Raw genomic sequence first — 71,796 nt, 5'->3', positions numbered from 1 at the left:
ATCAGTGTAAGAATCACTATCGTTTTTTATAATTTTTAGATTACATTTTGTACGAAACACTATACACTATCCAGTAACTTTAATAATTGTACCATAAATACCACATAAAAAAGAAAAATCGATTCAAAGATAATTTGAAGAAAAAGAAGCCTCAGTAAAAACAGTTTCGAATTCGCAATCCTGCTCTGATCGGCAAATTAGCAATTATTTGTTTAAGAAGGACATTAAACATGTTCGCTTAGATTGTGATCATTAGATGATTGGGGTGATTGTAATCATTACAAGATTTATGATTGGTTAGATTGTAATAAAGCAGACAGATGATTGTTAGATTGTAATAAATCAGATAGATGATTGGTTAGCTTGTAAAAAAAACAGACAGATGATTGGTTAGATTGTAATCATTTTAAAGATTTATGATTGGTTAGATAGTAAAAAGAAATCAGATAGATGATTGGTTAAAATTGTAATCATTAGATACACGATTTACAAACTATTTCAATTTACCATAAACTGTTTTTGCTTTAAAAAGCTATAACGAATTTTATTACATTTTATCTACATATATAATATTTCTTTGTTACCTTTAAAACTTGAACCGCGCTTGCTTAGTAGATAACGTACTGAAATCAAAATTATTGTGTTTTGGGTTAGGCTCCTGTCTTGACCAGGTCATATCGACAGACATGAGAGGTTTCTGGTCAAGGGACTTAACTTCATTTGCTTCAGCGCTAAGCAGTCATTTCTATGTTGTCACCACTAAAATCGAAACAGATTTTTTCTTTCTATTTTTCCATTGTACAATAAGATATAACAAGGGTATTTCACGAATATATCACAATGGTATTCACATTTCACACACACACACACACACACACACACACACACACATATATATATATATATATATATATATATATATATATATATATATATATATATATATATATATATATATATATATATATATATATATATATATATATATATATATATATATATATATGATTGGAGGTGAATGCGAACTCAAATGTGGAAAAGGTTTAAGAAATCCGCTTTAGTTTCAGGTGATATCACATTGACGCTGATCGAGATGTTCACGTAATCCTATGAGTCTACGTTTATTAACATGGATTGTAAAGAAAACAAATATTTATGCGATATGGGTCCCTTTCTATAAGTGGCTAACTGCTTCATCTTCACGCATAATGTATACAATAACGAAAGAGAAGGATCTGCAATCCACTTTTCTAAGATTGATTGTGTAAATGTCAGAGACATTTATTTAACAAATTTGAAGAAAACAAAAATGAAAAATAGGTAAGTTAGGTTGTACGTAAATAGATGCACGTTTTGTAATGCTGTTTTTTTTTTATTTTATTTGTTTTATTAGTTGGTGTGAGTAGGCCCACAATTTGCATTGTTTAAACTCGATACACTACTTAAAGAGAAATTAGAGGCAACTCAGCCTGAGACCGATGCACGTGCCAAACAGTTTGTGCGTGCAGTGGAGTTGTTAATGTACGTCATCTGTGGAGCAGTTTGCTTCAGAAATATGCCAAATGATATTGGATTGGTTCATCATTGTCAACAGAGACATGTAGGTGATCCATCAAACTCACTGTTTCCGCAGACCTCGATGTAATCAGATTGATTGACAAGTAATACAGTGTAAATACAGAAGTGAATGGTGGAATATATTTCCCAATCTTGTAAACGTTACAGTTATGTATAAATAGGAAATACAAATATGTTTGTGAAAATGATATCCACATCTCACCACCAAGTCTTCCGCACCTAACTGAAACACGCCGTACCATCGCCGATAAGTGGCTCTGCTATCATGCGATTTACTATTCCAATGTTGATTATTATCCCTGTGCCGACCAGCTTGGCGAACACATTTGCATGTTAAGAGTCTAGCATAATAGCTCGAGGTCCTGCCCTAGGGCAAAGCGAACGAGGCAACCGCATTGGGCCCCGCGCTTTTAGGCGATGTAATATTTTTGCTTGGAGCTCCGCTCTATCGCTTGTTGCCTTGGGTCCCGCATGCTGCCTTGGGTCCCGCACATCATAGGGCCGGGCCTGAATAGCTCCAAACAGCAGACCGCATGATGTAGTTTGCTGTGACGACTTGCTATAAGTCAATATGTCTTGACCCTAATTCAAACTAAGAAACATTCTTTGTACATTGGCTAAATTGTGTTTTTTTCTTATTTGTGTGTGTGTGTGTGTGTGTGTGAGCAGAACATAAAATTGCCCATGTTCACTGGAGTATTTCCTATGTCTAATCTTCAGTTTCGGAGGTGAGTAGTTTTTGCACATTGTCAAGATCTTCAGTTCGGAGGACATAAATCTTACATGTAGTCCACAGTCTCAAAACGCCTACATAGGAAGTCTTTATTCAATGAAAGTACCCGTTTAAGTTATCGATTTGTGACTGCTCGCATGATAATAAAATGTCATGTTTTGTCACAATAGCATGACAATGTACTCGTCCGAGCACTGATTGTTTAAGAAATAATCTTCACATATGCGGTAATGAATGATAAAAAAAAGCATATCGGATTATTCCTGGTGGATTGTGGAAATGAAAGCTGCTATGCTAACGACACAATGATTGTGATAATGTAGTATTAGTAGTATTGGTGATGGTGGTGGTAAGTAGTAGTCTGTTGTCCATATTGTTGTTGCTTGTGCAGCTGGTGGTTGTAGTAGTAGTATCAGTGTCAAAACAGAAGTAGAAAATAAATATCGCTTTTTAACAATTTGTCAATAATACCGATACGATGCCTGCAGTGTGTCAGTTTATAGTGATGTCCTGTACTGGGACATAATGCCGCAGACAAGTTGAATGATGTCCCACCCAGTCACGTTATCCTGATACCAGGCCGACCAATCATAACACTAGCCTCTTAATAGTGAACGCCTAGCGAGGCAGCTGTAAGTGTGTGTGTGTGTGTGTGTGTGTGTGTGTGTGTGTGTGTGATTTGGATCTTTAACAATTTTTCAGTCATATTGCTACGATGTCTGCAGTGTGGCAGTTTATAGTGATGTCTAGCACTGGGGCATCATGCCGCAGACATGTATCATGATGACCCCCCCCCCCCGTCACATTATCCTGACACCAGGAGAACAAGTCCTAACATTAACCTCTTAATACTGAGCACCAAGAGAGGCAGCTGTTAGTGCCATTTTTGTAAGTCTTTGGTATGACTCGACCGGGAATCGAACCCATGCCCTCCCGCATCCGAGGCGGACGCACTAACCACTAGGCCACCGGAGCGGTCAAGAAGAAGAAGAAGAAGAAGAAGAAGATGATGATGATGATGATCATGAGGATGATGATGATGAGGAGGAGAATGATGATGATGACGACGACGACGACGAGAAAAGGAAAAAGAACTATGAATTATTTCATACTGAAATACAATTGTAAACATAATGTATACCAACCAGGCAAAGAATTCTTTGTTCACTTTGAATATGTATTTGTCCCCTGAATGTTGATTCCTCTTCTGCCACACTCATTAAATTAAGCGGTTGCTGTACTCTATTTATATAGTTAGTGTACAAAGTATGGTCCAAAGTAAAATGTGTCTTCCTGGAAAGAATTCAATCGAGTACAATGGTCAATTAACATCAATGCATACTGTGATATAACTGTATATATCTTACTTAATTCGCGGTAGAACTCCGGGTGTACTATATTATCTGGACCACCATCCGGTGACGAAGAATAGATGTAAATGACGACAATACCATCCCGAACACTCCACATTAACAAAAAGCTGGAGGGGAGTCTTTTGCTTTGCCAAGGCTTGCTTTCTTGCTATCTCCTTGTGTGTGATGACGGGGAAATATCCCCCCCCCCTTCCAAAGCCATAAGTGAACTTGGCTACAATTAGTTGGGGTTTTTTTCCATTGGCAACATAAAATTTATACATGTACACGTCTATTCGGGAAATAGTATGTACTCATGGATTTTGTTTAAATAGAGTATGTAGGCTTGCACTATCGAACTCTTGAATGAGTTTGATTAAAAATGAAATTTACCTTTCAGTATGGCATATTTCTCACTGTATCAGCTTTGGTAGCTACTACCGTACAGATCAACATATTTTCGTTGCTCTTGTAATCTTAAAAGATCTAAAAGTTCGATTGAATTCGGTTATGGACAACATTTACTCATATTGATAAGGTGACAGCTGACCAGTTAAGGTTTTTAACAACCTAAATAAACGTTAGCACATTGATATAGCATTAGAATGACATAAGTTGTTGTCGTCACAGAGGCTGTATTGCATAACAGATTATGATCAAACTTGGAATGTAAGCTTGCATCATCAACGTCTTGCGCATTTGGTCACGAACGACATCTATACATGCAATGAAATAATATAGGTGGTAAACTTGAAAGTTTGTTTATAACTTAAACTTTTGATGTTAATAGATTTTGATCAAAACTAGAATGTTGGATTTTCTGATCAAGAACCCATTTGAGTTTGATTATAAGCAACATCTACATAAGTAATTGTTTCGATATCTCATGTTTTTTTCTGAGCTAGATGTCAGCACTTTGATGAGTGCGTCTTAGAGACAAATACAAAGTTTTATGGGATAATTATCTAACATATTTGCCTTCACTGACTGGGCTCGTTTCTGTTCATAATACTCTATCCGTGAAAATACTATATGATCAGTGTTTTGATCTAGCATTGATATCTTCAAAACAACTAATATTCGGACTTTTGATTTCCAGCAACCTCTGCTTGTGTGTGTGTGTGTGTGTGTGTGTGTGTGTGTGTGTGTGACTTAGTTTTTTAACGTAGCTTTAACAAGTCTTCAGTCATATCGCTACGATGTCTGCAGTATGACAGTTTATAGTTATTTCTAGCACTGGGGCATCATGCCGCAGACATGAAGTATGATGTCCCACCCAGTCACATTATCCTGAAACCAGTCCTAACACTAACTTCTAAATGCCGGGTGCCAAGCTCATGAAGAGAGAATTTATTTTATGATTTAACCGATCAGTTCTATCTTTTGAACACACTTTACTCGTTTGATATTTTCTTACATAAAATAACATTTCCTAGACAGGTCAGTAGACTTTTAATTTTCCCTTTAAGGTAGGGGAATAATACGAGTAAACCCACGAGTAATAAACCTAAATCTGATCTGACATCTTGTATCTCTTGTTAGGCATTCTACTGGACCCATATGATGTACGTTCCCATTTGGATTCTTGTCATTCTTCACGGTCCTTCTTGTTGGAAATGGTTCCTGAGACTTGGTGTACTATCTGTTTTGGAAAAGATAATCCGCTCCAAATTCATCAAGAAGGCGAGATATGGAAACACGTACATGGAATAGGTCAATCTGCAACCATCTAAGGTTGGTCTTCGTTCATTTATTCCTGAAACTTAATCCGTCTGTGTTGAGGAGAAAGATATTAACATATAACTTGAGTAAAGGTACGGTTTAATGCATTTTGTATAGTGGAATAAAAAGGAAAAACCCCAACAATTCTGGATTGTTTTTAGTCGGTTCTGGTTTCATTTTCATAACTGCTTTGCCATCTTTTAACGACATAAATTATTATCATGTGATATTGTTTAAAGACCAGCCGAGATTTCTCCTCGGATTGATGCAAGAACACAGCAAAGGCCGTAGGTATATACATCGAATGAACAAAGCAGTCATTAGGTCGCAATTTTTTTCCTACTTTGCCGTCATCGTGTGTGCACGAGACCATGCCTTCTGTGTACTCTTACTGCTGAGCACCAAGCGAGGCAGCTGCTAATACCGTTTGTATAGGTCTTTGGTATCACTCGGCCGGGGTTCGAACCCGCGACATCCCGCATCCAAGGCGGACGCTCTAACCACGTAGGCCGGGAGTGGTCTCCAACGATCTGCATGGCCGAAATGTATATGTGGTCTATAATTAACCAATCATATGCCTTAAGTCTTGATTGACATAAGTAAATTTGGACAGCCGGCAAGAAATACAGATTCTTGCATAGTTTACAGACAAAACAAAAGAAATTAAACGCCACACAAACAGACGAAAAATTATAAGAGGCAAATTGCATGGTTGATAGCTATATGCAAAGTAAGGTGAACGAGGTCCAACTCACTCCATCCTCTTATTTTCATTACCTGGTAGATTGGGCGTGTGTGCTACTAGGATAAAACTAAGGAGGACACACCCATTCAGTACAAAAAGAACTAGTAGAAAATTTCTTCTCGTATATGATATTCGTCTAACGTGCCATTAACTTTTTCAACACCCTCCCTCTCTCTCTTTCTCTCTCTCTCTCTCTCTCTCTCTCTCTCTCTCTCTCTCTCTCACACACACAGACGCACATACAGATGTCACATGAAATGGGCATGTCATCCATCAGCATATGTTGAATTGATACCATAAGGAACAAAAATATGCGTCCCTGTTCTACACCTGTTGTACCATGCATGCTGTGATACACAAATGATGACCTACACTTACATGTTGTGCGTTATCAAAACGGCATCAGGTCCCGACAAAAACTACTTACGGAATCGTCTTGTAAAATTAAGTAAAATGACTGCAACGTCGACCATTCTATAGCAGTGCACACTTCATGATGAGAAATAAAAAATATATCTCTTGCATATGCAAACGGTGCTTGCCTAATGTAGACTGAGCGATTATTTTGGCTACTCTCTTTCTAATGTCGCTTATGACTGCCTGAAATTAGAAGTTCGTGCTTTAGTTTCATCTTTGATTTGTATCATCTCTATGCAAGGTGGCACCTGTTTTGTTCTAAATACAATTGTTTTCCTCTCTGTATGTATGAATATCCTTTGTATGACTCTGTCTGTTAACATGCGTATGTATGTATGTATGTATGTATGTATGTATGTGTGTGTGTGTGTGTGTGTGTGTGTGTGTGTATGTATGTATGTATGTATGTATGTATGTTTGTATGTGGGTGTATTCAGTAAAGCGGAACAAATGTATCATATTTACTACCGTAATTGCACAAAAGCACATCTCAAATTAACTATTTGTACAAGGGCAAAATCGTTGCGATTTAAAAGCCCTGATCGGTGCCTATAAGTAATAGTTAAGGAGCGTGCACGGTTTTTCCATTCCTTTACATGACAAAATCTCACATGTACTCGGTATAATGTCTTCTTGTTCATGAAAAATAAAAATTCTTCACATACTTGCGGGAATTTCAATGCAGGTAGTATGTCACTATGATATGCATAGTGATTCAATTGAAGCTGTAAAACGTTTGAAGGAAGAGGTCAGTAAGATAGTAGTTTAAATCTCGCAGAGATAAGTTCATTTTACCTATGTATTATGAATAATATAGATATGAGAATATTAAAAATCAAAATTAAAACGTCACTGTACTTAAAGGTGTAATTTCTCGAATTTAAAAATAACTAGACTACTCATATTTTTGTGCGGTATTAGGTCGTATTATATGAATAATAAAAATGTATGTATGTATTAGATAGTATTATATGAATAATAAAAATCAATATTTGAAATCACTAGACCACTTAGACGATAAAGGAAAATAGCGATGCAAACACCCTTTATTTAATATTCTTTGACACACGCAAAATTGAAGGCACAAAAGTGTATTATATTAATTAAAGATTTTCGAAGATGTAAATAGTTAACAAAAGTGATAACGACGTTGATCACTACAGATAAAGCAGCATCAATTCTAACACAAAATGTTTAAAACCGTATCAGAAAGAAAAAAATAAAGTATTTGATATGATAAATTATAGAAATTTGTATTCGATTAATTTACAGAAAGATGAATGATTTCTTAAATTTTAGATCAATCTATAGCTATTCAAAGAAAATAGTTTAATATGAGAACAAAATTCGATTTAAACAGCACACGCTGACAAAATATATCAAACAGCTGTTTAGATTCATCCATAGGAACTGGAAATAATTACAGACATCTGAAATGAGTTATACATCTGAATTTTTTTTATAGAAATGTTGCAAAAATGATTAAATTAAAAGTTAGTATTTTTAACAGTTAGTTTGTTGATAACACATAATATTTATCAGGTATAATTTATTCCCTGGATGTTTCATTTTCATTGTAATGGGTTGAAAAAGAAGCGTACGTAGATCTTAAATCTCGGATTCGTTTGCACAAATGTAATCCAATCGTGGTGACACATTTAAATGGGCTAATATACCTACATATTACAGACGCAAGCGACGTAATGATACACCTACAAGTCGTGCGCATTGTTAGTCCTAGGCAGACGTCACTGTTATGCAAGATTACTAAAAATGCAATGATGGATATAAATATACTGTGACACTTGGATATTGCCCCTAAATAAGCTTGGGCGACCCCACCCCCTACCCCCTCCCCCACCCCCCAAAAAGAAGAAGAGAAAATATACACTATGGTTTGATAGAAACTGTCAGAAAGCGAAAGCGTAAACAAGATACCATTTAACGAAGAAACAGTTTAAAAAAGGAAAGTTAAGATTTTGCCGGAAAGCAAGAAAATATTAATAATACTCAACTAGCGTACAAAAAACATGTCGTAGAAAGTTTAAACAGAATTTTAAAGCTTAAAATTGGAAGTGTTTAGTTAAAAATTAACCGCCAAATAGGTTCAAGTTTACCAGATTTAATTAAGGGATGCAATAGCGCTCATCTCAGACCAATAAACATGACTCTAGTCGAGGCAGATAAAGATAAAAACTAATCAACAATAGGGATCAAACCATTTGTTTACCTAAAAACATACACTTTGGAAATTCTTAAATTAAAATTGTGAAAACAGTTAGATTTTCATTGTACAAACATCTTATTGGATGGTCTAACATCCTGGCTTACGGATGAGTTATTTAAACTAGAATGACAGTAACAATACAATTTTTGTCTACCGCTACCACGGCATGACAATGTTATTCAGTGACTTTAGTACTTGATAGTGGGAAAGGAAACATGATGCGATGTGAATAAACTGGAATTTGCTGGAAGTGTGATATTGGATGACTCTGATTGTTACCTTCTGGAGTTTAGTCACCCTCTCGTAAGATCGCAATAGATCGGTCAATTTGAGTAACACACAGACAGCTGAAGCTCTGCAAAGTTAGGGCAAGTCTGAGAATTGTCGAAAGACGGAACCAGGAGGCTGAAATGTTCAAGCCATTTTTTTACAAAAAAAAGTCATTTAAAGAGAATGCAACATTTCAACATTGCTACAGTGATAATCTAATCATGTCCTCGTCATATGCTTAGAACATGTATGCCAGACTCCATTTCTCTATCTCAAATGGATTTTGCTAAATGGAACCAAGTGCAGAAAATGTGCATAAAGAGAACAGAAATGGTTTATGTTATGGGCTTTTGTGTTTATCAAAATTTATTTGTCTACACAAAGTTGTTTTTGGTTAATCGTATGGAAGTAATTTGTGGAATAAATGTCTAAGTCTGAAAACTTAAAGGTGTGCTAAAATATGAAAGAAAAGAAAAGATGTAGTGTCCAGAAAATCCAAGCTGATCAATACAAATAAATCTACATAATTTTATTTAGTATTCCTGAGGGGTTGTTTACCTATTCATTATTGCAATTTGTTTTATAATACAAAATCATTCTCAGTCCAAAATGATTTAAAATCATTAAAATTGAATAGAATCATAAAATGACCAGAAAATGTCATCAGGTATTTTACCAAAAATAATATAAATAATTTAGTTTGTCTACATTAAGAATACGTTGTTACTACTAATGGCAGGTAAATTGGTTGCTTTCTTTTCTTTCTGGAAGGATCTTTGAAATGGAAGGTCGAATAGTTCAGCCAAGACTCCATCAAAGAGAGCAAAGCTCTCGTCTATGTTCTTTACAAAATGGATTTGATTCATTGAGACTGAAATAAAAATACTGTTTTTTCCACTAGATTTTGGATAGTCTTCAAAAAGGCTATGATTTATTTTTCCCACCTACGAAGTACTTGCTACACATAGGATCATTTTTCCAACAACGTTGTCATCGTCGTTGGTGTATGGGCCCATGTTAAGGTTTTGCAATTTCTTTGACATTATTATATGCACAGGCTTCAAACTTAATGGGGAGGAAGAGATGGCCCAGTGGTTGAAGTCCATCGCTTTTACAGATCATCGACATCTCACTTCTGTCTGTGTGAATTCGAGTATCAAGCTCAACCAACATGAGTACGTGAGAAAGCATGAAAGTAGATTCCCGTGGGTTGTTAGTTCTTCCCGGTGTTTTACCGGGTTCTTCCTCCACCATATATACTGGGTCACACGTATAGCCTAACGTGTGCTCCAATTGGAGTTAAGCCTACAACACACCGGTTGATTTATTTGGAAAATACTGCTTACCTCGGGAAAGTAGGTCATGTGGAACTACTTGTCGGGCTTCATTGATTATGATAAGATTTTGCGCTTCGCTTCGTTTCTCTGTCACCGTTGTGTCAATGGTGTTGTAAAATGCATGTACAGCTTGAAAGGTGCTACTGACTATGGGCAAAAGTAGGACACAGTGATACTCTTTCACGCTCCAACGAAGACGTTCAGATTTTAGCTTTGGCTTATCTTCTCTGACATTATTAGATGGACAGCCATAAACATGAAAGGATCTACTCATCTTGAATGGTATTATTCGCCATTAGCTAAAGCAAATAATGTCTTTATGAACTGAGTGAAACAATCTAGACATATCATTCCGCGAGAATATTCTTGTCTTTCTCTTCGCTTTTCTGCAGTAGATATCCCAACCGTAACGAAACAAAGTCTGCATACTTGTTCATATCTCAATAATTAATACTGTCCCATACATTATTCAGTAACGGGGAAAATCGGACACATCGTGTGTTTTTAATGTTGTTGCTTTTGTTTAAATTCTATAACACCTTTTCGCTCCCCCATAATTGTACATTTCATTACATTATTTTGGAACGGTCAGGGTAAAAGACGTAAACTTGCAAGCTAAAATATTCGATGTTACTTAGGCGTTTTCATCCTTTAGACCTTCTGTAATAAGATGAAGCCGGGTTGGGAATGGATTTAACGAAGACTCTGAAAGCAATTTCGTGAAGAAGATATTTTATTTGTATTGTAATTGAACACTGAATGAATTTGACACCATACACATACGCAATAAGTCCAGCCATGGGTTTTACAGAATGATACGCTCCCGAGATCAACCACTGATTAACTGAAACGATATCGTTCCAAACTTTAACTAATCAGAACATGTAACATCACCAAGACATCAAACAAGAAACAACATATGGAACTTATAAATAAATATGACTGATATTTTGGATCTATCTCTATGAATGATCAATGCTTAGAATTTAAAAAAAATATATGAACAATGAATGATCTGTTTCCAATTATATCAAAGTATATTACCTACGTAACTATGAATAAGGTATGATCATGCCCCCAAAGGTGATCAAAGTATACAATTTCTGCAAAAATATAAATAATGTTTCGTCCACAAGAGGAATGCATGTATTATTTTTTGATGATACTGAATGGTTGATTTCACTCATATTGATATTGAATATCGATTTAAAAATGAAACATATATGTCATAGCGTCTAATTGACCATCACGAAATCTTTCCGGTTCCACAGCTCTCGTCTAATGGACAAGGAGTCAAAACGCATGGCCTGACACACGATGTCTGTCGAAGCATTGTTCCCTTACTGCGAGTAAATCAAACTGTCCTCTGAGCCAACGTCACCATCGACATAAGCATACCGGTTGCCTGAAACACGACATAGTTCTACGAAGTCATCATAAAAACAGCTCCACGGATGGAGAATGATCCTGTAAAGGTTATTGGTGTGTATATCGAACCCCAGCCGACTCATACCAAATATTTATAAAAATGGTACTAGTCGCAGCCTCGCCTGGCGTACATCATTAAGGGGTTAGTGTTAGGACTGGTCGGCCTGGTGTCAGGGTAATGTGACTGGGTGGGACATGTTGCAACTTATCTGCGGCATTTTGCTCCAGTGTTAAGCATTACTATAAACTGTCACACTGCAGACATCGTAGCGATATGACAGAATAATTGTTAAAGCTGCGTTAAAAATCCAAAAACACATATGCTTGTACTGTCTGAGGCTGGCAATGCCGTTGACGATTTATTTCGTACGCGATAGAAAAGCGCTGGATAGGCGAGAAAAAGAAAGTAGTAGGGACGGTGGGGAAATAATCATTTGTATTGAAAAGAGACTCAACACACGATTTTAATGCATTCATGCATTATTATTGTAAATAGTACATCTTTAAATTTGGTAAAGTTTAAGGTATGTCTTCGTATTAAATAGCGAGGAATATATAAGAATTATGATGCTATCAACATCATAAATTATTCAAAGTTTAAGTGAAATAGTTGCACATTTTCTTGGATCAACAAAGATGGCCATTAACTGTTGTTTAATCAGTTACAAACGTAACAGATTAAGTGACAACAAGACAACTGACAGACGAATAAATAACGTTGCTTATGTACAGTTCTCTCTCTCTCTCTCTCTCTCTTTCTCTCTCTCTCTCTCTCTCTCTCTCTCTCGCTGAGGTTTATCCGCGTAAAATAATGACGATAAATACACGAAATTGCATATCTGTTTTTGTTCTGAGTCGGCGGAAAGAACGAGTTTGACCTGGCGTAGGGATACGAAAAGGCCGTCATGTCGAGACCTATTCATACGCCATATCAAACGAGTTATTTCCCCCAACTCCGTGCAAAACACGAATGCAGTTTTGTACTTGTTATATAACCCCTTTGTAATCTTTCCAAATATATTTAGATTTATTGTAAAAAAAAAAGAAATTCAAAATAGACAGGAATTTATAAAAGATATATTCACTGCGTCTAAAAATATCTAAGCACAGACATCAAAGACGCACTAAATTATTTAGAATCTTGTTGTATGATACGATGACACGGATTGAATAGCCGTATTGAACGCCTGATCAATGATACGATGACACGGATTGAATAGCCGTATTGAACGCCAGATCAATGATACGATGACACGGATTGAATAGCCGTATTGAACGCCAGATCAATGATGAAAAATTAAATGGGTATGTAATAAAACTGAAAAGAAAATAGACCTTCTCTATTACTTCGTAATTTCCAGAGATTTATATAGTTGACTGTATTGCTTTAGATGCAATCAGCACTATGATTATATACAATTTTCATTTTACGTCAACAAGAGTAAGATTTCCATTATCGATTTACTTATTTCTGAACATCATAGAAATGCAATTGTAGTGTATTCTTCATAGGTATATCTTTTTTGTTGTAATTCAGGAACATGTGTGAGTTGCAAAGAAGAGTAAGAGAATATTATTGGTTATTTCACCAAAACACGTTTAGGATGGCGATGACTAGTCTGCATTTTTAGAGGATTGTACAAGAAAGAGCCTTTCAAAATAAATGTATTAAATGATCCTAATAATTTCAACACCTTTGGGTGTATTGGCGAATGAAAGATTTAAATTATTCGACGAATTTAATGAATTTCATTTGATCTAAGCACATAATGCCAATTTATTTGACGAAATGACTTTTAAATACATTCCGATACCTCTGCTGTAACCGCTGTCTCTGCCACTACCCGTAGGCTTTACAACACTTCTTGAGGCGTTAGGAGTTGTCATTATGTAAGTATGCATGTATGTATGAAGTAGCGCTCTAAGGCACATCAGTACAACTGTTGTCATATGGTGCCAGCTAATAATGGTTGTTTGAAAAATGTTACAATTAATTGAAAAATAGTGCTAGGAAGATAAACCCTTCAAATTGCATGTAAATGTGAAATACATTTTTTTAAAAATATATAGTAACTTTAATGTTCGCTTCAGTGGCTCAGCAACCGCACGAACACTCCACGCAACTGTGGTTGTGGTTGTTGGTTGCTGTAGGGTTTAACGCCATTTTTCAGCATACAGCTATACATGGCGGTCAGTATTAATGGTGGAGGAAGAAGCCGGAAAAACCCTGGAAAGAACCACCGACCCACGAGAAGCTACTGGTAAGCTTTCTCACATACCCACATTGGCCAAATCCTAGACTCGAACCCACGCAGACAGAGGTGAGATGGCAATGATCCGTAACGGAGAGCGCTTTAGACCACTCGGCCACTCGGAGCCCCCTGTGGTTGTGGCGGTGGTGGCGGTGGTGGTGGTCTGAGTGTGCGTGTGTGCTGGGGGTGGAACAATTTTCCCATCAAACAACCTCTTTTGTTTTTTGAGGGGGCCCCAGAACTAAGTTTTGCCGGGGGATGAAGGCGTGTGCACGGATGTATAATTGAACTCCACCTAATTAAGAACGTCACAAATATAATGCGTTGACTGAATAATGATGCACCTGGCTTCACCCAATGGTATGAGTATTAATACTTTCTGCATCAGACTGAATTCAAAGTTGCAGATATTGATAACAATACAAATGACTAGATATCTAAAATTGTCAGTCATAGGGCATATCGGATCTTCCTGCAGGGCACATTCTGGAATGTCCCACTTCAACTGGAGCCGTGGGCGGCCTAGTGGTGTAATGTGCTCGATGTTATCTATATTTGCATTGCATGATATTTTTATTCGTTGAATTTCTTTATATGCTGGATAAGTTTATTTTGTATTTGACCTTGTCCAAAACCAAGTTCACTGTGTTCCTGACTAAATACGACTCGTCTGGGTCAAGTACATTACCCTATTGTTAATCATAAGCATAGTAAGTATAGTAACAAATAAGTATAGTAACACATAAGTATAGTAACACAGTCCTCTAAAATAGAAGTTTGCATGTAATAGTTTTTTATATATAGAAAATGCTAATTGTGACCTGGATCAAGTAGATGGTTTAATAATCTTGTTTACGGGGAAAATATTTATTTCTGCGATAACACATGGACATAAATCATTGGTATTGTTGAATTCAAATTGTCATTGGAGTGAAATTAATAATTATTTTATGGAATGTGAATTAAGGTCAATGCCTGGAGGTGCGATAGAAGATAATATAATTATCATTCAGACGAAAAGAACAACATTTATTAAACAATTTGTGTTATCAAAAGCAGAGTAAAAATAGTCATTATTATGTTTCTGTAAAATATACTCTAATTTTCTCTTTGCATCAGAAATGCGTTGGCTATATTCCAATTGACGTGGGGACAAATACAGACACATTGGAGTATATTTGCTGATTTATTAAAAGACCCATGTATGAAACTTCTAACGGCACTTTTAACTCGGTTTATAATATCCCTGAACTCGGTCCAGTGAAACGAAAGATTCATATTTGTAGCCAAGTAGTGGATTATTTTCTATTGCTGAATTAATTTTCTAACATTATCGTGCTTCCAACTAGGATCTCCTAAATAAATTGTTAATTCCTTTTTCTTTTTTGGGGCGGATGATGTGCAGAATGGGCTGCCTCTGATATATTGCGAGAACTCTTATAAATCTCTTCATCTATGGAAATATCAGAAAAGCCCAAATCAGCTTTATACAGTTAGCTACGTGATAGTTCCATACGTTTCTTTTAAAGCTACATTGTCGACCATTTATAACGTGTGTGCAACAACAACAACAACAATAATAATAATAATAGTAATAATAATGATAATAATAATTTCATAGAACGCTTAATCTTTCACATATCTCTTGACGCTTTACAACATCAAGTTAACACATAAGGATATTAGAACAATTTGCATACAGGCAGAATAAAACATGAAAATGCTACAACCACTAAAACAAATGAATTATACACGAAATAACAACATCAAACACATAACTAGATTTATATTAAAAAAATAACATACCCCCCACCCCCATCACGACATGAGTTTACAGTTTCAATCTAAAAATACTGACAAATGTATGAATGTCAAATGCATTCCTGTTGTTGGTAGAGATTTGTCTTGAGAGCACTCTTGAATGTGGTCATTGCCTCTTTGTATCTGACATCCAGAGGTAGTTCATTCCATGTACCTGGGAGATGATATGCAGATGTATTCTGTCCATAGGGATTAGTATTTACCTTGGGAATACTGAGAATACAAGTGTCAGATGATGAGCGCAAGCTTCTTGTCGGGTGTTATATATGGGCGAGATCAAAGAGGTATTTCGAACCAGGGATAATCAACGAAATGTAACAGAAAGAAGAGACACTCTGTTTGATTATACTGCTAACAGGAACCCTGTGGAGTTTGTGAAGAAGTGGGATGGTATGATCAGTTCCTGATGCTCTAAGACTGGTCCAAGCTGCAATGTGTTGAAACTTTGCAATTTCTGTAGAATACACAGTGGCAGACCAGAAAGAAGAGTATTATATTAATCAATGCTAGCGAGTACTAATGGACACGCACGGGTTTTTGAGGCATCAACGGTGAGAAGATTGCGAATTGTGCTGATGTGTGTCAGCGCCAGGTATGCTGTTTTTGTATGTGTTCTGGATATGGTGGTGAAGGGGGGGGGGGAGGGGGGAGAGGGAGAGAGAGAAAGAGAGAGATAATGAGAGAGAGAGAGAGAGAGAGACTTATCTAAAGTAAAACCTAAATTTCTAAGTGATTATCTAAATTCAATAGGAGTGTCACTGATATCAATCGAAGCTGATAAATTTTGAGCTTGATAAATTCTTTGTGAGGCAACAAGCATGGCTTCGTTTTATCATGGTTCATTTGTAGATTATTGCAAATCATCCATGACTTAACATCAGAGATGCACTTCTCTATGCTTTGGATGGTGAAAGCAACTTCAACTGAACAAATAAATTTTGTACAGTTGAGTGTCATACAACTGGTGTGACACTGGATAACAATTTATAACACTTGACAAGGGCTGTGTGTGTAGAAGAAACATAATTGGTCCTAAAACAGACTCTTGTGGGACACAATTACAAAGATATGGCTGGAATATTTATCATTTACCGAAACATTTTGTTTTCTTTCAGCTGGGTATGACTTGAACCGTGATATATCAATAAAGTTGATGTAATTAATATGCTGCAGATGGCGAGGTAAGGTATCACAGTTAGTTGTATCAAAGGATGCGGATAAGTCAAGGATTGTTAAAACTGAAATCTTAATAATATCCAAAAACAGACATAAGGGCATTAGCAACGTTTAAGATGGCAGTTTACATGCCGTCACAGGGGCTATAAGCCGCCTGGAAATTACGAAATAGATTATGTAAATTTTGATGACATGCTATTTGAGACAGAACAACATTTTCTAAGGGTTTTGACATGAATGAGATGTTGGAGGCAGGGAGATAGTTTTTCAAGTCGTTGTGGTCAAGCGTTGGCTTTTTCAAAAGGGGGTTTACAATAGCAGTTTTAAAAAACTGATGGAAAAACGTCAGTAGAAACAGACGTATTTATGACGTCAGTCTGTGTGGGCAGTATATCGTCCAAGTGCTCGAATTGCAGTGATGTGGGAATTGGATCAAGTTTGTATAACTTGGGGCTCGCTTATTTAGGAATATTCGTGGAACATCTGTAGGTATAGGCTGAAATATTGTGAATTTGAGTTGTTGAAATTCTATATCATAGCCTAAAGGTGAGGATGGGTCAGGTTGTAAGATGGTGTCGAGTTGATTTTCGATAGTTTTCACTTTGTCACGGAAGAAATGAGTAAACGGATTTGGAGGACTGTCTGGGAAGGCTGTATATGAATCTGCTGTATATTTATTTCCTTGACAATAAGTAGACATATTTTGCTGCATGAACCATATTTGTAATATTCATTTTGGCAGCTTCATGAATCTGTAATATAGTGTCTTAAATAAAAGTAAAATAGAAGAGCGAAAACCAACATGCTTCGTAAACTTCGACAAATAATTTATTTCTCTTGAATACGCAGTGAACATTTAAATAAGAACTTACAGTATTGCGAATTAACTCTCAAATAATGCAAAACGTTACATCATCAGTGCTAATGAATACAGCCCTAGTTAAATTCCTGTGGTGTTCGAAACAAGATCCACCGCTGAATGTGTCGATGTGCCTGTAGTCTTGAATATACTAATGTACCAGAAGACTGGATTGTGATGATGTACTAACAGTCTTCCAATTATTCACGATAATATAATCAAAGATGTCTTCGTCTGAATTCACTATACTTTAAAGCCAATGATATTATTTGAGAGCACTTTGAATTTCCAGTGGAGAAATAATTTGAATAAATACATTCCACACAAATTAAATACTAAACAGAACAATACGAGTGACTTCCGCTTCAGATGTTATTGCAGGAATGAGAAATTTCTTAAGTTCACAGAATAATAAACCTCTCAAACTGACCTTGTAACAATTAGCATTGTTAAGTGGAAATACTATAACTTAATCTTGATGTTAGTTGGTTACAATATAAAATCTGTTACTAAACCTATAATAATGAATGTGGTTAACATCAGGTAGGATAGGTATTTGTATGGGGAATTAAAATATGCTAGATCCAGATCAAAATAAACATGTTTACCTCTATTGATAATGATCCTTATATTTAGCCAACACTCCAAAATAAATATTATGTATTATTTGTTTACAAAACAAAAACATCAGCGTCTTTAGTCGGGTACAACATGGACTTCATTTTAGGTACAATATGAACTTATTTTGGACTTGATGTAGTTCTAAATACACTTATACATAACTTGCAATTAGGGAGACAAAAAAAACTAATACAAATTAAATATATATAAAAGCTGTCGCTGTCTCTCGGCCTTACGACGTTCACTATTGGCAGCATACGGGTTGTCGATTATTGCGCTGTATCATGGGGCAAATTTCATCAATGAGATTGGAATCGAGGCTGTAGGGGCATGCCTATCAAGTAGATAGATTTGTTTCGCAGTGTGATTTTGTACAGATGTTATTTATGAACTAATGTCGTTGATTAATCTGGTTGTTACTCAAGCAGATGTTACATTTTAAAGTGTAAATAGGTGGTGGGTCAGGGACAGACATATCAAGGTGGCACATATGCATAGGTGGTCTGATGCAAGTTCGTGAGAGACAGTAAAAGCAGATATCATTGTCAGATTTTTGCAAAATCCAGTCTAATATGCGGCCAAATCTTTGATTTGGTATGAAAACAATCTGCGCAAAGTTAAAACTGTGCAGTGTAAGAGTTTCGACACATGTGGAGCTGTAGGGTCGTTGAAACATAAGTTGAAATCTTTTGGAATCATTAAGCTGCTATCGGTGAAATTACAAATTCAAGATCGGCAAGGAATTGTTCCCAAAACAGAGACTTACTTGACTTATTTTTGTTACTTGGTGATGGACGGAAGAAGCTAAAGAACAGTGCTCGAATTGCTTGAGTGAGTTCAAACGATGTATGTTCGAAATTGAAACTGGATGTGAGCCTGAGAAAAGTTAAAACATTTTTCTTAGCAATGACAGCAATATCTCCTTCCCACTTGGGCCGAGGAAATGACTTGATCAAGTGGCTGCTGGGTATCAAATCCGAATTTTTCCCTCATCTTTCGATGTATTAAACTAGGTCTGAGTCGAAACTAAGATATCGATGTTATGGTCAATTATAAAATTGCAGATTTCTGTTCGTTTTTCTGGTGTTCCAACTGTATGGGCGTTAACTGATGCAATACATTGTAGTTTCAGGGACGTATAAGAGGATGGTAGAAGAAGTACCTGTACCAAGGTCTTGATATGAACATAATGTGAGTTTGATGTGTTTAATGCACTGTTGAGAATCATCCTGGGCAGTAATATATGTGAAAGGGGGGAATAACGGTGATTTTATGACCTGTTTGTTTTTCAGCATTCTAAACGAAGAGTACGGTTCTTTTACTTGGTCTGATGCATTTGGTTGATGAAGAAAATGTGCGTAGTCCGAAATCTTTAAGTTCAGAGCACAACGCTGACCGAGGCCCCAAGTAGATGTTGTTTATTGTGTAAAGTGAATCTCGACTATAGTTATGAACAACATGGACCTCACGTTAGGGAAAAATACTCCAAAATGGCGAGTGAAATGAGCTTGCTGAGAAACAAAATCGGGCAGTTCTCGCGTTCAGAACACGTTAATGGAAAAGACATATCCCAATGAAGAGCAAGAACTAGCGGAACATGATCAACAAAGCAAATACAGATAACAGAATGAATAACCTAATCAAATACACAAGAAATTCGAAGCTACTACCTCCGGCCTGTTAGGCGATGAAGAATCAGAAACGAAACAATAAAATGGGGTGATAATTGCAGAAGAAGAAATCGTCGTCCCCTTTTTCATAATAATTCAGTCTGTCACTCACATGTATTAAATCAGTAACTGCGGAGTTGATTTGTAATTGTGTGGTTTTATCGATCAACTGATGTAGATTAATTGCATTCAGGACATTTGTAATATTTATACAATGCTGGATGCCATGAAGACCTCTTGAAGTCCCTTAAATAATTATGTTTTGACAATAACGTTTACCTTGTTCGATTCACAGTTCTACCAAAATCAATCATCGAATTTCAGTTAAACGTTTTCTTCCGTTCGAATTATTTCAGTCCAAAACGGCTTCTAGGTTAGGTTTCTTCTTCCGTTTGAATTATTTCAGTCCAAAACGGCTTCTAGTTTGGGTATTTACAACTTGTTCTTTTCAATAAATGAATTTACGGTTTTTAAATGCAAAACTAAGACACCCCCAGGTGTGTTTCCATGTATTCTGTATTAACATAGATTCTGTTAGAAATATTTTTATCCAACCCTATCTCACTTGCTGTAGTAATATCTAACTTGATTAACTATGTGCTCATATGGTAAATCTTGCGGTACATATTAACGTGACAAACTGAGGGGCCTCATTGCGAATTAGGGGCCCATACTTGGACACATATTTGTTTCAATTTCATCAGCAAGAAAGAACAACAAGTGGACAAAAGATAACAGTCCCCTTAATTCTCGTATTTTATGCCATGCCCGTTCGCTCTCTAATGACGATAAAAGTCGCGACGAAAACAACCAACAAGATGTGGCAAGATATTGGAAAAGAAAGAGTCCTCTAAGATAAAACTGATATGTTAGTAAAATATAGATAATTTGATTGTATCTAATCGTCCTTTAGTTGTATGTGTGATAACAACTAACAAAAATCATGTATTGCTCTAAATCAATATTCATGGTTTTGTTGGCCTATATTATAATCGTCATTTGGATTGCTTAATCAGCAGTATTTTAAATCCATTGACTACTATGTTTCCACCATTGGCGCTGAATATTGCCAGTTATACCAGTACGGGCGGGAATAAGAAGTTTCTCTTAAATCATCTCTACGTGAAGCATCCTAAGTGTGAATGACGCATTGGGTACATCTCGCGCAGTCTTCTATTTCCAAATGTATTGACCCCATCTCGGCATCTAAACCCAAAAATATTTCTGAAAGCAATAAAGCGTAAGCTAATTAGCTTGCGGGTTGGGGATGGACTTGACCATTTGTGCCAAAGAAAACAAAGTATCCACATCTTCAGATAAAGGAGGTCCTAATGTGTGGCTTTTGCAGAATACCCTTTTGCTTAAGTTCCGCTGCTTTTAGTCAATAAGTGATTGATTCATTGTATGGAAAATGTTGTCTCCACAAGATGTTTTATAGGTTTCATGGGTCCTTTAGAACGCGTTCCATACCATATCTTATATAATCAAGAATTGTAGGTTTCAAAGGTCCGGGCGATACAGGTAATGCGGGCGTGTGATACCAGTTTTTTTTTTTCCAGCATACCCGACGTGCGTTTTTCTTGACTCAGTTGAATGCCCGGTTGCCATTGTAGATGTTCCAAGCAGTAGATAATTTGTCCGTAAGTTTTGTACTAACACCTAAGATGCAGATAACTGAACGATTGGAAATGAACAGACTTTGGTAAAATTGTATTATTATTAAATTTGAGAAAAACCGTTGCAATTTTATTTAACACCAATAAAGGCGCCAACCTGACGTCATTAACTTACGATTTAGTACTGCCAAACATTTCGGCAGCAACTCACTTAATTGCTCACAGATAATGATTTCTACTGATATGAAATTTCTCACAGACAATGATTTATACTGGTATGTCGCTTTCTTTTCATTCTTCAAAGCAACCTTTGGACATTTTTAACATCACTTGTACTTTTTACGACCTTTGCATTTTTCTTTATATAAACTCAGTGACATCAGTTTTATTCTCAGGACCATCCTTGTTTAAGGTCTGATTTTTAACTTTACTGGCCGAGGTGACCCAATTTAATGAGCAGGACAAGTCTGATTCAAAGGAATACATTTTTCGTAAGATGTCTTAAATTATTTCAATGACGTTAGATGTAACAGTTATCAGCAGGTCATACAATCATCTGCATTGTTAACAAGCTGTTTCAAAGCATCTGCATTTGATATGGAACCTTTTTCTTAAACACCTTAGAAAGCATTTTATCAACTCTACTACGTCGAACGCGTTAGAATACATAACAGTATACAGCGCTCAATAAAGTCATTACCAACGTCCAATAAGAAGACAATTTCCTAAATCATCGCACGCTGTGCTTTTGCATACGAAGTGGCGCGCTGGATAGGCGATATAATATGTGTTGCATATAGAACAAGACAACCACAGAAAAGCCGTGTGAAAAAGTGTCTCCTCATTCGTAATGGAGATTTGTTGCAACATGTGAACGCTTTGTCTGATTAGGCGAAATTAAACGTTCTTTTTTTTCAAATGTGACGCGCTTCTCTGTGCTTATTTGTCTTTGGAGACCCTGTAGCTTAGTTAGAAAGCCCTCGGAAATGTAATCAACGGTAGCGGGTTTTATATCCACCTATGTCAATCCGAGTCAAGTGTCTGTTTATTTGAATTTTAAAAAATCGCCTCCCCCCCCACCCCACGGTAAATCAATGTTTCAAGCCTCTCTAATGAATAATAGCATCCGCTAATACAAGGGGTCTGTTCCTCAAAATGGACGGGAGCAAATTGTGATGTTTTCGCTCCTAATCTTCCATTGTGGCGCCATTTTTTAAGGTATTGCTAATAGATATAACTTCGATAAATGGTCGCGCCTTCTATAACGGAGACGGAACCTTCGACATCTTACACGATAATTTCCAGTTCCTCCAAGGTGCAACAAGAAACAACTCAAAGGCAGAACAAAGTAGATAAATGACATAATTATAACGACTGCATTGTTGGTGATGATATTTGCTATTTCAGAAATTTGTTTATATTTTGTTTTAGTATTGAATATAGCAAATCGCATTGCTCTTGACGTGAACTTTCATGAATAATCTTAATGTTCCTACTTTAAAACATATTGTATAAAAAAAATATCTTCTGAGTGTGGATGGATAAAGTGAAGCAAAAAATAGCACGAATTTTAATATTCAAGGAAAGCTATCAGAACGTACGTAAAATGTTTATTCGACTACACCAAAAATATGTAATGCTTCCTCATATCTTCGATTTTAAACTATGACTTCAGAAATCATAACCTTGGATATATGCACTAGTATGTCCGCTAATAAGAAGGTGGCTACAATAATATCAAAGATATCGACTGAAAAATCATGTATACCGATTTGGTTATATAATACATGTTATCATTCTTAAATGCGCAATCTTCTTTTATCTATAATAATTTCCTCAATACTGCGATATAAGGATGTATCAGCGAAGCTAAAATTGTACAGAATTGTACCATCCAGTGGGAAATGTCGTTTCACGTGACATTGACGCAATTTATGAGTTCATATATATATATATATATATATATATATATATATATATATATATATATATATATATATATATATATATATATATATAATAACAACACCAAAAGCAACAAAAGTCATAGTACACCTCACTGCCTTAATCCATTGTTGCATGGAATGAATTGGACACTGCACTTCTCCAGCACACCAAAACAACACGTTGGTACGAAATTTATAGAACGTTATTGGATTAAAGAATTAATGAAAGCAACGTGGGTGAGATTGGCTGGAATTAACCACCTATTTACAAAGAATATACTGGTAACATGTCAACTAACAATCAACACAACCATAGGAATACAATTTTTAAATGTAATAATTTAATATCTTTGCTGGTCCTAGTCATTAAACACATACATATAAGTATATAGTCCCCGATACACGCAACAAGGTTATGAACCATTCATCTCTTGAATCTTAGTCATTATACTTAGGAAAAGATCAAAGTTGTTAAAATGTCTAAAAATATTACATATTTGATATTGGTTTCAGGAATATATATATATATATATATATATATATATATATATATATATATATATATATATATATATATATATATATATATATACAATTAAATTCCTGGCTCGGCTGAAGTGGGTGCGTGATAAAGCTTGCCAGTATCTTCTCGAGCGTTGTCGGAGCTTCCGGGGTTTTGCCAGGGTTTTTCCTCCACCAGTTTTACTGGGCCGCCATATATAGTCTATCTTGTGACGAGATTCAAACAAATATAATATAAAGATATGAATATCTAATCCACAATCAAAGACAAAAGCTATGTATTTTGTTGTTTACAACATAAATCTACCTGGTCAAGTGCACAAGTTCATTGATTTTGGACAAGGTGAGGTACAAAATACAAATGTAGATAGGATATAATCATTTATAAAAGCTAAAAAATTATACAAATTAAATATAGATAACAACTACCCTCATAAAGCAAAAAACAGTCATACATTAAAGCTTACATATAACTAATAGTCAAATGTAAATATGATTAACATGCATAAGATGAAGTCTTGTGAATGAAAAGAATATACATGAAACAATATATAGACAGGCCAAAGTATATCTGCAATTAGATTATGTTTTCTCTTAATAGTCCTCTTTATCAATAGTGTATTCTTGCAATATCAAACTGCACTTTAATAATCTCTGATCTTTGTTTTTATCTTGATAATAAAATCAAGGGGGTTATGATCACTGAATACAATAACTGAAGAAAGCGTTGAACAAATATATACTTTAAAGAGCTTCAAAACCAATATCAAAGCCAAGCACTCCTTCTCGATTGTGGAATAATTTATCTGATGCTTATTTTATATATATAGAAAATGGCACACTGGATGATCTACAGTTCTACACCATTTTTCGTCTTCTCGTATCAATACTCCAACAACCCCAACATCACTTGCATCAACAGACATTTTAAATGTCTGACTGAAATTTTGGAGCTGAACACTCTTATGTATAGCCTTTAACTTTCCAAATGCCTCCTGACATTTTTCAGACCAACGGAACTTATATTGTTTATCTTAACAAATTGGTCACGGGTTAAGGAAAAACTGGAGACAAATTTCCGATTATATCCAGACATATCCAAAAAGTCACGTAAGTTGCTTTACTGATGACACAGGGATTTCCGAGATAGCCTTGACCTTAACATTTGTAGGCTTAGTTCGACCGTGTCCCACGATATGTCCTAAAATGTAATACAAGCACGGTAATTCTAACTTTTATTTAAAATTAATTTCCATGTGTCTTTGTAGATTATGACGTCATCGTATTAAGCTTTACAATTATTTAGATGAGATGTAATCATGTCTATTAAACGTAGGAAAGTATAAGGTGAAACTTCCATAACAAACGGCATCATTTTAATAAAGTCTACCTGGAGGTAAGAATGCCGAAATTTCCTTTTCCCTCTCCGTCAGTGGAATTTGCCAGAATCCTTTAAAAAATGAAATTTTGTCAATGCATTCTCGGCAATGAAAATGAATCTGTTTAAGTCACACTATTCAATTTTCTATAGTCGGTGAACATTCGGAGATATTATCTGGTTTCAGCTCAATAATAAATGGTGAGCTCCGGTCACTTTTACTTATTTCTAGGAAATCATTCTCCAGCAGATACTGAATATTACTTTTTTTAAACATTCCTTATGAGATTCATCATGCACGATGCTCTCTCACAGGTACGGAATCTGCAATTCCAGTGTCATGATATATTTGTTATGTGTTCTTGTTGGAACATTTGGAAACAATTGCTCCAATTCAAGTAATGCCTGTTTTTTTATTAACTCTTTTCTTGTAGCCGTAGATGAGAAAGTTTGTGGTCCAAATTATTCAATATATCTTTATTCCGAAGATTATTTACACCAAAGTCACTACGGTCCGACTGCATTCCATCGCTTAAATTCTCACTGTGTGGGATAGGTACAACTAAATTGACTGCATAATTAACAGGGATATCTCAATCTCAATCAACATACCCCTTGAGCACTAACATGCAGGAGGAATAGGTTTCAGACGAGCCATAGGTATCATATAGCTAGGTTTCCTATCTTTCGACAAGCGTAACAAGATCCACAGCGCTTAGAAGTGGACAAGACTAAAAAGTTCATGCTTATACGACTCAGGGACAAAATTTGATGGCTCACTGACAACTGGTCACCAACGTGTACCAAAGTTGGTCTCCAATGACCTCATAATGACCCATTGTTAATAAAATAACAAATAGGTACTTCATCGGCTTAGGTTTCACTGAAAGCCTTCCGAAATAAATAGGAGATCTCAGGATATTGTTCTTGTTTGACGACAAGTGATTGTCGTTTGTCACCTTGATTAGAATAAAGACAATGAGTAATAAAAGGACAATAACCGGAGTAATAAAACGATAATAACCGATCAATACCTTTTGACTGGTCCATACCAGGAGCAAAGATGTCATCATGGTAGGCCTGACCAATGAATGTGTCAGCTAAGGGAGTAATTTGCTGATCAACATAAGTCTCAATGGCTTTCTTCGCCATAGCTTTATGAACTGCACATGTGGGTATAATAACAAATTTCTTTTTCGTTAGGTTCGACGATCAGGTCCAAACAAGGCTTTTCAATTACAGATGGAGTAACCACAACCTTATCTCCAGCTAGGTCATTGCCTAGCAATGAATGAATACCCTGATGGGCAAAGATGTCAGTTCCGACTGTCACGTGTCTTGAAACTACGTCTGAGGACAACTTATCGTATTAGAAAGAAAGAAGACCTAAAGATAATGGCAATGTTCGTGAGGCTCTGAGAAGGTCCTGTGTTTATTTATATATTATAATAGAGATAGGGATATTGTATTAGGAACAAAATTGGCAGCATCACTAATAAGTAATATAGAACATTTCGTCATGAATGGTCCATAATTCTTCACAATAAAGTCAGGCTAGGGTGTTTGTCCCAACAAATGTGTATGTGACCTTAACCTTTTCGAAATAAGAACTCTTAGAATAGCACTGTCTTGATAATGTTGCTTTTTTCAACATGTAGCAATCAAATGTGCTGTACCCTTTCTTATCTACTATGTGCATGTAAAAAATGATTGTGCTTTCTGATCAGTTTTATTGGAGGCTTGATTCCTAAACGTTGTGCCAGATTGAGATTTGGAAGTGATTGTATGAAACCGGAATGATTATTGTTACCAAACAGCTGCCGAGTGGAAAACGTACTGTCATTATCTAACGTTTCGTCCTCTTGCTCATAACAATAGACCATAACATCTACGTGGACGCAATTCTTTAACGCTTCAATTAATATGAGTTATATGAGGTCATCGCAGCCTTAACCAAACTTCACCACCTGTCAAATAATTGTTCTTTTTCTCGTGCGAATTCGACATTGGTCTGTCCAGTTTCTTTGTTTTAAAGTTGTTAAATCTGTGTCTAAATATCTCTGGTAACAACTCATAACCCTCTGAGATACATGCCTTAACCAGTTCATAATCAGTAAGTTGTTGTTCTGACAGCGAGGTGTAGACTTCATGACCTTTGCCAACAAATACTCTTTGTAATAACGGAGTCCAAAACTCCCCTTCACATTTCAGATTTTCAGTATTTTTCAAAATGAGGAAAGTATTTATCTACTTTGTTTTCGTTTACTGAAGGTACTAACGTAATATTTCTAGTAACGTCAAAATCTTAATTTGCATATAAAAGGGGGGGGGGGGGAGGTAGTGTGCTTTCCACTAGCCGGTTCTTTTTTAAATATTATTAGAAGTTCCCTTTTTATTTTTGTTTTTTTCTGCATCTGAATCCCCCCTCCCCCAAATAATTTTTCTCTCTGCATTTGCATTTCGGTCTATTATATTTCTCTCTGCTTCTATACTTCCTTTTCTTCTTTTCATATGTATTTGCATTTGAATTAACCTCTCTTCTCTTTCGTTTTCTCCATCCAGTGCCGAAGCCTTCTTAACTCTAATTTTATCTTGCATTTTAATTTAAATTCTATTACTTTCATTTCGGAACCACAAAGAGAATTACTAATCTAACCCAAAGCACTCTTGTCCACAAATAATATTCCACCAAATATTTGACTAAAAAGTTTTTGTTTATTGCATTGTTATTGAAGCCTTCACAATAGTAAGATCATATTATTGTCTGGCAAGATATAGTAATTCACCCCTTTCAGGGATTCTAACCCTTTATGGATAGGATTTAAAATAATGTTTTCCACTATAAATGAATTTCTATTGATTTCTCAAATATGTGAAATCAAAATACCTGGAGCAGAACATTCCAAACACAAAGTGAATTCAAATTTCAGAAGCAAAGTTTTCTTAAACACTTTCGAGAAATTCATATCCTGGGACGAGCACACAATTTTCTGTTACGACTCTCTGATCTTAAACAAAGTAATAGAAACTAGCGAAAACCAACATGTTTTGTAAAATTCAACAAATAATCTATTTCCCTATATTAACAAGTGAAAATTTGAAACGAACTTACGGTATTGAATTAAATCCCAAACAGTCCAAAAATTTCTATCACAAGCCCATCTATACGAAGTTCCAATTGAATTCTAGTGGTATTCCAATAAGTTACAATACTGAATGTGTTGATATGCTGGTAGTCTTGAATGGCAGGGAGCTTGATGATCTGCTTTTGATATAACACAGTAATATAATGAATAATCTTCTTATTTGAATTCACTATAATTCCAAATTATTGTTCCAGTTCACAAATATTACTGATAACTTTGTCATTCTAGTGAATATTAATTTGAATAAATACATCCACCCAAACAATAGAGGACCGCTCCGGTGGCCTAGTGGTTAGATCGTCCACCTCGGATGCGGGATGTCGCATGTTCGAACCCTTGCCGAGTTATACCAAAGACCTACAAAACTGGTACTAACAGCTGTCTCGCTAGGCGCTCAGCATTAAGAAGTTAGTGTTAGGACTGGTCGGCTGGTGTCAGGATAATGTGACTGGGTGGGGCATCATGCTACGTGTCTGCGGCATGATGCCCCAATGCTAGACATACTGCAACATTGCAGATATCATATCCATATGACTGAAAAACTGTTAAAGCTACGTTACACACAGCCAAATAAAAGAAACTGAACACAACAATAAAACTTTACACACACAAATAAAAGAAACTGAACACAACAATAAAACTTTACACACAGCCATATAAAAGAAACTGAACACAACAATAAAACTTTACACACAGCCAAATAAAAGAAACTGAACACAACAATAAAACTGATTCTGTTTTAAGATGTTAAGGCATCAATCAATAATATCTCTGGATAATTTCTCTGCAACAATATATAACATGCTAAGGCACAATAATAGAGCCCGTATGTATGTCTGCCTCCCTTCTAAAATATTCAACAAGTTTAGGAATTTCTAATTGAAAAAAACTGTGTTCTAGACTCAGATTAAAAAAAAACTAAAACATCCGAAGAAATATAATAATCTGAATATCTAATCCACATTCATATAGAAAATTTTGCAAATCATATGCTCCTGTTGGTTAAATATATGATTATGGAAAAGGTCAAGTACAAATTTATATATAGAATATAATCATTCAAAAAGCCAATAATACAAATTAAATATACATAACAAGGGATGGATGGAACATATGTGTGTATGTACGCATATATGCATGCATGCATGTATGTATGTATGTATGTATGTATGTATGTATGTATATAGGGGCCCCGAGTGGCCGAGTGATCTAAAGCGCTCTCCCTTACGGATTACTGCCATGTCACCTCTGCGTGTGTTCGAATCTAGGCCAATGTGGGTATGTGTGGAAAGCTTGCCAGTAGCTTCTCGTGGGTCGGTGGTCCTTATTCCACCATTAATACTGGCCGCCATGCATAGCTTATCGTGTGCTGAAGAATGACGTTAAACCCCACCACCAACACCACAACAACAACATATATGTATGTCTATCCATCTGTTATATATTTAATGTATATTTGCCTACCTAACTTTGGTCATGTTTAGTTTCATGGCCTATCCTTATTTACCAGCTTAGATTATTTTGTAAGTGAACTTGTTGACAATTTGATGGAATTTTCCAGTACAAATGACACACATCTAGTGAATTCCATGGCATTCGGTTGTGGTGTAGGTCAGGTGACAGTCTGTGTATTAACAAAGTTTGGTAAATAATGTCTTCATTACTGTTGTAAGATCAGTCTGTGGAACCTCTTTCAGTTGTGTTCAGGTATAAATTTAGAGGATTCGAAGCACTTTTTTGGAATCACTGAGGTCTTATTCAAAGTTACACATGATTGTATGGCTGTGGTACATCAATTCAGTAAAGACTATTGGTACAACAGAACATTAAAGATTATTGAAATGTATTCGGAACTTTGTATATCTTATGACATGTGATTGGAAATGTATTGTTTCTTGGTATTTAATGCTCAATAGTGCAAGTGTCTTACAATTTGTTTTCTTTTCAAAGAATTTTTTTTAATATTTGAACTTACGTATTGGCGTCATTTCTTTCTTTAACTTTCTGCAAGAGCTGTATAGCAACCAATCCATCAAATATGCTTGCTAATATTAAACACAGTATGGTTCCTTATGCTACAATATTTAGAATATTCACAGACCAGGAGAGTCCATTCGAAATAAAGGAGAACGGTTGAATTAAAAGTTCATGTTCAGATACAAGAATTTTCGAAATAAGAATACGGTTTGTCCGACGTAAATATTACTTTGGCATATATCAGCAGCATCAGTAGTAGTAGTAGTAGTATTGTATCAACTCGTTAAAGCCCTTTAGGTTGAAATAATGGAAGCATGAGGGTGAATGTTGGTAGTAGTTGCACTAGTAGTTGAAGCAAGGAGTTGAGTGTTTGTAGCAGCAATAGTAATAGTATTTGTATTTTATTATTAGTAGTTGTAGGAAGAGGACAAGTGTCGTTAGCAATGATGATTTTAGTCGTAGTAGCAGCTGTAGTGGAAGGAGCAATAATAATAATAATAATAATAATGATAATGATGCAGATAATAATAATAATAATGATAATTGTAAATAATTGTAATGACAATAGTTGTAGTAGAGCAAGTTTGTTTTAAATGTACCTCATATCCTGAGTACTGTGTGAGAACTGTTCGTAAGTATCTTATGGCGAACCAGTGATACTGCTGTTGATCGATAGTAAATGCATTTACGGTGTTTTAAAACGTCCAATGCAATCACTATCACAAACAGAGGTACCAAAACAATTCTTTGGATAATTAAAGATATTGTATTCTTCTGTCAGTCCACGATGAATATGTATCCTTTTGTTTATGGTGGATGAAGGAGGATGGAAATGAAAATGACAATGGAGGCAAAAACGTGACCCACATTTTCCAGTCCACTATGCTGCCTTGCAAATGACATATACCTTTTTGTGAAAATCCAATCAAATACGAACCATATGAGCGCAGTTAATTTTTCTATTGAGGTTTGACCAACTTTCTCGCCCTATCGTGATGCATGTCATTCAGAATAAGTGTGTGTGTGTGTGTGTGTGTGTGTGTGGTTGCATTATAAGCTTTGTTTGCTGTTCTCTGCCACACCCATTTTATTACTTTTATCGGCTATAATCAATTTATTTAGCTATATATTAATACTTTGTGGCCTACATGGATAGCCGCTGTGGTTCAAAGGTTAGGGTGCAGGACTCACTGATAACCCTCAGTAAGTTCCGGGTTCTAATCTTGCTTAGACCATCTCGAGTTGACTGTTGCACTGTGTTTCTCGGTAATGCACTTTACTTATTATGCCTCGTTTCTAAATGCTCTTGGATGTGCAGATTTGTTTTCACCTTTCAAATGGAACGGTTTCTTTCATTCGTTGAGTACACTAAGATATAAATTAAATTAGGGTATTTCATGTAGATAAAAGAAGAGACGGAAAATCCACTACCCGTAGCAGCAGAAAGAAAATCTCAAATCCAAAGCAGAACAATAACGATCTCAAACCAATAGCAAGCTGTACTAATTTGCCGCTACTGACACAGGAACATCTGCACAAATGCAAGAGGCTGAACAAAGAAGCTAGACAGATTTTGAATTGAACATTGGCGTCGCACTAGCTGTTGGTTTGACCTCTATTTGTTTTAAATAAAACGGGATGCGACGTTTTCAATACAAGGTACTGAATTTGTCACTCAAGCATTTTTTTCCGTTGGGGTGGGTTTTTATTCTCGATCCAGGTAGAATGTTGCTTGACCTTACAACTTATTACTATATTGCAATATCATCGATTTAATTTTCGTACATAGTGTGCGACGTTTCAGCTGCATGAGAATTACCGCGTATCCTTTTGAGCCCAAATAATATGACTTGTATAAAAACATTTTCTTCGCTGAAAATACTTGTAGGAAGAACTGGTATTAGGATCGCATTTACAAGTGATTGATATGCAAATGCGAACGCCAATACCATACATCCAACAGCTAATGAGCCTTATCAAATAATAGTTATACTACTGATCGGACACAAAAAATCCTGACTGGTCGTTGAAAATTCTGTTGTCTGAATTCTTTAATGATTGACAGAAACTAATGCAGGTACCCGTGTTAAGATTAAAGTCTAATGATGTTTAATATAGCAAAGTTGATTAGCAACATAGTATGGTGATATCAATATTTAAAATACAAAATGGGATGCATTTATTGAACTGGCAAAACCTTTAGCTACTTTCACTGAACATTTTTACCAGCATTCAAAGTTTTGTTAAATGTTACCATAAATGTACACCCGAGTACATGTAGTGGCTGATCATAAATCAACGTTAAGTTTCTGCAAATGATAGGCTTATACATGGTAGTCAGTATAAAACTCCCAAACAGCTTTATACAACAAGTCTTCGTACAACATCAATTAGCTGCTGGATAGTCCAATACTTTTCGTGTAAAGCTACGTTACGGACTATTCATATTTATTTAACAATAAACGGGGCTATGATCGCTACAAAAATGATGTAAGAATCCTTTTCATAACAATTTAGAGTGTCACTCGCACGTATTAGGTCGATCATTGTGGAGCTATGATAGGTAATTTTTGTTAGTTTATCGATCAAGCACTTATTTAGTCATGGACTTCCAGTTTTGCCATGGCGTGAGGTAGTTGTTATTGGCTCGCCTGGTATCTCGTAAGAGACTAGCCTTATTGTACTAAAATGTAGCTCATTCATGTCTTGGAAAGCCAGCTGTAGACCGGGAACTATGTAGTGTTTCGCAGCGAAGTGTATAAATGTGTGTGTGTGTGTGTGTGTGTGTGTGTGTGTGTGTGAAACAACTTTTGTAATATATCCATTTTAACTTAACCCACCCTCTTATTTGTCTTTTGAACTAAAAAAACGTCTTTACCTTCGAGAGAAAATGGCGTCCAAACGTAATTGGAGGAGTACTCCCATACCCTCTTCTGTGAATGGTAGTCCTATTGAGAAAACAATCACAGACAATGACAGTAAAATACAAATCAGGCAGAACTGCTAATGCAGAAGTGTCACCGGTTAATGTCAGGGGTGTATTTAATATTGGGACTGAATGTGCACCTGAAACTGACACGGAAATGTCTATTGGTAAGTTGTTACTACAGAAACTGTTCGATGACCTTGATAAGAAAGCTGAAGAAAGATATTAGGTTATTTATATAAATATTTACTTAACGATATTAAAAGTAGTGTACAAAGTTTGAGTTCTGAAGTTCAGATTCTTAAGAATGAGACTAAGGCAGCGAAACTTAGAATTTCTGATATTGAAGAGAGTCTGAATATCAGAGTTGAGAGGGTGACAAAACTTTAGAATGATAGTAAGCAATGAATCCAGACCCCAGATAATGAGAATCCGTTAAAAAAATCTTGAGGAAACGTTACACTCATAGAAGAGCATCAAAGAAATTACAACCCTCGTTTTACATGGCGTGAGATAGGACGATCCCAGTGAATACGTCTAGATACGGGTATAAATAAACAAGGACCACAAGACGTTGAGATAGACAGCAGTATAGAACTCCGAATAAAGTCATTGATCAATCATCCATTTTAATCAGATTCAGTTGCTGAATATATGGAGAGCTGGTGCTGCCTTGCGCTATAAAAAAAACTCCCAAGGTTCGAAGAGAATTGTAATCGACGTGCTAGTTCGATGAAAACAGAAGTAGGGTAAATGGTTATTGAACCATATTTCATTTTTTTTTAAATATACAAAAACCTTCCATGAAGAATAAGGGAAAGAAATCTAGACGTATGGTAGGACAAAAGCAAGGGTGCCAGAGATGGCTGAGTCATAGCAAAAGTTTATAGTTACAGCACACGATTCACAGTCAAACCCTTGGACTTCTTGCTTCAATCGGAAAATATGTATAAAGTAATTTTACAAATAAATCGAAACAGCTACTTTCAGTATGAGAGCTACTGAATTTTGTATTTACAATGTTCTCATACAAGATGGAAAATATTTCCTTGAATATTCTCAAACGTATCAGGAAATATAGAAATTAATTAATATGTTAACAAATAAATATATTGATATGACTTATTTTCGAAAATGAATAATACGCCAATGTAAATAAGTTACACCTTGACCTAATGCTTCGCCTTTTTCAGTTTAGGAGAGAGAGACAATGTTGTCAGTGCTTTTTTAAATTTGATTTGCTTTTGCTACAAACAATAATAATCAATTTTTTTTCTATTCTCAAATTCCTTTCCCAAATAAATCATATTATATTGGTCAAAGAATGCCAAAAATCGAAAGTACATGATGACTTCTTTTCAAATCTGTAAACTATAAAAAAAATCTATTTAACAGTAATATTGGGTCTCTGGTCTTTGTCTTCTCGCTTCATCTGTCGTCGTCCCCTGGACATGTATTATCTTTTTAATTTATCATCTTTGTACTGTCATGCTCTGGCCATAAGATCTGTTGGACACTTGGCTTGGTTTCTTTAGCTCCGAATGCTATTGTATATATATATATATATATATATATATATATATATATATATATATATATATATATATATATATATATATATATATATATATATATAAAGGAAGTATAGGAAGCAATGCTTTACAGGAAAACGCATAAAATGCCATGCCTACTAATACAGACAGACTTCAAATAGGTGTTGTTTCTCTTAACTGGAAGTTTTTATTTACAGCATTAATCTCGTTCAACTTCAGTAATTAAATTATAAAAAATCAAATGACAAATGGTTATACGAAATATAATTCATGGAACACTCTCTTTTAGAGAAATTATTAGAGTTATCAAGCAATAACAAATGTTAATTTTGTACGAATTCACCCGAAACATAAAAACGATTTCTTGGCATCTGTGCTATACTGAAACAGGTTTGGAATGCTTTCAACCAGTGGATCTGAAATTGCACTATTTTATTGCGTATCTTTTCATTTAGAGGAATAACTATGTTTAAAACGGGCAGCGTAAATAAGTCTTATCTACTGATTTTGAGCTTTAACAATTTTTGTCATATAGCTACTATGTCTGCAGTGTGGCAGTTGACAATGATGTCTAGCACTATGGCATCATGCCGCAGACATGTAGCTTCAATTCTCAAAAAGTCACATTATTCTGAAATCAGGCCGTCTAGTTCAAACACTAACCTCTTGATGCTGAGCGCCTAGCGAGGCAGCTGTTTATACCACATGTATAAGTCTTTGACATGACTAGGCCGGGTTTCGGACCCGCGACCTCTCCTCTCCGAAATAGACATTAAAACCACTGGGCCATCGGAGCGGTTATGTGTGTATGTGTCTATGTATGTGTGCATATTCTGCTCCATAAATTGTTCTTTTATGGTCCACAACCTTCCATAATCCAACGTTAAGCTGCCAGAAACAAGAAGACATGTGGAAAAGATGAAAGACAATCATAGTTAGCTTGCTCGACCCGTGGCTACCTATGTAAGGTGACGATCATTTTTATGTTAACAAGTTATAGAAAGCTAGCCTCGATATAAAAACCGGCATGTTGTTGTGTTGAATGATACGGGCCTTCGACTATGCCACTAGTCTTGGTGTTTCTGTGTTTTACAAGGTCAACCATAGTAGCCTATCAAAGCTGACGTAATGAAATGTTTTGAAATCTCACCCTTTAGGTCATGAGTCCGTCGCAGAAATTTCGCAAACTTAATCAAGCCAAACAGGACAATACGGGTGGATGTTTATGGCAAGACCGCCGTTTCCCACCGCCAGGAGCTGCAAACAATACTCCTGTAATGTCTTAGTTTAATGATAGGTTTTGGGAAGGAATACATTTGTAAAAGGTACTAAATTTAAAACTTTCTTGTCTTGTTATGTTCCTAATATTCAACATATCCAGATCGATAAGCTTTACTCAGATGCATACATGGTGGTCATGAGACATGGGTCACTTGAGTTTTAGTCTTTGTATTTTAGAAAGATCCATTTTCTTGAAGCGTCTAAATTAATAACCACAGTGTAGACACAATCTGATATTGGTCTCACAGTGATGTACCACATCTCTCAGGATATTTTCCGATTAAATTTATTGTCGTTAAAATTGCCAACATCTGCAGAAGGATGCCTTACGGTATTTCATCTAACTACTTATCTGCATGGATGGATGGACAGATGATTGGATGAATGAATGAATGAATGAATGAATTGATGAATGAATGAATGAATGAATGAATGAATGAATGAATGAATGAATGAATGAATGAATGAATGAATGGATGGATGGATGGATGGATGGATGAATGAATGGATGGATGGATGGATGGATAGATGGTTGATACATGCATGTATTTTTGTACAGATGTATATTTCTATCACGGACTTAAATATCATAATTCACAAATTGAGGAGTAAATTAAAATTACATTATCAGACACCGGAAATTCCAAAATAAGAATATGGTTTAGAAGTTGTAAATGTTATTATGACAAATAGCAGCAGCAGCATTGGCAGTAGTAATACTAGTAGTGGAACCATTAGGGTGAGCTTTGGTAGTAGTATTAGTAGTAGTGGAATAATGAGGGTGAGTATTGGTGGTAGTAGTACTATTAGTGGAATAATGAGGGTGAGTGTTGGTAGTAGTAGTTCTAGTAGTGGAAGGATGAGGGTGAGTGTTGGTAGTAGTAGTTCTAGTAGTGGAAGGATGAGGGTGAGTGTTGGCAGTAGTAGTTCTAGTAGTGGAAGGATGAGGGTGAGTGTTGGTAGTAGTAGTTCTAGTAGTGGAAGGATGAGGGTGAGTGTTGGTAGTAGTAGTTCTAGTAGTGGAAGGATGAGGGTGAGTGTTGGTAGTAGTAGTTCTAGTAGTGGAAGAATGAGGGTGAGTGTTGGTAGTAGTAGTTCTAGTAGTGGAAGGATGAGGGTGAGTGTTGGTAGTAGTAGTTCTAGTAGTGGAAGGATGAGGGTGAGTGTTGGTAGTAGTAGTTCTAGTAGTGGAAGGATGAGGGTGAGTGTTGGTAGTAGTAGTTCTAGTAGTGGAAGAATGAGGGTGAGTGTTGGTAGTAGTAGTTCTAGTAGTGGAAGGATGAGGGTGAGTGTTGGTAGTAGTAGTTCTAGTAGTGGAAGGATGAGGGTGAGTGTTGGTAGTAGTAGTTCTAGTAGTGGAAGGATGAGGGTGAGTGTTGGTAGTAGTAGTTCTAGTAGTGGAAGGATGAGGGTGAGTGTTGGTAGTAGTAGTTCTAGTAGTGGAAGGATGAGGGTGAGTGTTGGTAGTAGTAGTTCTAGTAGTGGAAGGATGAGGGTGAGTGTTGGTAGTAGTAGTTCTAGTAGTGGAAGGATGAGGGTGAGTGTTGGTAGTAGTAGTTCTAGTAGTGGAAGGATGAGGGTGAGTGTTGGTAGTATTAGTAGTTGGAGGAGAAGGTTTAGTTGTAGTGATGGTTTTAATACAGTTAGAAGTAGTATGAGCTGTAGAAGTATTAATATTAGTGATAGCGGTGGTGGTGGTAATAATAGTAGTGGAAGTAGCAATAGTACAAATAGTAGCAGTGCTAGTAGTTTTAAATTTACCTTGTATCCAGAGTACTGTGAGAGAACTGTTCGTAAGTATCTAATGGTGAACCAGTGATACTGCTGTTGATGATAGTAAAAGCATTTTACGGTGTATTACAACGTCCAATGCAATCACTATCACAAACAGAAGAAACTTAACAAATCTGTGTATAGTTAAGGGTATTTTTATTCTTCTGTCAGTCCACGACGACAACGTCTCCTTTGGTTATGGTGGATGAAAGTGGATGTAAATGTACATGACAATGGAGTGAAACCTGAAGGAACGATAATAAATACAAAACGCAAAATATGTGCATGATATGGAATTGTTTAGTGCCAGAGATTTAATGGCGATAGTTCAATTTTGAAATGTATTTGATGAAGTAAAATGAACGAAATTGTATATATATATATATATATATATATATATATATATATATATATATATATATATATATATATATATATATATATATAAGAACTTTTCTGAAAGTAATACGTAGCGGTATATATAGTTGCATTAAAAGCTCCTTTCCTTATCCATTGCCACATCGATTTGCTTTTAATATCTATAATGAATTTATGGAGCCATATATTGTTACTTTATTACTTTGTGACTCACATGAACCGCGGTGGTTCAATAGTTATAATGTAGGACTCACTATCAATCAGTCTGTTCCGGGTTCGAATATTTTCTAGACCACTTCGTGTAGACTGTTGTGGTGTGTCCTAGTAACGCTGTTTACTTCCTTTGCCTCAGCTCTGTAGACTTGCATGCACAGATTTGTATTACTTGCAAAATGGAAACGGACTCTTTACTCGTTGAGGTTACTAAGTTATAAGTTTTTTACATGTAGATAAGAAAGGGCGCTCGCATCATTATTTTCGGGGTGGGGTGGTTCTCAAACATGTAGTGGTCAGCTGTTAAGTTTTACTGATGTAGGCCAAAACATGTTTATAGGTAAAATCGGGGCAGGGGAAGGGACAAGTTCTCATCCCCACCTCTATATTTGGGCGCCCTTGTAGATAAGGGCACAAAGGAAAATCCAGTAACCATAGAGCAGTAAAAAGAAAATCTCAAACGCAAAGCACTACATAGGCAATATCAAACTCAAAGCAAGCAGTACTAGCCGAACATAAGTGAAACGCACACGGAAGAGGCTGTAGAAGGGAACAAGACACTTCCTGAATTGAATATTGGCGTCACCATAAATGTTGGTTTAATTGGCATATGTTAATTAAACGGGATACGAAATGATGTATACATGATACTGAATTTGTTGCCAAGAAAACTTAAAATGTTTGGTTGTACTTTCTAATTAACGTATCATTTGCAAGTAGAATGTTCATTGGTCCTGCAACTCATGAATGTACCACAATATCATATAATTTAATTTAAGTATCAAACATCAATAAAATTCGATAATTCGGAATAAACGAAATTTTACTGTTACATTATTCAGGACCCAAATGACTGATACGGTGTCTAAAGAATAAAATAAAATGTCCCAATAATGGATGAAAGAGTCCACAGAAGTGATTTTCAGCAATCAATATACTAGTACGTCATTTTCGGGTAAAATATATATAAAAATGCTGTTTCTGATTGTGTGATTAGAGCTCACAAAGATAATCTCAAGCTTTGTACAGAACTTTTTAAATGTGTCACAATTACATGCTCGTGCATTTTAATTTTCGCTCTCCTGTGACCATGATGTTTCTTTTCTTGCATATCATGTGACAGTTTAGTTGTATTATAATTTCGACATGTTCGGTAAGAAACACAAGAATGAATTATATATATATATATATATATATATATATATATATATATATATATATATATATATATATATATATATCCCTTCGAATGAATATTTGCACGTATTTACTGATTGAAATGATCTGAGTGAATTAGAGACATTTAGTGATGAATTTGATGATGATAGAAAATGAGATGAGTACTGTGCATCCCAAAAATAAACTATCTTATAAGAGAACATTTTCTTCGCTGGAAAGACTTGCAGGAAGAAATGGTAGCAGTGTCGCATTTACAAATGATAGATATGCAAATGCAAATGCCAGTACCATACATCCAACAGATCATGTACCCAATAAGTATATCCTCTTCAAGTAATAGCTATGCTTCAGATCGGGCAAAGAAAACGTGAATATGGCCAGAATTCTTAAAGTTATTGTAAGAAACTAACGCACCTACACGATATTACGACACCATATAAATTAAGCGTATTTTTATATAGAGATAGGAAGGGCTTCAATTAAACGAGTTATTTTAATCTCTTTGCACGATTTATTGGTATGTTCTTACATAAAACAAATATACCGTCCTTCGCATATCACTCAATGATACTTATTGATTAAATATACAAGCTTTTTCTTGTTTAGAATGATCAATGCGGAATGTATCGTTGACCAGGAAAACACACCCACTAGCACACAATACATTCTTCATTTTATGTAAACACACTGCTATCACATCGTATATGTGTTGCACATTCAAAACAAATGTGATTATATACTGACATTCGGATATCTCTCTCTATTCATACTATACCTCGGATGTTTCAGGAGGGAGACCAAATAAAAACTGAGCTATAATAAAGCCTTGACTTAGTTTGTACTATCTTAGCCAACACATATTGGACGTTTCATCCTGGCCCTTGCTAAGAAACGTTTTAATTTTGTTTTTAAATTTTGATTGATGTATTTAACTTTTCGCTTAAATATTGGACTGTTCTTGCAATGACTTGCGGGAAAGGGTTGTTTTTCTGTTTCTCATATCATTTGTAATCGTTAATTGTAATATTTATGAAATATAGCCGAAAATGCAATGCCTCGAGTGTAATAGACGGATACCCAACAACCGATATTCCTTTCAAACATCTAATGTCACGCGAATTTCTTATGAACTTGTATTCTATATGTTTGTTGTTTTGTTTTTTTTGGGGGGGAGGGGGCTCAAAGAACCAAAGCTCAAGCTCTGAAAACCATTTACAATAAAAATGACATGTAGAGCAAATGTGCATAATTGTAATCAAAGAAATTAACATAGGTGCTAGAGTTAACACAGTTCTTACAATTTTGCGATTTGTGCTTCATTCTAATACCATTTTGAAAATGTAAAATTTTCGAACTTTCAGCTAGACTTGAAGTTTAGTTTCATGATCGACAGTGGCTAATGTTCAGTAGTTTGTAAACTTGGTTTCTATTCGCAGATATTTATTATAAGGGCAGAAATTTACTAGACATCTTCCTATTGATTTTTGCAGAGTTTTCTTCCGAATAGTTTTTTAATGTCAACAGGATATGACGTGAATCAGTTTGAAATTAATTTCCCTCTTGGCAGAGATCTAAAAGGTAACCTTCGACATTTCCCCAACTTCTTTTGTACTGCCAACAAGCGATGTATGTTATTAGTATTAAAGGACACTAAATCACGAGTTTCGTCTTAGGATGTCAAACTGATCCCTAGGTGACGCTCACTCTCTTCTCACAAAACTCCACTGCCACTACAGAAACGTCTCCTAATTGTTTTTACCTCATTGACAGTGGTTTCGCAAAAGTAACATGAAATTTAAAAGCTTTAATATTTGGGTCAACAGATCTAGAAATGTTCATATTTTGTGTGTAAAACATTTGTTTTCTGTTTGACGCTAACATAACTTCAGTGATATATGGAAACCAGTATGTGACCAACAGTCTGTACGGGCAGTGGCACTGTTCGCTAACGTCGTCTAGGGAGCAGTAAGTCAGACCTGTCAAAGGTATTACTTGATCTTTTCATCAAAGGTCCTCAAATACACCGTTTAAGACGATCTCGATTTTATTCATATTGAATGACAAGTTGTTGTTTTTTTGGTTTAACGCCATTTTTCAACAGAAGATAATCGATACATGGCGGCCTGTATAAATGTTGGAGGAAGAACCCGGAAAACCCCCAAAAGGAAAAGCCAACCCACGAGAAGCTATTGACAAGCTTTCTCGCATACCCACATTGGCCGAACCCGAGACTCGATCCCACGCAGGCAGGTGAGATGGCAATGATCCGTAACGGGAGCGCATTAGACCAATCGGTCACTGAATGTCAAGTGATACGAGGATGACTATATATAATACGTTGATTTTGACATAAACGTCTCATATTTTTTGCACTTTTACAAAATATCATTGAAAAGGAACAAACAAATTAAACCTTTTCAAAATACCGTCCACATCATTTCGACGACAACATTAGATATATCTTTTATAACTCTCAGTCTGGGACTGGTTTACACTGTAGTCAATTCTAACACGATGCTCTCGGTAAAATTGTAACATATTAGACCTGATCTCTATAGACCCCTCCCCCTCCATTGTTATGAGGGTGATGAAGTTTGTAGTTGTTATGTGAGGAACGAAATCGAAAATGAGTATCACTTGACTCAAAACTATTCTTCCTGATCTTAAACAAAAACTGCACACTTTTATGTGTATATAAGGCAATTATTTACTCATCTGTTGGTGTTAAGATTGGAGACTAATCATGTCTAATTTAGTAACGTTGATTAGCAACTTACTATAATGATATAAGTATTACAACTGGGATATACTTATATGACAAACTTGCAAGTTACTTTCATTTTCTCTTTCTAGAAGCATGTATCTGCTTTCTAAGATCAGTTAAATGTCACCATAATTGTACATCAGAGTACATGTTATGATTGATCATAAATCGATACAAGGCATGTATACCCTTAGTTAATTTGTACTGAATGTAAATTATGACCCTAATCTTGGCTGATGAACTGTATGTATGTATGTATGTATGTATGTATGTATGTATGGATGTATGTATGTATGTATGTATGTATGTATGGATGGATGTATGTATGTATGTATGTATGTATGTATGTATGTATGTATGTATGTATGGATGTATGTATGGATGGATGGATGGATGGATGGATGTATGTATGTATGTATGTATGTATCCGGGAGCTCATTCATTATTTAAATATTTTGACACATGTTTTGGGAAATGGTAAAAAGAAGTGAAAACCTTTACCTTGTCCAAAGATGATGATAATCATTATTATTATTATTATTATTATTATTGTGGTGTTTAAAATGGTGCTTATAATGAAAAAGTAGAAGAAATTTCTTTGTACCGTTGAGCGCTTTTTTTCCAACACGTTATAGAGATATGATATACATGGTGGCGGGTATATTGTATGGTGAGGAATAAACCCGGAAGACAACAGGAGGAACAACCGACCCACGGAAAACTACTGGCACTCTTTCTAGTATTGACCACATTGGTCGAACCAAAAGAAGAAGAAAATGATGACAAATGATTGCGGCGAAGACGTGTCATAAGGAAGTAAAATTGTTCAAAGGGTATTTATAAAAAAATCTATACTAACCAGTCAAAGAATCATTAAGGTATCGAGATCCTCTGTTACCATGAATACCATCTTATTCAGCAAGTATTCACTCCTCTTCTGTCTCCTTCAATGAATTAAGCTGATGCAGTCAGGAATTTATGCCCGGTTTATTACACAGTGACAGCTTGCCTTTCCTGGAAAATGTACAGTGTTCAAATGACATATTATGTCAGCAATAAATATACATATCGGGACCATTGGTCGATAACAGCAAATAGATAAAGATATCTATATTACAAATATCATCCGTAAGTGACGCAAGCAGACAGTTGGGGTCTTGTCTTGCTTCGTCATGGCTTGTTTTGTTTTGTCTCGTTGTGAAAAATGTCTTGATTGACGAATATCCACTCACCCACCCCCACTATCCGTTCGTTAAAGTGACTACATGTACGCATTCATTTTGCCATGTACCGTTTTCGACTCCATGTTTACAAAATACAGATATTTAAACGAAAAAGTATAACAATTAGTCTAACAAATTTAAACGTAAATTGCAACTGGTCAATGGTCAAAATTTATTATAAATAGACACTATTCTAAGAAGTTAATTTACAGCGTTTACTATTTGAGAGAGAGAGAGAGAGAGAGAGAGAGAGAGAGAGAGAGATATATGAAAGTGTATTGACCAAATCATCAGAGATTCTAACGCCGATAATGCGAGAGAGAGAGAGAGGTTTGTTATTTACCCGATTTTTATTTTTTGTCTCATTCTCGTTTTCCTCTTTATTTCTAGAACAGAAATATCGTTTGTAAATTTACATTTTATTGTGGCAAAAACAACAAATCACATCAATAATATATTTCAAATCTAGGTTTAATTTTATTCTTGAGAAGAAATGACCATCTTAATCTTACTAGAACTACGGATTCCGCATAGTTTACAAAGAAGGGCATGTCACTGCGCGTAAAGAACGAAAAACCTAAGCTGAACGATCTAATTCAAGCTCATGCTAACATCTTGGTTTTATTATTAAGTACTTTCAGGGTGGATGCCACATACAACTCTCTCTCTATCTCTCTCTCTCTCTCTCTCTCACACACACATACACACACACACACACTTTAATTTGGCAGTTAAAATTATTCAAATTATCTACCAAAATGTTCTGGACATTTCCTTGAAGGGGCATGGGTTGTGGATTAGAAGTGACAGCTAAAACATGTGAATGTTAAATACCAAAAACCAAAACATCAAATCAGATGAAAATACTTCCTAATGTGTATTTGAATTGGGTATGTCACCTGTCTGCATATCCCGGGTTCATTTTGAAAAGGTTGCGTCACTCATGGGCTTATCCTGAGTTCATAGGATAAGCTATAAAAAAAGCGTCCCTGAAATGCACCTATGATACCGAACATGCTGGCTTAAACAAACATGATTGGGATGATCTGAGATAACCTGTACATAAGTATTTATGTTATCTAAACGGTGTCAAGTTAATAACGCACGTGCTCATGGCATATTGGAAACAAGATGTCCCTAATAGTGTGTCAGGTTTGTCCTATTGATACTACTGCACATTCCAAAGATAATTAGAACATTGCTTTTATCTGAACGCGATGATTCCGTTAAGCAAACAGCCGGGCCGAGACAGACAGACACATAGATATATAAATATCTGCTTCTATTATTATTATTATTATTATTTGTTTCTTAGTTCTAACATGTTTTGTAACGAATAATACAAGTTCGGTCTTTCTGATTGATCCAACGCATAGTAAATGTAATGTTTGTAGAAAGATGTATGTATGTATGTATGTATGTATGTATGTATGTATGTATGTATGTATGTAAGCGTAAGGAAACATGTATATATGTACGAGTAGTAAAATGGATGGAAAGGACGAATGCGCATGTCCAATAAGAACTGGACGTGAAAGTATATACATAGGGTAAACTGCACGTATATAAATATACAAGTAGACATGTATATATTAGTAAGTTACATGAATTTATCTTAGGAATGACAGTATTTTTCCAGTCTCTATTTGATAATTTTATGTTCTAAATAGTAGATCACACATAGCCTTGTCAATAGGCTGCATGATATGTTGGCTTTACATAATCATGCAAATAAACAATAAAAAGTATTTGTCGGATTCATTCAATCAAGATTTTAGATCAGGACTTATACAGTGATCAAACTGAAGGGTTTTTCTTATAAAAAAAATTCAGGTATAAGCTTACCAACAGTCTCAATCTCGCATAGGTAAGTCTGGTTCTCCATTGTTATATACATACTCTAAATACGCATTTACTAGATAAAACGCGAACCATAATATTAACATTCAAGGTTTAAATATCATTATACAAGTTCGACATCCGGGTATTATTTGACAATTTACAAAATTACTTTACCTCTTATATTTTTGTGTATCACCAGCTCGTATACAACATCTAACAAAAAAGATAGCAAGACACTATAACTTTTAGATCTCGTAAATTGTATAAGATATATATATATATATATATATATATATATATATATATATATATATATATATATATATATATTACAATTAAAAGAAATCATACATGTAATTTATAGATAACGAAGCTCGATTTAAAGCAGCACATGGCAATTCGGTATGCGAAGTAGTTGTTTTAGATTCATGTAAAGGAATCCCAACATCGGATATAAATCTGAAACAAGCTAATAGTCATAAAGGCTTGAAGAAATATTGTAAAATCATTAAAATCAATGTTCATGCTTTAGACTGTGTTCATACTAGCTTGTTGATAACTCTACATACAATATCAGACGTCACGTGCACTCTTGATGTCGATATCTGCTTTTAAAGGGCTAAAATATCAGCATTAAGAAATGTTTAAATGATCATGAATCCGATCTTATACACAAAAATAGGGATAAATCACAGGTACACGCTAAACTAGGCATAACTAAAATACACTATAAAGAACTAAAATAAGGCTTAGCTGTTTATCTACACTTTACACATGTATGAGCAGTAAAATGGATGGAAAGGACGAATGCGCATGTCCAATAAGAACTGGACGTGTAAGTATATGCATAGGGTAAACTGCGCGTATATAAATATACAACTAGACATGTATATATTAGTAAGTTACATGAATTCATCTTAGGAATTACAGTATTTTGCTAGTCTCTATTTGCTGTTGTTGTTGTTGTAGGGTTTAACGCCATTTTTCAGTACATATATAGGCTATTCACGGCGGCCAGTATTAATGGTGGAGGAAGAACCCGGGAAAACCCCGGGAAGAACCACCGACCCACAGTCTCTATTTGATAATTTTAAGCTGGTCGATATGCTGCATAATCTGTAGGCGTTTCAAAATCAAAAGGAAGTTTAAAAAATGAAGCCTGACGTTTTTGTAGAGGGAGACCTTCAACAAAAAAAAGGAGAACCGAAACAGATACTGCTGCATGAAGAAAACGAGTTTTACAAAAATTATGGAGAGTTGGGGGGAAAAGTAGTAAGCACGTATCAACATACTGCAACAAACAACCATCTATTCTACAAAGGTTTAACAGAAAACTCAAAAGACTAAGGTACAAGTATTTCATCCAAATTAAAACCAGAAAATGTAACCAAATGTAATGGCGGGAAGCAAAAGTACTCATCACAAATTAGTCGACACGACTTCTGTCAACGCAAACAAAGAGGTAAACATAATAATATAGGTCAATCTATTCGGTTACTTCACAAGCGATACATTAATATATCTTCCAGATTTAACACAAGTGAAACCGTTAAAATACATTAATACAAATTTGTAAAACAGGCTACTATTCTAAGTTTAGCGAGTAAACATTAAATCTAGAAAGGAGTTGATTCTGAGAGTAAACGCACATCTATGCAGGTCGTCTACATGTTGATACAAATAAGAATACCAATTACCATGTGTGTACCTGGCACAGTGTTTATTTAACTGTGCTTACGGTATTGTATAAATAAAGAAAATTTTTAGTCCCAAAAGTTGAAAAATAAAAAAAAAAATAAAACAATAGAACAAAATGTTAAAATGGGTAGAAAATTTACTCAGGTAACTTAAGATTAATAACATAATTTAATGTGGTTACCTCAGGAGCATGCGATTACGCCCATTTACTGTTAAACGGATTGCTTTTGTTTTATCTTCTCAAAACCCCTTTAAATGAAAGGTAGAACATTTGAACCAAGGGTCCATCAAATACAACAAAGCTCATGTGCTTATTCTTTAGCAAAAACGTATTGTTCAGTCCACATGAAATAATAATGACGCGTCTCCGACCAGCGTTTGATGTTCTTGAAATGGCTATAACTAATTAAAGTAGGATTCCTTTGTCGGACCCACTACGTATTAATCTAAACAGGAGTCCCTTTATGCCTGGTTCTATAGGACAGGTACTCCTGAAAAATTCTAATAAACGAATTTGTATTTTGTGCCTTAAAAGCATTAGCTTACAACAGCTGAAAAATTATACTTCTCTAATTGTTCAACCTACTATATGCCAGGTGAAAAGCTGACCAAACGTTTCCCCTGTTGATTTGGACTTTGTACGTTCTAAAATCCACATACCACGTGAATATAATTCTATTTTTAGCTGATTTTCGAATAAACCAGTTTTCGGAAACGGTTATGCCACGAATAAGTTTTGAAGCTTTCGCCGCATTGAAAAAATATTTAATACCATATTGGCTTTATTTTCCCCAAAACATTCAAATTGCATTTTAAAATATAAAAATCCATTCAACTTTGTAAACTAATATAATGAAATGCCAGTTACAAAAATAGCTTTGTTTGACAATGTGTATAAAGGGTAATATAAATAGATATTGTTCATTGCGATATTATCTGGTTGAATTCGAAACAAACTCAACAAATAAGATCTCATTTTTTCACAAAGAAATGATAAATAAGTTCATGTTTGCTGTAGCCTTTATGAGTAGTTGTTCTTTAAACAGATATGTCATTTACCATAGTTTAATGTACTATAATGTACAGCGTATTACTGCCTGAGGGCCGATCACATTACTGCTATGTCGATATGCCTCACATCTTGCAATGGATATCACATTCTTAATCAAGGAGTGGGCACATTAATGCAAAATCAGAAGCCTGAAGCAAAGCTACATTATCCCCATAACTGGCACATAATACTTCTTAGCCAACCCCTTCCAAATATACATAATTGTCAAAGTGGTTCCCAGTACGTAACCATAGCTACACAAGAAGAATAACGATTTTGACCAAAAAGAAATCCTTAACGACTGGTACTCTACTTGCCCAAAAGAATTTGTAAGAATCTAACAAGTCTGTTTCTACTGTCCTAGGAATCACTGACAAGTATGTTTCTACTGTACTCGTAATCCCTTCATAAAACTTCATACCAAAAAATAATAAACAATAAAAGGTCAATAATACCAAATAGAAGTCTCTAACTAAAACCGACAGTTTCTCTAATTGGGTTAGCTCATTTTGTTACGTCATCTTTGTCGTTCATGTTTTCTAATTTGAATGCGTGTTTTTTGTTTACCCGTCGGACACTCAGTTTTGGTCGCAACCTTCATACTGCTGTGGTGTATGAATAATTCAATCATTATTATATGAATAATAGAGTTTCTCGCAGTTAGATTAGATCGAGAGCGACTAGAGTCAATTAAGAAATATATCCTTTCGTGATGCTGTCAAGCAGCAACTACAAGCATGTCAGAAGTATCAGGTGGAATTTGCAGAAGATACAGAACAGGCATTTACACCAATTGTCGAACCTACAAAGAAAATTATTACAGCAACCGAGGCAGTTCAAAAATGTCTTGAAATATTGCCTGTAGATATTGCTTGCCGTATTCAAGCAGTTCAACCACCAAACCAGCAACCTCCTCAACCACAACCTTTGCCACGAGTCAAAATTAAAATGATGAATACATTTACACCTGAAGTTATTGCCGATATCAAGGACGAAGACAAAGTAATTAATATTGCTGCGTATGGATATTGTGATAGAGATATAAAACCAGAATGTGTGAAAACTTTAAAAGCTGCCGATTGGATTAGGGATGTATATCGCATCGCTACTAATACTCCGCAAATCAGTAGTAATTTGAAAAAGCAAAAGCAAAAAGGAAAGCTTCAAAAACAGTTAAGAAAAAAAAAAACAGTCAAAACAACAAGTCAGGAAGATGAAGAATTAGAAGCAATGGAAGATGTGATGATGGTTATCGGTGAAAGAAGAAGAGAAATATTGTCTAGCCCCAGTGCCACTGGAAGTGGTCTTATTACTCCATGTCCCAATAACGTCCATGCCAATATTGAATGATTAGAAATTCTGATTGGCGGAAAACGAGCCGGTAATAATACCCCAGAAATCTTTAATGAAGCAGCTGATATTTGTCAAATATTTTTTACCGGCTATATCATGGATATTGATGTTTATTGGTCTCTTGTTCATGAAATTGTTGATGATTATCACAGTGATTGAAGGTATACAATTAGATCAGTGACAAGAAAATAAAATTATTATACATAATGTTCAACTTGGACCTGTAATGGTCAGGGTGATAAATTCGCGATTACCAACATATAACGTTAATAACGGAGATGGACTCGACGATGTTGTTCAGGGTTTATTTAGAAGGATAGCCCAGAAGCAATACCGATTGCAGTGCAGCTGGGAATGAAAACTATTGACGCTGTTCGTGATAAAGGTATTGTTGCTGTTGGTGACGATGCCAGCAAAGAATTTTTAGCAATCAAGGATAGACTAGCACGATTAATACAAAGAAAACCACAACCAGTATAATTACCCATCACTGAAGTTATGCCTTTAAATTTTAGTAAAAAAATAAATCAAGCTAAAAATAAAAAAAACTAGCAGAGTTGGCTGGTGTACCACTATCAGAAACAAATATAAATACAAGTCTGATAGCAAGAATTGGTTCTTATGTTAAACGATAGTAATTATAATAAAATGTTTAAACGTATATCTGATTCATCATTTGACATTGACGCAATAGTTCTCAAAGGTCAGGATACAAGTAGATATTTCTTACCCGCTGAAGCATTTTTTTTGACGTAGAAGCTTAAATTATAAAAATATATAATACTAGATATGGAGATGATGTTAGAGTTCGTTTTGTTAGTAATGTTATTATGGCGTTATCTAACAGTGCTACATACATGATTGATGGAAGAAACATTGAAATATGTCAGAACGTTGCCACGAAGATATTGGGTCTAGCACGATATTCAGATTATTATTCAAGATCAGCTGATCCGTTAATGATGCTTGCCATGGATAATTTGATCAACTTCAACAGACAGTTTAATATAGGACGACCAAGAAACAATGCCGACAACGCTGACGCTGATGTGGAGAATATGATTATTAACGTTAATCCAGAATTTAATTTAGGATCCACAACACGTCGATTAACGCTCAGAAAGGTCAAGGAAGATTTTCATGCTCAATTCAACTGTCACATATTTTTGGAATTTTGCAAACATTTCAGAAAGGTTAATTTAGGAGCTAAGCACACAGTTGTACTTGTAAGAAAAGCTACTGACGATGATGCAATATGGCGCTCTATCGTTGATGCTGGTAAAGTAATATTTTCAAAATGTTCGTTATGGATGCCAGTAACGAATCCATCAATCGACGAAGAACAACGCTTGCTCTCTTTTATGAGTCAAGGTGATAAATCAACATTATCATTGTTTACGATGACCACAGTTTGTGTTAAAAGTAATATTAATGGTTTCTTCACATGCGTCACAGCAAGGTGTTTCTGCACCAAGATATATATTTGGTGCTTTTCAAGATGTTACACGAGTAAACTCACAAACACGCAGTCCAAAGACAAACTTGGTGTTACAAAACTTTCAACAAGGATAAACGGGCATCAAGAACTAGACCAAGATACAATACTAAACTTTGAGAATAATCATGCTGCACGCGCATATTATCGATTGGTGACATTCATGGGAAGTGATCAGAATATTGATTCTGGTCTGCAGATATTACAACTAGATTTTACAACGATGTATCCAATTTATTACTTTTCTCTGGAACATTTAGACTTAATCAGGCAATGTGTTGTTGATATACACTTTCGAGCTCAAGTAAGCGCATTACACGCTGGTGGATTATAATTACAGAGCAATGGCTGTTATATTCAGTGATACAGCGATGTTACTTGAATGTTTTGGTGGACGAATGTGTTATTGATGCCCCAGTAGAAAACATGTCAAGAAATCGTTCATGATATTTATAATGTCATATCATCAAGTTAGTGTTAGTCTGACTCCTGGTCAGATTAAAACGTTTCAATTGAAATCAGCACAAAACTGTGGAATAAAAATATCACTTAAAAGATCAGATCACAGGTGGTCAAAATAATCTATTATTGTCAGAACGTCAACTCAGGCGTTTCAATGACGCCAAACAACCAAAAACAGGAGTTAAACTCAATATTCCTGCCTAGCATTATTAAAGACTCCATCAAGACTGTCGGTATATCTCCACTTCTTGCATCTATACCAGCTTTAATAACCAGCTGTTGCAAAAAGCATCTGCAATTTGTGCTGTTAGAACTGCTAAAGGAATGGCATTAAAGAAAGCGACAGGAAAAACAATAAATACTTATAAAAAAGGAGAAGGATCTGAGATTACCAGGAACCCCTAACAGGTACGGAAAAAGGCTGAAATTTCCAGGAACACTTCATTAGACGCAAAAGCGTGTCCTTCCTATGTCAAACTTTGACTTACTTGATGCTGTTAAAAATTAAATATAAACAAATTCAGAGGTTTTTGCATGCGTGATCGTTACCAAAACAACCAATCCGTATTAAAACCGGTATCATTAATCTCGATACAACTTCTGTTGCAGGTACTCATTGGGTTATATACGCGATTGATCCATGTGGAATTATTTTTTTGATTCGTATGGGTTGGTACCACCAAAAGCATTTTTAAAATATGTAGGTTCGGTAGGAAGTACTCCCGTCTGGTATTCAACGTTTAAAACACAGACAATAACCTATCCGTCAATATGTGGCCGTGAAGTAATTGCTGTTCTCGACGCTAAATCAAAATCTTCTGATTCACCTCATAAAGTTTTACATGCGTACACGAATTCTCTTTTTTAATAATAATTACTAATTATATAATGTTTGATATTTATAGAAGATCTTCTATCAAAAAGAAAAAAATATGATATTGATTTGTCGAATAACGCTACTAGAGATGATCTTGCTGATCTTATCATCCTCTCTGGAGTTGTCCTTGATGAAGTTGTCATTTTTCAGGATAAATACGGTGTTTTAAAGACGAATAACATTAAGTGGGTCAACATAGTTCGTAAAGTTCTCGGTGCTACCGCGGATAACATTCCAGAATTTAATGACGGCGGTAGAATCAGCAACTCACGTGTATCAACCGCAACTATCAGAAATGAAATTATAGAAAGTGTTGCTGATCTTTTAAGAACGTCAGATGATACAATGACTGGTTCTCTCAATATATCTAATAAAAAAGTACTCATTTTGTGTGTGTGTGATTTGGATTTTTAACGTAGCTTTAACTATTTTTCAGTCATATCGCTACGATTTCTGCAGTGTGGCAGTTTATAGTGGGGTCTAGCACTGGGGCATCATGCAGCAGTCATGTAGTATGATGTCCTACCCAGTCACATTATACTGACACCAGGGCGACCAGTCCTAACACTAACCTCTTAATGCTGAGCACCACGCAAGGCGGCTGTTAGTACCATTTTTGTAAGTTTATAGTATGACTCGGCCGGGATTGAACCATCGACCTCCCGCAACCGAATTACAGATATTGGAGAACCAAAATTAGACAATGACGCTGTAACAAAGAAATCAATCGACATTAGAAACCTCCCAATGATGAATTCGTTAGTTTCAACTAAAAATGAAATGGCCACATTTAAATCTGATTAAACTACTCATGTGAACACATTTTTGAATTATCGCAAAAGAATAAATGTGAATGATTACTTTGGAACACCAGTAGTTACTGGTATTAGACGTTTTGAAATTAACACAAAACTCGGCGATATTAAAACAGCTATGTCAGACATTGAAACGATTGATCAACGATTAGGTGTTATCGTAGATCCTATATCATTTGCAGAACTAATCACGAGAGCGCAGAGTAATATCAATGACATTAGAAGATAAAAAAACCCAATATGTTATCAGTGGAATTCCGGATATCGTTAAAAATGAATGTGATTAAAATTTCTCACAAGCAGATCATCAACGTGTTATACACAGTATCATCAGGATTCTCAACATGGTCACAGCAAAATAACACTATCAAACATATCGCGGAAGTAACTGGTGTGTACAGTTTGTGCGTGTTCAGCGGTTCAAAATTTAGTGTATCTGCCACTTATCCATGGTGTTATTCAACCGATAATTTTTCTGGAATCGCTTCTATTGTGTTAAATATGGGGGACGAAGAAACAGTTATGCTTGAGTCATCGGATAAAAAATTAACCGCAGCGTCTTACTGGTGGTGTCTGAAGTTTGTCGTTGAAGCACCTCAATTGATTACTTAAATAATTAAAATGTAACGAGTATTCCAATCAACGTTCAGCGTTTTAGATACAACACAGCACGTAAATGGCAAAGAAAACAAAAATAATTGTTGACGAGTATACAGTAAAAGTAAAGTTATTTCAGGCGTATAGTTGTCGTTGACATAATTGTGTATTATGCGTCCGCTGATATCGCTGAAAGAGGGGTAATAATAATAATAATAATAATAATGTGAAGGTCGAACGAATTGCAAAACAGATCGTCGCTAATTCAACACCGTCAAAAACAACTATGATATCAGTAAGTTCAACCCCAATACTGAATTTAGTGTCAACTTTCCAACTGCAATTATGAATATATCAAAGCTGACCAAATATTTGATAAACTTCATTCAGTGGGTAGCAAGCAAACCATTAACTGGTATTATTGTATGAAAACAAACAAGATGGAACTCCCTATTGGCAAGTTGTTGGAATTCCCACGGGCACTTATCAATTTGAACAACTGAACAAAACAACGATAAATTTCAGCGCAGACTTAAATCACTGTTCACGAACCAACATTAACAGCTGCGACAGAAATCAGCTCTCTGGTTTATGCTGTAGATATATATCAATCAGCAATCCGAAGTGTGTTAGGATATCCTGCGGTGTCGCCTGAATTTAAAAAACCGACAAGACCAAAACTAGATGATTTCCTTACAAATGAAAAAACATTTATAATGACTCTTGAATATCGGCAAAAAATTTCATGGCTAAGTAAGATCGTTAACTATGTTGGGTCTGGTGGTACAATATTTCCTTATATATATATATATATATATATATATATATATATATATATATATATATATATATATATATATATATATATATATATATATATATACACAGGCATATACCCTGTTAAACAATGAGGTGGTTGCATTGTAAACGAAAAAAAGATTTAAAAATATTCTGACCCGATTAAATCAGATCATGAACAATCAATTAACAAATTACGAGGTTTAATCCCTAGTATTATTCTTTAATAAACTGATGATACACGCCGGCATATTATTGAGTTTATACAAAATTTGAACCAGCTTGTATCAGAACTCGATTATCTTACTAAAAAATTGTAAATGAATGTGGCAACAAAAAGGCTCAAGTTAATCGTATGAATTTTTCACTGAGACAGGTATATTCTCGATATGCTAAAATTTGTAATACCATGATTTAAAATAGACGATCCCAAAACATCAGTCGATGAACATATCAATGAAAGCTTTCCTAAAATAGACGAGTCTTTAAGAAAAAAAAACACCGACAGGTATTCTCAAACTTAACAATGATCCAGATTTCACCAGAAATTGTTAATATGCCATTAACATTTGCTGTTAATATTGTATGTGCAGTTAACGGCAGATATCAAATAGATCTTGAAATATCTAGTCAGGCTCAACAAAGATATGTTTTATACACATTTACACACGAGGTTCCTCCTGGCTATTTGATTGTGCAATAACCTATTTTTCCAGTCTATTTGCGAAGTCATAATCAGCTATTTTCAAGAATACATTTCAAACTTACTGACCAATCCGGACAATTACTTGATTTACGGTTTGTCTGCGGCATGATGCCCCAGTGCTAGACATCACTGCAAAAGTGCAGACAAAGTAGCCAGATGACTGAAAAACTGTTAAAGCTACGTTACACACACCCAAATAAAAGAAACTGAACACAACAATAAAACGTTACACACACCCAAATAAAAGAAACTGAACACAACAATGAAACTTTACACACAGCCAAATAAAAGAAACTGAACACAACAATAAAACGTTACACACACCCAAATAAAAGAAACTGAACACAACAATGAAACTTTACACACAGCCAAATAAAAGAAACTGAACACAACAATGAAACTTTACACACAGCCAAATAAAAGAAACTGAACACAACAATGAAACTTTACACACAGCCAAATAAAAGAAACTGAACACAACAATGAAACTTTACACACAGCCAAATAAAAGAAACTGAACACAACAATACAACTGATTCTGCTTTAAGATGTTAAGGTATCAAATCAATAATATCTCTGGATAATTTCTCTGCAACAATATATAACATGCTAAGGCACAAGAATAAAGCCCGTATGTATGTCTGCCTCCTTTCTAAAACATTCAACAAGTTTAGGAATTTCTAACTGAAAAAACTATGTCCTAGACTCAGATTCAAATAAACTAAAACATCCGAAGAAATATAATAATCTGAATATCTAACCCACAATCATATAGAAAATTTTAGCAAATCATATGCTCTTGTTGGTTAAATATATGATTATGGAAATGATCAAGTACAAATTTATATATAGAATATAATCATTCAAAAAGCCAATAATACAAATTAAATATACATAACAAGGGATGGATGGAGCATAGGTGTGTGTGTGTGTGTGTGTGTGTGTGTGTGTGCGCGCGCGCAGTATGTATGTATGTATGTATGTCTATCCATCTGTTATATATTTAATGTATATTGTGCATCTGAATTTTGCCATGCTGAGTGTTGTGCCTACCTAACTTTGGTCATGTTTAGTTAAGATAATTCATTGCCTATCCTTATCTACTAGCATAGATTATTTTGTAAGTGAACTTGTTGACAATTTGATGGAATTGTCCAGTACAAATCACACACATCTAGTGAATTCCATGGCATTCGGTTGTGGCGTAGGTCAGGTGACAGTCTATGTATTAATAAAGTTTGGTGAATAATGTCTTCATTACTGTTGTAAGATCAGTCTGTGGAACCTCTTTCAGTTGTGTTCATGTATACATTTAGAGGAATCGATTATTTAAATTATTCATTGGAAATACAAAGTACTCATTGACATTTTGGACAAAAGCACTACTTTAGAATTATTAAGGACTCGTTCAAAGATACACATGATTGTATTGCTTTGGTACATCAATTCAGTAAAGACTATTGGTATATCAGAACATTCAAGACTATGGGAATTTAGTCGGAACATTTTATATCTTAGGACATGTGATTGGAAATGTATTGTTTCAATATTGTAAGTGTCTTGAATTCTATTTTCCTTGTAAAGAATTTTTTTTATTTGAACTTACTTATTGGTGTTCTTTCTTTCACTTTCTGTAAGAGCTGTGTAGCAAACGATCCATCAAATATGTTTGCTAATATTAAACACAGTACGGTTCCTTATGCTACAATATTTAGAATATTCACAGACCAGGAGAGTGCATTCGAAATAAAAGAGAACGGATGAATTAACGTTACATTTTCAGATACGAGACATTTTCAAAATAAGAATACAGTTTATCAGTTGTAAACGTTACTGTGGCATATATCAGCAGCATCAGTAGTAGTAGTAGTATTAGTAGTAGTACTAGCAGTGGAAGCATGAGGGTGAGTGTTGGTTGTAGTTGTACTAGTAGTTGATGCAGGGAGTTGAGTGTTTGTAGCAGCAATAGTAATAGTATTTGTATTGTTATTACTAATAGTTGTAGGAAGAGGACAAGTGTCGTTAGCAATGATGATTTTAGTCGTAGTAGCAGCTGTGGAAGTATTCGTAGTAGTAATAGCAATTCAACTTTAGTGGAAGGAGCAATAATCATATAGATAATAATAATTATAATAATAATAATAATAATTATAATAATAATTGTAATGATAATAGTAGTAGTGCTGGTAGTTTTAAATGTACCTCATATCCAGAGTACTGTGTGAGAACTGTTTGTAAATATCTTATGGCGAACCAATGATACTGCTGTTGATCGATAGTAAATGCATATACGGTGTTTTAAAACGTCCAATGCAATCACTATCACAAACAGAGGTACCAAAACAATTCTTTGGATAATTAAGGGTGTTTTATTCTTCTGTCAGTCCACGATGATTATGTCTCCTTTTGGTTATGGTGGATGAAGAAGGATGGAAATGGCAATGGAGGCAAAAACGTGCCCACATTTTCCAGTCTACTATGTTGCCTTGCAAATGACATATACCTTTCTGTGAAAATCCATTCGAATACGAACCATATGAGCGCAGTTAATTTTTCTATTGAGGTTTGACCAACTTTGTCGCCCTATCGTGATGTATGTCATTTAGAATAAGTGTGTGTGTGTGTGTGTTTGCATTATAAGCTCTGTTTGCTGTTCTCCGCCACACCCATTTTATTACTTTTATCAGCTATACTCAATTTATTTAGCTATATATTAATATTTTGTGGCCTACATGGTTAGCCGCTTGTGTTCAAAGGTTCGGGTGCAGGACTCACTGATAACCCTCAGTAAGTTCCGGGTTCTAATCTTGCTTAGATCATCTCGAGTTGGATGTTGCACTGTGTTTCTCGGTAAAGCACTTGGATGTGCTGATTTGTTTTCACCTTTCAACTGGAAACGGTTTCTTTCATTCGTTGAGTACACTAAGATATAAATTACATTCGGGTATTTCATGTAAATAAAAGAAGAGAAGGAAAATCCACTTCCCGTAGCAGTAGAAAGAAAATCTCAAATCCAACGCAGAACAATGACATCCTCAACCAATAGCAAGCTGTACTAATTTGCTGCTACTGGCACAGGAATATCAACGAGAGGCTGAACGAAGAAGCTAGACAGTTTTTGAACTGAACATTGGCGTCGCACTAGCTGTTGGTTTGATTGGTATTGTATTATAAAACGGGATGCGACGTTTTCAATACAAGGTACTGAATTTGTCACTCAAGCATTTTTTTCCGTTGGGGTGGGTTTTTATTCTCGATCCAGGTAGAATGTTGCTTGACCTTACAACTTATTACTATATTGCAATATCATCGGTTTAATTTTCGTACATAGTGTGCGACGTTTCAGCTGCATGAGAATTACCGCGTATCCTTTTGAGCCCAAATAATATGACTTGTATAAAAACATTTTCTTCGCTGAAAATACTTGCAGGAAGAACTGGTATTAGGATCGCATTTACAAGTGATTGATATGCAAATGCGAACGCCAATACCATACATCCAACAGCTAATGAGCCTTATCAAATAATAGTTATACTACTGATCGGACACAAAAACTCCTGACTGGCCGTTGAAAATTATGTAGTCTTAATTCTGTAATGATTGTCAGAAAATAATCCAGGTACCCGTGTTAAGATTAAAGTCGAATGATGTCTAATATAGCAAAGTTGATTAGCAACATAGTATAGTGATATCAGGATTTAAAATACAAAATGGGATACATTTATTGAACTGGCAAAACTTTTAGCTACTTTCATTTTAACATTTTTACCAGCATTCAAAGTTTTGTTAAATGTCACCGTAACTGTACACACGAGTACATGTAATGGTTGATCATAAATCGATATGAAGCAATTATATCCTTCGTTATTTGTACTGTATATTAGTATGTATGTATATATGGTTGACAAAGTACGATAATATTACTACTACTACTACTACTACTACTAATAATAATAATAATAATAATAATAATAATGATAATAATAATAATGATATTTGTATTGTTATTACTATTATTACTTGGGAGCTTGTGCATTCATTATATTTGTGACATGTATGGTCGGGAGATGGCAAAAAGCAGTTTTATCCTAATCCCCAAGATGATATTGATGATTACGTTGATAATTAGGCCGTTAAATCAGTCTCACAAATGTTATGATATTGATTGGCTCTTTATGAGAAGATATTGCCCATTTATTAAAACCTGCAAAAGATGCAGATGATCTTGTTCTTAAGGATAGTTCATGTACAAATATAGAGAACAGGACACTATGAAAGGATTTTAACTATTTACATTGACGCTTTCAGAGCGTCAAATGACGCATTTAAAACAAATACAGATGGGTAAGAAATAAAAAGAATATTAGTAAGTAGGAAATTATTGCAAATATTCAACACGGGACATAACCGTTCAACATAAATCTCGAAAAGGTTCCTTGTTACTGGTATAATAATGATGGTTTACTCCCTCTGCAGCACATTTAGTCAGCTGACCAAGAATTGTTTTGTTGTTGTCCCACTGGCACTGAATATTACAAAAGACAAAAGAAAAAAAGTAACGTTTTCTTTGCAATCTGATGGTTACAATTACGTCCTGGTTTCGTTAAAAATGCAGGAGCTTTCCGACACCTCCCAGTACATATAGCGTTCCTAGCGGATATCCGTCCCACAGAGCATTGTCTACTTGTTTAAGGCTGTCATTATCTATATTTCTGAATTTGATTCTACACAGCTTTACATGTTGACTATTTACTTGCTTTCGCACCTCGCCGATCAGTTTTTACTTTGCAATATCACAATAGAATCATTTCAGTAAATACATTCGACCAAATATGTGATAAAGTAGGTGGACATGTTTAGATGAGGTCAAGGAAAAGGTGTGATACTTGTAAACCTGACTGACTGTAGCGCGCTATAACGTCACTATGAAAGCAAAGAGTATTTTTGAGAACAAAATGCAAACTGGACAAAACAAAACGATACAGGGACCCAAGTGACATAGTTGTCAGATTCGCTTGCATTTTATTGATCACTGCCATCACACATATGTCCGCGTGGTTTCGGGTTTCGAAATCGGCAAACGTAAGCATGTGAGAAAGCTTGCCATTAGCTTCCCTTGGGTCGATGATTTTCCCGGAGTTTTTCCTGGGTAACCATCGCCAGTGTATGGGTATTACCATTGCTTTGTTTTTGCTGTGGGCTTAACGCTATTTTGCTGTACATGGTGGCTATAAATGGAGGTCAGTATATCTTGTGTAGAAAGAACTCTGGAAAATCCTGGGAAGACCACGGACCCACGGGAAGTTACTGGCAAGCATTCTCATATATGCACTTTTGCTAAGCCCAAGTTGCCATGACAAACAACTCCAATGTATAGCATGGTAATTAAACAACAAAAAAGTTAAGATTTCGTCGTTAATGATCGTGTTTGCTACTTTAAAATAAAAACATTTTTGTATATCATTGAATATCGTAATTTGTTTTTCTATTGACGTGAATATTTGTAAATAGTCTCATTATTACCACCCTTCCTCTCTTTGAGGAAATTAGTTACTGCACTTCCACAGAGTGCATTGTAGAACTGTCTGCCGTACCAGTTAACTAGGGTATAAACGATATAAACAGGTAGCTGATTGTTGAGTTACCTTAAAAAAAGTGTCCTTTGACTGATATTATCAAATGCCTTACTATAGTCTAAAACCAAACAAATCAGGGCAACAAAGTTCCAAAGCATTAGAAGTTTAGTGTTGGGACTGATCGGCCTGGTGTCAGGATAATGTGACTGGATGGCACGTCATGCTACATGTCTGTGGCATGATGCCCCAGTGCTAGACATCACTATAAACTGCCATACTGGAGACATCGTAACGATATGACTGAAAAATTGTTAAAACCTATTTTAAAATCCTAATCTCTCTCTCTCTCTCTCTCTCTCTCTCTCTCTCTCACACACACACACACACACACAAATGTTCCAAATAAAAATTTAAAGTTTCATTAAAACCACAGAGGCATATATTTTCAACTCTCGTTTTACATTGAGTGAGATAGGGCGATCCTAGTGAATACGTCTAGATACGGGTATAAACAAACAAGGAGAATAAGACGTGGAGATAGACGGCAGTATAAAACTCCGAATAAAGTCCCTGATCAATCATCCATTTTAATTAGATTCACTTGCTGGAAATTTAGAGAACTGTTGCTGACTTACGCTAAACAAAAACTCCCAAGGTTCGAAGAGAATTGTAAGCGACATGCTAGTTAGATGAAAGCAGAAATATGGTAAATGGTTATTGAACCAAATTTCATTTTTTTAAAAAATGTATGAGAACCTACAATGAAGAATAAGGGAAAGAAATCTAGATGTATGGTAGGACAAAAGCAAGGATGCCAGAGATAGCCGAATCATAGTAAGATTTCATAGTATGTTAGGGCAAACAATTCACAGTCAAACCCATGGACTTCTTGCTTCTATCCGAAAATTTGTATAAAGTAATTTTCCAAATAAATCGAAACAGCTACTTTCAGTACGAGAGCTAATGAATTTTGTATTTACAATGTCCTCATACAAAATGGAAAATATTTCCTTGAATAATTTCAAACGTATCAGGAAATATAGAAATTAATCAATATGTTAACAAATAAATATATTGATATCACTCATTTTCGGAAATGAATAATACGCCAATGTAAATAAGTTACACCTTGACCTAATGCTTCCTCTGTTTCAGTTTAGGAGGTAGAGACAATATTGTCAGTGCTTTTTTAATTTGATTTGCTTTTGCTACAAACAACAATAACCAAATTTTTTCTTGCCTCAAATTCCTTTCCCAATTAAAATATATTATATTGGTCCAAAAATGTCAAAAATCGAAGGTAGATTATGACATCTTTTAAAAATCTGTAAGGCTATAAAAATCTATTTAACAGTAATATAGGGTATGTGGTCTTTGTCTTCTTGCTTCATCTGTCATTGTCCCCTGGACACGTATTATCTTGTTAATTTATCATCTGTGTACTGTCATGATCTTGCCATAAGATCTGTTGGACATTTGGCTTGGTTTCTTTAGTTCGGAATGCTATTGTATTTTTTCTTTTGCAACCCAATATATATATATATATATATATATATATATATATATATATATATATATATATATATATATATATATATATATATATATATATATATATATATATATATATATATATATATATATATATAATGGAAGTATAGGATGCAATGTTTTACAGTGAAACGCATAAAATACCAGGCCTACTAATACAGATTGACTTCAAATAGGTTTTGCTTCTCTTAACTGGTTAACTGGAAGTTTTTATTTACAGCATTAATTTCGTTCAACTTCAGTAATTAAATTATAAAAAAAATCAAATTATAAATGGTTATACGAAATATAAATTGATGCACATAATTCATGCAACACTCTCTTTTAGAGAAATTATTAGAGTTATCAAGCAATAATTGCAATGGCAGTAGCTGGTACAGGAAAGTAACATTTCCATTGGTCAGAATGTCACCACGTGATCAAAATGAATTGCGTTCATTTCTGTATGAACTGTAAAGAGAACTACTTTTCCACTTTTATAAATTGAGTCACGTGTACAGTATAAGATAAACACTGCCAGTGAAGGCAGACACAAAGTAAGCATTAAAGGAAAATAACATTCTTACATTTTTTTAAATAAAATATTTTAATAAATTTGGCTTCCAGTGGTTGAAGGACTGGTATTATGATGACCTTATTACGATCAAGCAGGACAATCCCAAGTGCTATACATAGCTACGTAACAGGAAAACAAACCAAACATGTATTACTACGCTCATTAAGATTTCTATTTTTTAATGATGCAAACAAAATAACATAACGAATAATTAAAATTTCAATTATAAGAGTTTAACGTTGTGTTTCCTGAGTTTATCGTGGTATAAACTGTCAGTTGCCGACTCACACAGCTTACATAACGCCCTTCTGGCGTTATTTGCTGTGTGAATCGGCAACTGACAGTTTATACCACGATAAACTCAGAAAAAACAACGTTAAACTCTTACATAATAAATCTTAATTTTGTTGGAATTCACCTGAAGCATAAAAGATTTCTTGGCATCTGTGCTATATTGAAACAGGTCTGGAATGATTTCAACCAGTGGATCTGAAATTGCACTATTTTATTGCGTATATTTTCATTTAGAGGAATAAATATATTTAAAATGGGCAGCGTAAATAAGTCTTATCTACTGATTTTGAGCTTTAACAATTTTTGTCATATAGCTACTATGTCTGCAGTGTGGCAGTTGACAGTGATGTCTAGCACTATGGCATCATGCCGCAGATATGTAGCTTCATTACTCAAAAAGTCACATTATTCTGAAATCAGGCCAACTAGTTCAAACACTAACCTCTTGATGCTGAGCGCCTAGCGAGTCAGCCGTTTGTACCACTTGTATAAGTCTTTGACATGACTAGGCCGGGTTTCGGACCCGCGACCTCTCCTCTCCGAAATAGACATTAAAACCAGTGGGCCATCGGAGCGTTTATGTGTGTATGTGTCTATGTATGTGTGCATATTCTGCTCCATAAATACACAGTTATATAGAAGCAATCGCACTATAAATAATTGCATCTTCGCATATATTACCTTCTCTCTGCTTGCCATCTATTGTCCTCTTCTCTTTTAAGATCATTATTTGTTGTTCTTTTATGGTCCCCAACCTTCCATAATCCAACGTTTAGCTGCCAGAAACAAGAAGACATGTGTAAAAGATGAAAGACAATCATAGTTAGCTTGCTCGACCCGTGGCTACCTATATAAGGTGACGATCATTTTTATGTTAACAAGTTATAAAAAAGCTAACCTCGATATAAAAACCGGCCTGTTCTTGTGTTGAATGATACGGGTCTTGGACTATAATACTAGTGGTAGTGGTTTGGTGTTTGAAGGCATTTTCCAAGGCCAACCATAGTAGCCTATCAAAGCTGACATAATGAAAGGTTTTTAACTCTAATTCTTTAGGTCATGAGTCCTTCGCAGAATTTTCGCAAAATTAATCAAGCCAAACAGGAGAATACGAGTGGATTTTTATGGCAAGACCACAGTTTTCCACCGCCAGGTGTTGCAAACAATACTCCTGTAATGTCTTAGTTTAATAATAGGTTTTAGAAAGGAATACATTTGTAAAAGGTACTAAATTTAAAACTTTCTTGTCTTGTTATGTTCCTAACATTCAACATATCCAGATCGATATTCATTACTCAGATGCATACATGGTGGTCATGATACATGGGTCACTTGAGTTTTAGTCTTTGTATTTTAGAAAAGATCCATTTTCTTGAAGTGTCTAAAATAATAACCACAGTGTAGACACAATCTGATATTGGTCTCACGGTGATGTACCACATCTCTCAGGATATTTTCAGATTAAATTTGTTGTCATTACTATTGCCAACATCTACAGGAGGATGCCTCACGGTATTTCATCTAACTAATCTGCATGGATGGATGGATGGATACATGCATGTATTTTTGTACATATGTATATTTCTATCACAACACATATTTGCTAATATTCATCACGGTATAGTTCATTATGATACATTATTGAAAATATATCACGTATTAAAATAGTGTACTTCAAAAACATTACATAATCAGAGACGGGAAATTCCATAATAAGAATACAGTTTAGAAGTTGTAAATGTTACTTCGACAAAAAGCAGCAGCATCGGCCGTAATAGTAGTAGTAGTGGAAGCATTAGGGTGAGTGTTGGTGATAGTAGTACTAGTAGTGGAAGAATGAGGGTGAGTGTTGGTAGTAGTAGTAGTAGTAGTGGAATAATGAGGGTGAGTGTTGGTAGTATTAGTGCTAGTAGTGGAATAATGAGGGTGAGTGTTGGTAGTAGTAGTAGTAGTAGTGGAATAATGAGGGTGAGTGTTGGTAGTATTAGTGCTAGTAGTGGAATAATGAGGGTGAGTGTTGGTAGTAGTAGTAGTAGTAGTGGAATAATGAGGGTGAGTGTTGGTAGTAGTAGTAGTAGTAGTGGAATAATGAGGGTGAGTGTTGGTAGTATTAGTGCTAGTAGTGGAATAATGAGGGTGAGTGTTGGTAGTATTAGTGCTAGTAGTGGAATAATGAGGGTGAGTGTTGGTAGTAGTAGTAGTAGTAGTGGAATAATGAGGGTGAGTGTTGGTAGTATTAGTGCTAGTAGTGGAATAATGAGGGTGAGTGTTGGTAGTAGTAGTAGTAGTAGTGGAATAATGAGGGTGAGTGTTGGTAGTGTTAGTGCTAGTAGTGGAAGAATGAGGGTGAGTGTTGGTAGTAGTAGTTCTAGTAGTGGAAGAATGAGGGTGAGTGTTGGTAGTAGTAGTGCTAGTAGTGGAAGAATGAGGGTGAGTGTTGGTAGTATTAGTTCTAGTAGTGGAAGAATGAGGGTGAGTGTTGGTAGTATTAGTTCTAGTAGTGGAAGAATGAGGGTGAGTGTTGATAGTATTAGTTCTAGTAGTGGAAGAATGAGGGTGAGTGTTGATAGTATTAGTGCTAGTAGTGGAAGAATGAGGGTGAGTGTTGGTAGTATTAGTTCTAGTAGTGGAAGGATGAGGGTGAGTGTTGGTAGTATTAGTTCTAGTAGTGGAAGAATGAAGGTGAGTGTTGGTAGTAGTAGTTCTAGTAGTGGAAGGATGAGGGTGAGTGTTGGTAGTAGTAGTTCTAGTAGTGGAAGGATGAGGGCGAGTGTTGGTAGTGTTAGTAGTTGGAGGAGAAGGTTTAGTTGTAGTGATGGTTTTAATACAGTTAGAAGTAGTATGAGCTGTAGAAGTATTAATATTAGTGATAGTGGTGGTGGTGATAATAATAGTAGTGGAAGTAGCAATAGTACAAATAGTAGTAGTATTAGTTGTTTTAAATTTACCTCATATCCAGATTAATGTGTGAGAACTGTTCTTAAGTATCTAATGGTGAACCAGTGGTACTGCTGTTGATGATAGTAAAAGCATTTTACGGTGTATTACAACGTCCAATGCAATCACTATCACAAACATAGATACCAAAACAAATCTGTGTAGAGTTAATGGTATTTTTATTCTTCTGTCAGTCCACGACGACAACGTCTCCGTTGGTTATGGTGGATGAAAGTGGATGTAAATGTAAATGACAATGGAGTGAAACCTGAAGGAACGATAATAAATACAAAACGCAAAATATGTGCATGATATGGAATTGTTTAGTGTCATGGATTTAATGGCGATAATTGAATTTTGAAATGTATTTGATGAAGTAAAAGGAACAAAAGTATATATATATATATATATATATATATATATATATATATATATATATATATATATATATATATATATATATATATATATAAGAACTTTTTCTGAAAGTAATGCGTAGCGGTATATATAGCCGCATTGAAAGCTCCTTTCCTTATTCTTTGCCACATCGTTTTGCTTTTAATATATATAATGAATTTATGGAGCTATATATTATTACTTTATTACTTTGTGACCCACATGAACCGCGGTGGATCAATAGTTATAATGTAGGACTCACTATCAATCAATATGTTCCGGGTTCAAATATTTCCTTGACCAGTTCGTGTAGGCTATATCCCAGCACTATATTCTTGCATGTACTGCTTTATATTACTTGTAAAATGGAAACGGCCCGTTTCTTTCGTTGAGGTTACTAAGTTATAATTATTATTTCATGTAGATAAGCAAGAGCGCCCCAATAATTATTTTCGAGGTGGGGTGGTTTTCAAACATGTAGTGGTCAGCTGTTAAGTTTTACTGATGTTGGCCCAAACATGTTTATAAGTAAAATTGGGGCAGGGGAGGGGACAAGTGCTCATTCCTCGCCCGTATAGTTGGGCGTTTTATAGATAAAGGTACAAAGGAAAATCCAGTACCCATAGAGCAGTAAAAAGAAAATCTCAAACCCAAATTAGTACAAAGACAATCTCAAACACAAAGCAAGCAGTACTAACTTGCCGAACATAAGCGCAAACGCACACGGAAGAGGCTGTAGGAGTGAACAAGACACTTCATGAATTTAATATTGGCGTCACCGTAGCTGTTGGTTTAATTGGTATATGTTGATGAAACGGGATACTAAATGATGTATACATGATACTGAATTTGTCGCCAAGAAAACTAATAAGTTTGGTCTTACTTTCTTTTAAATGTATTGATGCAAATATATTGCTCATTGGCCTTGCAACTCATTAATGTACAACAATATCATATAATTTAATGACTAAGTATCAAAAGTCAATAACATCGATAATTCGGAATAAACGAAATTTTACTGTTACATTATTCAGGGTCCAAATGACTGATACGTTGTCTAAAGAATAAAATAAAATGTTCCAATAATGGATGAAGGAGTCCACAGAAGTGATTTTCAGCAATCAATATACTAGTGTTTCATTTTCGGGAAAAACCTATACAAAAATACTGTTCTGATTGTATTATTAGAACTCACAAAGATAATCCCAAGATTTGTACGGAACTTTTTAAATGTGTCACAATTACATGCTCGTGCATTTTAATTTTCGCTCTCGATTGACCATACTGCTTATTCTGTTACTTATCGTGCGACGGTTTAGTTGTATTATAATTTCGACATATTCCGTAAGAAAAACAAGAATATTTGCACGTATTTACTGATTAAAATGATCTGAGTGAATTAGAGACATTTAGTGATGAATTTGATGATGATAGAAAATGAGATGAGTACTGTGCATCCCAAAAATAAACTATCTTATAAGAGAACATTTTCTTTGCTGGAAAGACTTGCATGAATAAATGGTAGCAGTGTCGCATTTACAAATGATAGATATGCAAATGCAAATGCCAGTACCATACATCCAACAGATCATGTACCCAATAAGTATATCCTCTTCAAGTAATAGCTATGCTTCAGATCGGGCAAAGAAAACGTGAATATGGCCAGAATTCTTAAAGTTATTGTAAGAAACTACGCACCTACACGATATTACGACACTATATAAATTAAGCGTATTTTTATATAGAGATAGGAAGGGCTTCAATTAAACGAGTTATTTTAATCTCTTTGCACGATTTATTGGTATGTTCTTACATAAAACAAATATACCGTCCTTCGCATATCACTCAATGATACTTATCAATCAAATATACAAGCTTTTTCTTGTTTAGGAATATCAATGTGGAATGTATAGTCGACCAGGAAATCACACCCACTAGCACACAATACATTCTTCATTTTGTGTAAACACACTGCTATCACATCGTATATGTGTTGCACATTCCATACAAATGTGATTACATACTGACATTCGGATATATCTCTATATTGATACTATACATCGGATGCTTCAAGAGGGAGACCAAATACAAACTGAGCGATACTAGGGCCTTGACTTTGTACTATCTTTGCCGGCACATATTGGACGTTTCGGACGTTTAGTCTGGGCCCGCGCTAAGAAATTTGACCGTTCTGTTTGATTTGTTTTAAAATTTTGATTTTATGTGTTTGTATTTTCGCTTAAAGATTGAGCTGTTCTTGCAATGACATCCGGGAAATAGTTGTTTCTCTGTTTTTCTTATCATTTGTAATCATTAGTTGTAATATTTATAAAATATAGCCGAAAATACAATGCCTCGAGTGTAATAGACGGATACCCGACAACCGATATTTCTTTAAAACAACTAAAGTCACGCGAATTTCTTAAGGACCTGTATTCTCGGTGGATTGGGGTGGGGGGGATTTCAAAAAACCAAAGCGCAAGCTCTGAACACCATTTGTAATAAAAATGACACGTAGAGCAAATGCACATAATTGTAATTAAAGAAATTAACATAAGTGCTAGAGTTAACACAGTTCTTACAATTTTTGCCATTTGTGCTTTATTCTAATACCCTATGGAGAGTGGGGGCGCCGAGTGGCAGAGGGTCTAAAGCGCTCTCAGTTACGGATCACTGCCATCTCACCTCCGTCTGCGTGGGTTCGAGTGTCGGATTCGGCCAAACTTCAAGTGTAGCTGAAAGTTCGAAAATTTTACACTCTCCATAGTTGTTGTTGTTAGGTTTAACGCCATTTTTCAGTACAAGATAATCTATATATGGCGGCATGTATAAATGTTGGAGGAAGAACTCGGGGAAAATCCCAAAAGGAAAAACCAACCCACGAGAAGCTACTGGCAAGCTTTCTCACATACCCACATAGACCGAACCCGAGACTCGAACCCACACAGACAGGTGAGATGGCAGTGATCAGCATGGGGAGCGCATGAGACCGCTCGGCCACTGAATGTCAAATGATATGAGGATGACTATATATAATACGTTGATTGTGACGTAAACTTCTCATATTTTTGCACTTTTGCATACTATTATTGACAAGGAACAAACAAATTAAACCTTTTGAAAATACCGTCCACAGCATTTCGACGACAAAAATGTTAGATATATCTTTTATAACTCTCAGTCTGGGACTGGTTTACAATTTAGTCAATTCGAACATGATGGTCTCGGTAAAATTGTAACATATTAGCCCCGATCTCTGTAGACCCCTCCCCCTCCATTCTTATGATGGTGATGAAGGTTGTAGTTATGTGAGGACTGAAATCGAAAATGAATATCAGTTGACTTAAAACTATTCTTCTTACCTACTTTGATCCGTATTTAAGAGAGCAAATAAGGCAATAATTTTTCTCATCTGTACGTGTTAAGATTGGAGACTAATCATGTATAATTTAGTAAAGTTGATTAGTAACTGACTCTAATGATATAAGCATTAAAAATGGGATATACTTATATGACAAACTTGTATGTTACTTTCATTTTCTCCTTTAAGAAGCATGTATTTTCATTTTAGGATCAGTGTGTGTGTGTCTTTGTGATTTTGATTTTTAACGTAGCTTTAACAATTTTTCAGTCATATCGCTACGATGTCGGCGGAGAGACAGTTTATAGTGATGTCTAGCACTGGGGCATTATGCCGCAGACACATTATTTTGACACCAGGCCGACCAGTCCTAACACTAACCTCTTGATGCTGAGCGCCAACCGAGGCATCAGTTAGTACCATATTTGTAAGTCTTTGGTATGACTCAGCCGGAGATCGAACCCACGATATCCCGCCTCCGAGGCGGACGCTCTAACCACTATGCCACCGGAGCGGTTTCTAAGATCAGTTAAATGTCACCATAATTGTACATCAGAGTACATGTTATGATTGATCATAAACCGATACGAGGCATGTATATCCTTAGTTAATTTGTACTGAATGTAAATTATTATCGTAATCTTGGCTGATGAACTATATATATATATATATATATATATATATATATATATATATATATATATATATATATATATATATATATATATATTGATTTATAGTGAGTCCTACAGTATAACTATTGAACCACCGCGGTTCATGTGGGTCACATAGTAACAAAGTAATAATATATGGCTCCATAAATTCATTATAGATATTAAAAGCAAAACACATGTTGTCGGGAAATGGCAAAAAGGAGTGACCTTTACCTTGTCCCAAAACGACGACGATGATGATGATGTTTATTGTTATTACCACTATTATTATTATTATTATTATTGCTGTGCTGTTTGGGATGGTGGTTAATTTGAAAAAGTAGAAGAAATTTCTTTGTAAGGTTTAGCGCTTTTTACAACACATTATAGCAATATGATATACATGGTGTCGGGTATATTGTATGGTGAGGAAGAAACCCAAAAGACAACAGGAGGAACAACCGACCCACGGAAAACTACTGGCGATCTTTCTAGTATGACCACATTGGTCGAAACAAAAGAATAAGAAGATGACGAAAAATGATTGCGGCGATGACGTGATATAAGGAAGTAAAATTGTACAAAGGGTATTTATAAAAAAAAATAATGTATACTAACCAGTCCAATAATCATTAAGGTTTCGAGATCCTCTGTTTACCATGAATAGCATCTTATTTAACAAGTACTCACTCCTC

The 71,796-nt window shown here is 35.3% G+C and overlaps 1 long non-coding RNA gene across 1 annotated transcript; it reads right to left on the bottom strand.

The window, feature by feature from the left end:
* Positions 1-23,865: 23,865 nt before the first annotated feature.
* Positions 23,866-44,470, bottom strand: LOC149793434 (uncharacterized). Its single transcript, XR_016422788.1, has 4 exons — positions 44,427-44,470; positions 43,720-43,874; positions 33,672-33,741; positions 23,866-25,742 (listed from the first exon to the last, which is right to left on the bottom strand). It is a non-coding gene; the product is annotated as an uncharacterized LOC149793434 (long non-coding RNA).
* Between the last annotated feature and the right edge of the window lie 27,326 nt (positions 44,471-71,796).

The sequence above is a fragment of the Sinohyriopsis cumingii genome, chromosome 8 (assembly GCF_028554795.1).
Source record: "Sinohyriopsis cumingii isolate HCF-2022 chromosome 8, ASM2855479v2, whole genome shotgun sequence".
In the NCBI taxonomy this organism is placed as follows: Eukaryota; Metazoa; Mollusca; class Bivalvia; order Unionida; family Unionidae; genus Sinohyriopsis; species Sinohyriopsis cumingii.
Note: the sequence above shows the minus strand (reverse complement) of the source record. Positions and strands in the feature narration are given on the sequence as shown.